The sequence below is a fragment of the Gallinula chloropus genome (assembly GCF_964237585.1).
Source record: "Gallinula chloropus genome assembly, chromosome: 1".
Classification (NCBI taxonomy): domain Eukaryota; kingdom Metazoa; phylum Chordata; class Aves; order Gruiformes; family Rallidae; genus Gallinula; species Gallinula chloropus.
The window spans coordinates 34,306,684-34,377,041 of record NC_140085.1 but is presented as its reverse complement, the minus strand read 5'-3'; the positions used below and the strand labels follow the sequence as shown (position 1 = coordinate 34,377,041).

Here is a 70,358-nt window from a genome sequence, read left to right as displayed (position 1 = left end):
CAGGAGGCACAGAGTACTCAGAGGGAGCTGTGGAAATGCCCTTTCCTGGGCCTGCCCTCTTACAGACCCAGTGATCTGTGGGAGCAGTCCCATGCTGCCAGGATTTCAGGTGTCCCCCTCATGATTTCCCCTGCAGGTCTCTCGCAGTGCTCAGAACGACTCACGCTGCAACCAACTGCTTCCAGTGTATCCCGGTTTTGGCAGCCCAAATGCCATCTCTAGCCAGGTATTTTCTGAGGAGCACATGTGGGGCAAAGTATGGATGGCACAGGAACAGGCTGCGGCGCGCCATGGCAATGTGTGTTACCCGCTCATTCAGTGAGTCAAGGCTCAGGAGCGCGGTCATGAAGAACTTCTGCCCTGGCTTGGCTCTTCAGCATCTTCTTGAAGACTATGAACTTCTTGTAGCTGACACGCCAGAAGGATGGGATGTCATCCAGAGGGACCTGGACAAGCTGGAGAAGTGGGCCCAGGTGAACCTCATGAGGTTGAACAAGGACAAGTGCAAGGTCCTGCACCTGGGTTGGGGGAATCCTTGTCATCAATACAGGCTGGGAGATGATGTTGATAGAGAGCAGCCCTGCAGAGAAGGACTTGGGGGTGCTGGTGGACAAGAAGCTCGACAAGAGCCAACAATGCACACTCGCAGCCCAGAAGGCAAATCACATCCTGGGCTGCACCAAAAGGAACGTGGCCAGCAGGTCAAGGGAGGTGATTCTGCCCCTCTACTTTGCTCTTGTGAGACCCGCCTGGAGTATTGCAACCAGTTCTGGAGTCCCCAGCTTAAGAAGGACATGAAACTGTTGGAGCAGGTCCAGAGGAGAGCCATGAAGGTGATCAAAGGGCTGGAGCACCTCTCTTATGAAAACAGGCTGAGAGTTGGGGTGGTTCAGCCTGGAGAAGAGGAGGATCTGGGGAGATCTTATAGCTGCCTTCCAGTACATGAAAGGGCCTACAAGAAAGCGGGAGAGACTTTTCTGAAGGGCATGTAGTGATAGGATGAGGGGGAATGGTTTTACATTGGAAGGTTTAGGTTGGACATTAGGAAAAAAAATCTTAACTGTGAGGGTGGTGAGGCACTGGAACAGGTTGCCCAGAGAGGTGGTGGCTGCCCCCTCTCTGGCAGTGTTCCACGGCCAGGTTGGATGGGGCCTTGAGCAGCCTGGTTTAGTGATGGTGTCCCTGCCCATGCCAGTGGAGGTAGAACTTGATGATCGTTGAGGTCCCTTCCAGCCCTAACCATTGTATGATTCTCTAGGGGAAAAAAATCCCCAAAACTCTTATCACACTTGTTGCAGCTGGGTGTATGTTTAAAGTTAGGAAATCCCTTTCGTCCACAGTTGAAGTTCTTTCATAGTCCTTCTGGGTGCAGCATGGGTGCTAGAAGTGCATCTTGCCAAAGTAAGTGCTATGCCACAGTCATCGGTCGGAGTTTCCCGGAGGTTGTGAAGTAACAGGTGCAGTCTCAGGGCACTTTGCTGGCGCAGGGTCTACCCTCTGCCAGGAGCTGTTGCAGCAAGTGTGCCTGGCAGGAGGTCATGCGTTGCAGTTGCTCACCTTTAAATCAGCTCTTTCCCCCGTTAAGTTATGCCTGGCTTTGCTCCATGGTTTGGTGCCTGGTGGTGTGGTTTCTTCAGCTGCATGGGGATCTTACTCATGTTTATAAATATCTTAAGCATGGGACACAGGGGAAATAGCCAGCCTCTTTCCAATGGTCTGTGGAGACAGAACAAGGGGCAATGGCCTCCAAGCTAGAGCATAGGAAGTTCCACACCAACATGTGGAAGAACTTTTCACAGTGAGGGTGACAGAGCCCTGGGACAGGCTGCCCAGGGAGGTTGTGGAGTCTCCTTCTCTGAAGATACTCATGACCCATCTGGATGCCTACCTGTGCGACCTGAACCAGCCAAAGCAGGGGGGTCAGACCCAATGATCTCTCAAGGTCCCTTCCAACCCCTACAGTTCTGTGATTCTCCTCCTGTGGCAGGCAGAGGCATGTGGCCACCCGCGCTAACCGCTGCCCCCCTGCCTACTGCGTGGGGAACAGCCCAGCTGAGCTCGTGGTGATTTTATTGCTACTGAAAGTATTTTGGTTTTGCTGTTTTCTTTTTTCATTTCCTAGCTCTGAAAGGGCACAGCCCGGGGCAGGGCGGGGAAGAGAAGCATGGGCACGCACAGCAAGGTTTGAGTTCTACTCATGATCTCTGTCGTGGCTTACGCAGCAAGTCACGGCACGTGGAGCTGTCTCACCTGCAGCTGCACAGAGATGACGGTGCTGCCCTGCCTTGTGGGAAGGCAAACGGGCAGTTTTCTTACGGTACCATGATGTGCAAGAGCTAGGGAGGCCTGATGTCATCCAGCCGGGCTCCTCCTCCCTCCTCTGCCTCTCCTGCCAGGTGGCCATTGGGCTGTCAGTCGTTCCTTGCGACTCCCCTGGCTGCGGGGAGCGTTGCGGCCGGTGCCCTTTCATTGCCGGGTGACACGACGCGTGCCCAGACTTCAGAGCCTGGCACAGTGCAGCCAAGTTGAGGACTGAGAAGTCCACAAGTTGCTCCAAGTGCTTCTGGGTGGCCGAGGGTGTGCCTGCAGCTCTGCAGGGCTGCGCTCTGGGAGGCTGGATCTGCTGGCGAGGGGCTTCACAGGGAGTGGTTTGAGTTTGTGAGTCATCGGGGAATTCAAGGCTGGTTCTTGGAAGTCAAGTTCTCCCCAGCTTCTTTGTGGTGTTCCTGGGTACGTGGCAGCGTGTTCTTACCCCGCCGTGGCTTCCAAACTGTCTTCAGGCGGTTTTAGCGTTAGCCTGGGTTACATTAAGGGTAACCATAGGCCCAATTAGTCGTTTTATGTCCAGTCACATTCCGTGCATGGAACTATCATGATTGGGATTCACAGATAACAAGTTACTCTGTCAACCCAGTCGTGTTCCTTCAGCTACCACGGCCGCCTCAAAAGGAGTTGGGTCGCGTTCAACACGACCCAACGCGACAGGCTCAAGTGAAGGAGTGTTTTATTCAAGCCACAGGCACACGGTTTCTTTGGATTGCTGGTGATAAATTAATTCACTGTCTGCAAAGCATTAGTAAATACTAAAGGTCTTAATTACTAATGCGTTAAAAGATGTACAGTAACTCTATAGAGATTTCTGAGTTTCCCGGGGAGGCACTTGGTGTGACCAAGTGTCCAGTTCTTACCCAAAGGCATCCCTATGTGGGAGGAGAGAGGCTCAGCCCATTGGCTGGTCCCAGGGATCAGGGTGCAAGGGTGTCTTCCCTGACACGGTGGTATCTTCCCTAACACAGCTCAGATTTTGGGTTAGTTTGATGTCATTTCTTCTTTTTAAGGTGGAGCTTGAGGGACTCTAGACATACAATTCACCAAAAGGACAGCATTTTGTCAAATTCATGACAGGTTGTGGGCCAGGGACAGGTGCAGGGATGCACCTCATCAGGTCTGTCTTAACCCTCAAGTTCCATGTTATCACAGAGTTTGGCCACCGTGTCTCAGCTTTGCTCCATCCTCTGCGTAGCTGTCTCGGAGTTGATAGGTCAAGCTCTCCTGACGTTATTGACCTTCAAAATTGCCTCAGAACTTACTATGAAGGAGGCTGTTTAGGAACTTTATGGCTGAGTGGGTGCCTGGCAGCTCAGCTGCTTATCACCCTGGGATGTCCTGTAAATGCTGAGCCTTTCGAAACAGGGTGTAAGTCACTGTTACCTCGAGTCATCATCCCATGGCCTGCTGGTTGTGTCACAACTCGCTGGTCCTCACAATGTCATTGCCATTCTTGCTGTGGCTTCTCCCTCTCTGGGGGTGGGGGGGGTGGAGTGGGGGGGGGGGGGTTATCTGAGCTGATACCTTTAAAAAAGCTGATTGCTTTTACCTCGATGAAAAGGAATGTTAGAGGAACAACAAACAAAAGTCACCAAGCTGCAGCATGGTAAGGCCTGTCTCCTGCTCTGATGTTGGGTGGCTTTTGGACAGCTCTTTGAACAGCTTCTGGGTGGATTTGCTGCAAACTGTGTTCTGAGAGGGTTGAGAGGGTTTGCTGGTTTTGCTGTGTGTGGGTTTAAAGCCACATGTCTGCTGGCGAGTTTCCATCCTGGCTAGGCGTGAATTTTTCTGGTACCCAGATGTCTGCTTGTCCCTTGCCTTTGGGCAGGGTCCTCTGTGTTTTCCGCTGTTTAGGATGGAGTTACATGGTGAATCGTGAAGTATGAAACAAGTTCTCCAGGATGGGAGGTTGTGCTCTCATCCCAGCTCTGCTGCTGGCCTGGGTGGGCTCCTCGCTGGCCTGGGGTGCCCAGGTTAGCTGGAGCTCAGTCCCTCTGGTGAAGGGAGTGGTAAAGGCAGAGGAAAGCCAGTGGTACATTCTTTTTCCCTTGGAATAAGACCTTAGAAACAAAAGTTGGTGTGATTATGTCATTCCAGTAGTAATGACACTGGGGTAACGAAGAACAGGAGTGGGTGCTGTTCCGAGTGCACCTCCCTGTGACTCTTGGATGGGCCGTACCCTTCACTGCCCAAGAGCTCTGCTGCTGCTCTGGGCAGTGCGATGTGCTGGTGGGACTGTCCTGTCAGCCTCACCGGGCTCAGGAAGGCTCACAAGGGTCACAACTTCAACTCTCCCATCTGTCATAAGCCTCAGTGAAGTCTTGGCCAACTGACCTGCAGCTGACCCTGTAGGTAAACCCACGGTGCACCAAAAGTCTAATCCACTTGCCACAGCCCATGTAACACCCATGCTGCATGGGCTTGGGTGTGTTTTGTATCCTCCCCCCCCCCAATACCAAGTATCACTGTGTTGTTGTTAGAACTCTCTAAATGTGCAGGGTCGTTGAACTCCCAGGAACTCCCTAGGAACTCCCAGGAACTCCCTGGGACACAGGCAGGAAGAGCTTAGGGCTTGACACAAGGTCATGGAAGTCCATCTCCTTATGCCATCTTTGGCTTGATGTGGCTGCAGGGATGCCCTGTATCAGTGAGAGGGAGGTAGGGGTTGAATCCGTGGGTGAAGAGGGTCTCTGACAGGGGAGGGACTTTTTATCAGGGACTTCTGCAAAAAGGGACTGTTTACAAGGTCAAGTAGTGACAGGCCAAGGGGTCATGACTTTCAGCTGAAAGAGGGCAGACTTAGGGCAGACATTAGGAAGAAATTCTTCCCTGTGAGGGTGGTGAGGCCCTGGCACAGGCTGCCCAGAGAAGCTGTGGCTGCTCCCTCCCTGGCAGTGTTCAAGGCTGGGCTGGATGGGGCTCTATGCAGCCTGGGCTAGTGGAGGGTGTCCCTGCCCATGGCAGGGTGGTTCCTTTCCAGTCTAAACCAGTCTGATTCTGTGTCAAGCTCACATAAAATAGTCATTCTATGATTCTCACCCCCGAGCTGGCTATTTAACCCCTTGCATTTCGGGGGTGCTGAGGTTACATAGCAAAGCTGCATGGCTGGAGCATGTTTGCATTAGAGACACTCAGAGGCAGACCTTGTGCTTCCAAGACATGTCACCATACCTTCAGAGGGAATAGCTTAGGGTTTATCAGTGTGACAGTCATTCAGCTAGAGGTACCATGAATGGCATGTGGTGACAACTGTGCAAGCTGAGGGTCTGGCAGCCTTTTCTCCTCCATGCTCTCTAACAGCTGGTTCCCCTCCTTCTGGGTGTGTGTGCACCCTGAGGCTTTGGGTCCTGCTGCTGGGGGAAGAAGGGGAGCAGCTCCGCTCCCCTCTTGGCTTTGAGCAGAGAGGGATGTGCTGTGGTCATTAAGGCTCCTGCTGAACATCCACACCACAAACATTTGCACATCCATGTGCCTCTGGAACTCATGGAGAGGAAAAAAGGTAGCAAGTCTTCTTAGAGGAGACCCTACCTGCCACACATAAGCTGCCTTCCCGCTCCTCAGGAGCCCCCAAGTTTTGTTAAAGCCTCTGGACTTTGTTAGTTTCTTTTAGCCTGCCTGCCATTGCTCCGAAGCATCCAGGAATCCCCGGCTGTTTTTGATGGATGCTCTTCATAAAACATTCAGAGGTTGTAGCTTTAATTCCTGCAACACTTCTTTAGGAGTAATTACATGACAACCCGCTGCCAAAATTCCTTGGGTTTGGCTCCTGTGGTGATTTCTCCATGTTGGATTCCGATTGTTTACCACAGATAAGCAACAGGTACTGTGCTGCTGTCACCCCCTGTACTTCCCACGCAAACAGCCCATGGAAATGAGGATCAGGCTGCGTGCTTACTGCTGGTGTGTGGGTCTTGAGGAGGTGTAATAGGGGAAAAGTAAGAACCAAACATCAGTCAGGTTCAGGGTCCCACAGCCTGTGGCTGCTCACAGCTTCAGTGCCTTCTGCACAAGTAGTTTCTTCTGATTTTATTTGTTTGTTTTTAATCTACAGGTATGTGCCTCATTCATTATTTTTGACAGCTCCTGCATCGGGTAAGTACTATTTAGCAGCTGAAATCGGTTATGATAGCTGTAATATCCTTACTCCTGTCTCTGCTTTTTTAATAATCTGTTGATTAATGTGAGTATTTTAATAGTTAATGAAAAAGAAGAATGCTGCCAACCTGTAACTCAGAAGTTTACAGCTTACAGCCCACCTTTGTGATCGATGTACCTGTTTTAGACACTGGTGTTCAGTGTTTGCTGTGTGCAGGTTTGGGCCCCTTGCTCCATGGAGGACATTGAGGTGCTGGAGTGTGTCCAGAGAAGGGTGACGAGGCTGGTGAGGGGGCTGGAGAATAAATGCTATGGGGAGCAGCTGAGGGAACTGGGGTTGTTTAGCCTGGAGAAGAGATCTCATTGCTCTCTACAACTACCTGAAAGGAGGTTGTGTAGAGGCGGGAGCTGACCTTTCCTCCCTGGTGACAAGTAATAGGACAAGAGGAAATGGCATCAAGTTGGGCCAAGGGAGGCTTAGATTGTATATTAGGAAAATCTTCTTCACAGAAAGGGTTGTCAGACATTGGAACAGGCTGCCCAGTGAAGTGATGGAGAGGTTTCTGTCCCATGGTGCTGACACAGCTGAGACCCAAACGGAGACATCCTTCCTACCCCCCGTTTGCCTGGTGCAGCAATCGCCCTTTCATGTACCAGCTCGCATGACTCTCGGTTTTAAATGCACAAACCCCCCTCACCTGCCCAGGGGCCCAGGCCAACCTTTGTCACAAAAACATCTGTGATGCCCACGCGTGGCACAGGACAAACTGCAGGCGATGGCTGAGGGGGAGTGGTGGGCACATGAAGTCAGCCCGCTGGATGCACTGAGAAGCCCCGTACCACAACAGCTGGGGCAGTTTGTTGCTGTTAGGATGGGTGAGAAGGTCCATGGCCCCAGCAGGCTGGTGGAAATCAGGCTGGGTAACACCTCAGGCCCCAAGCTCCTAATGGATTATGTGCCCTCAGTCCCGCTGGCTGACTTTCCTTGGAAACAATGTGTCTTCCTTCAGCCACCAGTGCTGTGATCTTAACTCTATTGCCATCTGCTTGAGACAAGATCCTGCTCATCATGACTGACCCAACTCTTGCTGGTGCAGCCCCACTAGCCCCCCTTCAGGTGCTCAGAGCTGCAGAACCTGCCCCAAGCGCTCTTCTTCCTCTTGAAGACTCAGCCTCAAGTGTGCAATGCCCCCTGAGCCTCCCTCCCTCCCCTCAGTGAACATCCCCCCCCAGCTCCTTGAGCCTTGACCTTAATTTGGCCCCTAGAAGGGGTGAGCTCTTTCCTCCATGCCACCCACCCCTCAGAAAATCTCAATTTAGAGGGCTGGAGAGGCGCAGACAACATAAACCAAAACTAAATATGCAGATGTGCACAAGTAATTACTCTACTTTCTGCATTAAACCACTTGAGCCAGACTGACGTTAAGACCAAGGACAGACAGACCACTGCCAGCTTCGTGAAAAGAATTTATTAGAAACCGTTAAGCACTACACAAAACTAGTTTTTAGAGTATTTTTTTTTTCAGTAGACAGCACTCCAGCCTTTGCTACAAACACTGTATCGTGGACTTTGGAGAGCCACTGTGCTGGTAAGACACATCTTTAGGACAAGACATTCAAGCAGCGTGCACAGTGAGAGAGGGGACGGGGTGCAAGGCAACCCCCTTTGGACGCGCGTGAGGTCACAGAAGGAACAGAGTTTTCGTACTCGCTTTCCTCAAGGCCACGTGGGTGGAATGACTTACCCCTACCCCGAGGCACAGGGGGGGGCTCAGCGGCCCCAGCCCTCTGCCTTCAGTGTCGGGACGTGGAGTACCCGGAGTTCTGCTCAAGAGAAGTACAGCCTGCACAGCCTGCACAGCCCTGTAACCAAACCATGGCTGGTGCACACGGCTTCTGGGGCAGCCGCGCCGCCAGAGGCCTCGCTGCTTTTCGGGAGGAGGAGGAGGAGGAGCAGAGTCTACATATTAAGGCAACACGTTGTTTGGTGAGGGGTTTGTTTTGATTCAACACAGACACTGCAACGAAATGCATATTTTCTGTTCAGTTCTAGAGGATTTCATCATAAAAAAAAAAATCAAGTTCTGGATCTACCCTCCAACACTCTTCATTGTGTTTGGAAATACAGTGGAGCATCACTATAGTCACTGCCCCAACAACGTGGCAGCAGGTGACAGTTTATCTTCCAGCCAGGAGCTGCAAAACAAGACATTGCTCATCCCTCCCCTCTCCCAGTTTAACTCCTTCCTCCTTCCTTCCCACCCAATTTACACCTCTCCCCTAAAGGAGGGAAAACCAACCACCCCACAAAAACATTGATCTGGCCCCCCTGAGAGGAGTTTTATAGCAAGGCTCAACTGTATGAAGATATAAAAAGTCATTCAAATCCAAAACCTTCAGAGAAAGGAAAATGTAGTAAAAATAAGTACGCACGGCGTGATAAACCAGGATAGACATAGCAATTTGCTACAACATTCTCCAGAAAGTGCTAACCCATTTTAGCTTAAAATAGTTCAAGAGATCATACAAATTGCTACCACAGTGTAACACGGAGTATTCTGGAAAATAATCTAAGACCCGGCTTGGCTGTAGAAAATGTCTTCTAGCTGTTTCTCATTTACATAGTATCTTTATTCAGGCACACAAAAATAAATAGAGACAGTCAAATGCTTCATTCAGCCTGCAGAAAGTTACAGCTAAACCCAAGTGACTGACTGCTGTGACAATTATTTTTACACGTATAATCTCTCTCTGTATCACCACACGTGTGTGTACAGGGGTGTATATCCCTTATTCCATCCCCAGGCTTCCGTGGAAGTTACTTACAGGGTGAAGCTGTGCTTGCTGCCAAGAAAAGTTAATCTGGGACCTACTGACTACGCAGAGGTAATTAATGTCTCGGGAAATTCAATGGCTACTTTCTGTTCAGGCTTGTGGGCCCAGCCAAGAGCAGAGGTTGGTGCCAGAGGGGAGGAGGAGCGCCAAAATGTTAATGGCGCTGCCAGAGAGTAAGAGAACAAATGCTGTGGTGTCAGAGTACAGCCCCTCCTCCTCCCCTCACCGGGAAGGAGCCTGAGCTGTTCTTTCCCAGTAAGAAAAAGAACAGCGATCTGGTCGAGATCGCAAAGATCTCAGTATTCCAGCCACCCTCCTTGCTGCTACCTCAGTAAAACTGGTTTTACCTTTGGTGTAAGCACTCCCCCAGCACCTCCGGCTACCCCACACCTGCTTTTAAGATGCTTGAGCTCCCTCCCTTCTACTAACCTCTCGACATAAAAGTGCTCAGGGATGTGGCAAACCTGTTGTAAGCGGGTTCAGATCACACACACACACTGGTTATCAGTCCCCAGCTATTGAAGAGAAGGACTGGCACAACTGGGAGTCTCCGATCAACTGGGAACCAATAACCAACTCCAGCTTTTTTTGCTTTTACTTCCAAGAAGAAACTGGTTTGTGCTCCCGAAGATCCAGCTGCAGCCTCCTCCTTCCCTCCTAGCTCAGGGCAGGGTGAGCCAAGACCCGAGGCTGGCTGTCAGCACCTAACAATCCCTCGAGTCCATTCTGCTACCTTGAAACAAATGGAAAAACGTCACAAAGGAAACCAAGCAGCATCATTTTTATTTGGTGGTACAACAGAGGCACAGCACCCACGTTCTGGGTGCTGCCTTCTACTGTTTATGATTTTTCTTCTAAAAAAAAAAAAACAAACCTAAACAGTTCTTCTGTCAGGCATCTCCATGTGCTTCTCTTTTTAATATATATACACATTGTGACCCCCCCCCCCAGCCCTGCATTCAGCCTGTCCAGTTAACGCTAGAAATATTTGTTGAGGCAATACATTATTTATTTAATCTTTGCTATAATTAGGGAGAAATCAAAAGGGGGGGAAAAAAAAACAACCCAAAAACAAAAGAATTAATCTGACCGATTACATGTACTGTACATACCTGTTCCAAACCCAACATACTCAGACAGAAGCTTCTAGTTTAATGCACTCCTGTTATTCAAGTCAAAACGCTGTACATCTAAGTATCCACACAATCATACATCCCTAATGATTCTTCTTTACACCTTTGTTTTGTTGTTTTGTTTTTTTTTTTTTTTAATTTTTTTTTTTCTTAAACATCTCTTCTTAGAAAGGAATAAAGAAGTTGCCCTGCAGAGGTCTATATCTCTTTGAAACAAAACAATATATACTACATTGAAAAATAATTTTATCAAAACCGGATCCAAAGCACTGTCATGTACAATTTTCAGTTAACGGTTCATGTGGAAATTGCACTTTGCAGAGGGAATAAAATCACAAACTGAAAGCAGGCTCTACTATTTCCTTTCGCAGGAGACGGCCTCCTCGGGGTTCTTCTTCCGCGAGTGTTTGTATTTGTCCACGTAGGCTTTCACCAGGTTGGCCACTTTGGCAGAGTTCACTTCTCCGCTCTTGCTATGACAAACCTGCCATGGTTTTAAAGAAAAAAATAAAAAGTGTTGGAAATGTCTCTGTTCATTCATTTCCCTGACACCCCAGGTTTCTCCATCCCAGGGAGAACAACTCTGGGAATTCCTAATACTCCCCCCACTTGCTTCCCAAAACCCTCTGAACTCCCGTTTGACTCCTTCAGGGCGAGTTGTGTCCTGAGGAGCTGAGAAAACTCTTGAGGATGGAGAATGACAAAAGCATTTTTGCTTTTCCTGTTCCCTCTCCCAGCACCTACCAGTTGTTCCCAGAGGATGAAGAAACGCAGCCCAAACCCTACCTCAGCTGAAACGTATGACACTCACATCTCCCAGCCAACTTACTTTATCTACCGCTTTCCGCACGATTTCTTTGTATTCTTCCTTGGTGATGTCTTTATTTTGGTAGAAAGGTTTAATAGCCAGTTTGACCTCCTGTGCTGCTTTTTCCTGAATTAACAATTTCTGATGGAAGAAAAAAAAACCAAACCCAAGCTTGAGTGTTATTTCTCATTGGCTGCATATGCATCTTTTCACAAAATTAGGACTTTACAGACAAAAAAGTTACCACGGAAGACCAGAAACCCACACTGCCCCAACCCATGTTTCAGCTCTCATGAGAGCTGCCTGGTACCACCAACACAGTGCTGTCCCACAGCAATTCTTGTGCAATTCATCACTGTGCTGCTTTAACCATGACAGCATTAAAAAGACTCAGGTCGCCAGTCAATGACCTAGAGCCACCACAAACATATCACGTGCAGGATGGCATCAAGCACGTTGCACAGCAGGGGTACTGCCACAGTTTGCGGTCTTTCAGCATATCAAAATTTGTGTACATGTAATATATAACCATACAAACCTATATAAACACACAACACACATGGATACACTCTGAACTTGCCTGGTCCTTCTTCGAGCTGTCTGCACTGGCTTCCACGGTCACACTTGCTTTGTTTTCTCCCGGTTTTACAGCTGCATTTGAGCTTTTGATGTGACTTGATGACGTCGCGTTACCCGAGCTTGGTCCCTGAACTGTTCCCACGTTTCCCAGGGCTGCTGTTGGAGCAGGCAAGGCTGGAGCACTCACGTTATTACTTACATGAGCAGCATTTGGAATACCCTGTTTTAAAAAGTTACCGGTAGTTAATACATTAATTATCCTTCAGTAGGACAATGTGCCTTTCTAGAAGTCTCAGCAGCTACAGACAGAGCATCAGTACCACGTGCTTTGGCTCATCAGCTAATTTCCACACTACCTGTTATTCCAGAAGGTACACATACTATACCAGATCTACCAAAAGGGGAAAAAATAAAATAATAGAGCTTGGAAAGTCATGTCGCCACTTGAAATAATGCCTGAAACCATGTCACCACTGTGGTTAGGAGATTCTGGCTCTGATCCCAGTGATAAAGCAAAATGTCTTGCAAACAGGCAGGGGGGGGTGTACAAGAGGAAAGAAGGTTGTGGCTACAGAACCCCTCTGCTTGCCACAGGCCAGCACAGGAAGCTCTCTTTGGTACATCAGACTAACGTTTTTAGAAGCTCGGCACCGAAACGTATTTATAAGAAGTTCCCTCAAAGCAAACTTGTGTTCCCACTTTGAAAACATTTATTTCTGTATTTGTTACCAGCTTGAGCTTGTAAATAGATTTCAAACACACACCCACACCCCTACAAGTCTACAGGTGAAACCCCAGAGCTGTTCCTCAAGGAAGAGTCGTTTTCTGTACATTCCCAAACACCACCACATGATACCAAGGGTACTGTGGGTACTCTGGAACCAGGACATCAGAACAGCTCACAGACCTCAGACAGAGGTTATTTTTAGCTAAAGCCAAGAAGGCATCTTCCCAACACTTTTCTGGCAGGCTACCCAACTGGTACTGTTTTGCAGGTCATCACCAGTACTTCCTTCATATCTGCATTTATTTAGATGGAAAGTAAGGAAGCAGGAATTTGAGCTCTGTGGGAATGACATTGATACTGAGCTGTTTGTAATCAGTGTGCTAAAGCTCACCTGCACTCTCCATCTTCTCCTCAAGAGGAAGGCCAGATGGAGTCTTACTGTAGTCACTAATCTCCACTGTGCTGCCACCAAGGACTCATTGAGTGAAAGCTCAAAGAAAAGGCAGCAATAGCTCCAAGGAGCACTCAGCTCAACAGACCCCATTCCAGCAGGTAAGAGCAGCCAATCTAACAGGGACTTGACTAAGAAACAGCTGTGCTTTGGAGCAATGGACAGTCTTCACAGAGACATGCTTGCTGCTGCACTAGATCCTCTATTTCACAGAGGCTACATTTGTAGCCTATGTTCTGATTGCTCCAATTTTTGTAAGTTATACCTACTGAATTTCCAATTCTGAGAATCTTTTCATTTCAGCCAGCAGGCATTAACCAAACTAACACATGATTTACCAGCAGTGTAGTTCCAGTATCACCTTACAGTGAAGTATTTCACATGGCCTCTGACCCTCCTCAGTATTCCCCACAGTATGTAACACCTTTTGTTCTAAGTTAAGGAATGCCAAAGGATAACAGCATTTGGAAGTGAAAAGAATGTAGCCTGTTGATGAGTTCCCCTCAAATCTTTAGGGATGATGCATGAAAACAAGAGGGTTAGAAATCACTGTTCTAGGACATCATCACATTTCCAACCTGGGATGCAGGGGAAAACACTTTAGGTTAGAGCAGGCAGCCTGCAACAGAAGAAAAGCACAAACCTCAGTCACAGTCGCAGCGTTACATCTCCTCACAGGGCCACGCATTCTCCTGGAAGTTGTTCATATTCCTTCCCCTGATATAAAAGCTCTTAATACAAACAGCTGGCTACAGGAGGAGCTCACATACACAGAGGGTGTTTTAGGACAGGAATAGGAAGATGGTCTGACCTGCCCCAAGCATGGCAGAGGCTTTACGAAATGGAAAAGAGATGAATTGGGAGGTAGGGCTCAAACAGGACATGCAAAGCCAGGACAATCAGGCAAAAAGGGGGAAGTAAAAGGTACCAAAGCAAGCTTGGAAATTATTAACAGGGAGGCTCAAAAGATTAAACAGAATAGAAAATGAGTGTGTGTGGGGAAGCTGCTAAGACAGTGACAGCTGGAGAATGGAAGTATGGAACAAATGGGTGCCATGCAGTACTAGCTGATTTTCTTCTCTGATACACCCCACAGATGAGAACTACAACAAGGAGGTCGAGGTCGCTTCCTACACGCTGCTGAAAGGGGATTTGAGCATTTCCTAAAGCTTAAAAAACAGGTTTTGAAGGGGAAAGCTTAAGTTTTGGAAGCAGGGCACTTCCAAAAAGGTTGTAATGGACAATAATGATGAAATTTTTCAGTGTTCCACCACCAGCTGAAACACCTTCTTACCACAAAAACCCAATTATGGTGGGGTGCATTAGTATTTAAAAGCTACAGCCCCACACCGCCCCATATCCTCATGGATACTTCCACTTAAAATTTGGTGTGGGGTGGAAGAAAGAGAGGCAAGAGAGAAAGAAACTGCAAGTATAAATTTATCAAGACTATGGTATTCAATATAAGAAACCCTTGACTGGTCTTACTTTGGTGCTGCTCTTGCCATGGCTTCTGATAAAGCATACCTGCAATTGTTTTCCATCTTGCTGTGAAGCAATGTAGCTGACTTGTTGAGATGGTGGGGGTGGAGGTGGAGGCGGAGGTAATCCCTGAGACAAATTTGTGGGAGCAGCTACCTGTATGAGAGGCACTCCGGTAGGGAGATGCATGGGCATCGGAGGGGGGATGTTGAAAGGATGTCGTTGCATATTCATCATGGGAGGATGGACACCCACTGGATACGGGAAGATATTCATGGGTTGGTGCTGTGCATTCACTTGTGGCATTACATTCATTTGCTGCTGCATCATATTCATTGGTAACTGAGAGCCATCGCTTTGCTGGTTGCCCTGGTCTTTGACATTTGGATCTATGGAAAGAAAGAAAAAAAGACAGGACAGGAAGTAGAAAACCCATACTTTAAGAAGTGGAGCCAGGTGTCAAAATTCTTTATGGAGTATCAAAAAGCTTCCCATCATCTGAGTATTTTATAGATACTGCATTACAGTATTACACTTGTCTCTAGCCACTGTTGCTGAGCCAAATGCTAGTTTCTGAGTTAGAGAAGTTCAGGTTATGACAGAAGCTTGGCTCTTTAATTTCTATTCTGCTTGTTCCCACAGCACAGTTCATGAATTATTTCATCACTACATAGTACTTCTTGCCCAAAGAGCCAGGAAGCCAGCCTAACTTATCTGCTCCTGCAACTACAGAAGGTTAGTCACACGTTATCAGACGTGCAATGCCCTGCTCCCCTCAGAGAGCTTCACACATGCTCCCTGTAGCCATTCCTGGTAACCAGAGAAATCCTCTGCTTTTTTCACTGAATAATAAATCATCCTCAAACAATTTGACAGTGTGTTCTTATTTGGAAGGAGCTGTTCAAAAACCCTGTAAATGGTCAACAGGTAAATCCTAGAAGTAAAAATAAACTCGGGGGTGGCAGAGGTGAATTAAAAAATTACTACCTCACACTCTTCAACAGAAGCCAGAGTCTGGCTTCAAAGTCTAGATACAAGTAGCAAACCCTTCAAAAGTCAAGAAATTAGTTCCAAGAAACAGCTGGGTTCTAATTCAGCTGTCCTTCCTGTAGATTAAATTGCATGAGGAATCCTGACACTTAATTCACAGGGATTGGGATTTAAGAGCTTTTGCCTCATCCCAAATCATATTTTTAAAGATAATGGGTAACAAAGTCACTGTTGTGGTTTTACCCCGGCTGAGAGCTGAGATGCACGCAGCTGCCTGCTCCTTAAAGGAAAAGAGCAGGGGAAGAGGGAAGTCGGGGGGGGGGGGGGAGAGGCAAGGGAAGGGAAAAGGAAGGGGCAAATAACCCCAAAGCCAAGAAACTAAAAGCCCCATGGGTTGGGACAAGGATAGTTTACTAAAATAGCAGAAAGATAAAATACAACAATGCTAACAGGACTTTAGAGCAAAAATATATGAAGCTGTTGATACACAATGCAGTTTCTCACCGAACCCATAACTCAGGCCGTGCCACCCAGAGCCGTCCCGGAACCCGACCGTCCCCCGAAAACCGAGCATCCTGGAGCCACCCCTGCTCCTCCTCTCATCAGCCCCCCTGTTGAACTGGGCAGGACGTAACTGGCGTGGAATTCTCTCTTTGGCCAGTTTTGGGTCACCTGTCCTGGCTTTGCCCCTCCTTTCTCATGAAGAGCTGAGAGAGTCCTTGACTGTCTGACAGCAACTAAAACCATCAGGGTGTTATCAGCACTACTCCCATTTTAACTCCCAAACACAGCATTCCATCCGCTGCTACAAATGAAGTTAACTCCATCCTGACCAAAACCAGGACAGTCACTGAGGTTGAAAATGACCTATCGAGGCCATCTACTGCAACCCCACTGGCTCCAGCAAGGTCAGCAAAAGCAGGTTGCCCAGGACCATGTCATGATGCCAACCTAGCCTGTTTTATCCAAAGATATAGAAACTATAGGTTCACCATGAATTATTTTGAAGAACTTGAGAATGGCCAACCTGACTAGGTTTTTACCCAGAAAATGCACCCATGACCAAGCTTTTACATTTCAAAACTAGGAATACCTTGTTCAGGCGTCTCCTCTTCCTGTCTCATTCCCCATCCAGACTGGGGGCTCGACGAATTTCGTCCTCTTCTTGAGTAATAATTCTGCACATCAGCAGGTAAAGTCTTTCTTACAGCCCAGCTGGATGCAGATGTCCACCCGGACCTGTCAGCAGGCGTATCGAAAGAATAATCCTGTTCGTTCTTACGCTTGTATGGCTGATGTTCTGGGAACCTCGAACTCTCATTCCCAGAACCATTTGAGTTCCCTGAGAGAGGTTTTCTGTTTTGCCAGTGATTCTCGTTCTGATCTCCATACATGAAGCCACCTCTTCCACGCCCTCCTCGGCCACGGTGACCTCTCCCTCGATTCGGAATCCAACCTGAACCGAAGTTTTTATTCCAAGACTGTCCTGAATTGTCATGCCTGCCGTCTTCCCAATGCGACTTCTCTCTCTCTCTGTTCCTGACTTCTGGAACAGAGTTTATCCTTTCCATTACCCAGTCTGGACAATCATTCTTCCTCTTGTCTGAAGAACAATGCTCATCATTGTTTTTTTCTGTGTTGTCCTTCTCTTTTTTAAAGGTTTCATTCTGTTTTTCTTGGTCACTTCTTCTGTATCGATCATTTCCCCTGGGACTCCTCCAGTTGTCATTTGTCCACCTCTCTTTCCATCGAGGTGAATGAGTATCCCTCTCATTCCTAGAGAACGAAGAACCTTTATTTCTTGTCCTAGATCGTGATCTTGACCTAGACCGTGACCGTGACCTAGACCACCTCCTATTTCTTCTCTCTCTGTCACGATCTCTTCTTTGACTATCTCTGTCACTGCTTCGAGACCTAGATTTTTGCCTTGGAGATGAATCCTTAGTTCTTGACCGAGAAGATGATCTCCTGCTCTCCCTGACAGCTTCCTTTTTGGGAGATCGAGATGGTGCTTTCTTCTCCTCTTTAAGTGTGTCTCCCTTTGGAGACCGAGATAAGGATCTCCTTCCTTCCCTGACAGTTTCCCTCCTGGGTGATCGAGAGCTCCTGTCTCTGGTCATCTCCCTTTTAGGGGATGGCGACTGAGATTTCCTGCCATCTCTTCTAGAAGGAGACCAAGTTGTTGATGGAGAGTGAAATCTAGACCTTCTAGTTCGAGGTTTTTTATCTTTTTTGAGTTCAGACTGGGACTCTTTTTCTTGAGAAATACTTTCCTCTCTTTCATCAGAAAGCCCTGAAACTGGTGCACAGTTACCCACATCACACTGTAGAGAGCTCACTTCTCCTTGCTCTGCATTTTCAACTGGAGGTAACTGCTCAACCTGAGGTTCATTTTGGTCACTGCAAAATGAGTCACAATCCATTGGTATCATTTCATTGTTATCTTCACCAAAATGTTTATGTTCAGCATTTACCTGGGATGTCTCTGAAGTTCTAGCCTCTTCACTTTCTGGCATGGTGTTCTCTTTTAAGGACTGTTCTGATGTACTGTCCGTAGAAACACTGTGTATTACTGTATCAGGTTCTTTGTCTTGAACAGCTTTTAAGTTTTGGGTATTTGTACTTGCAGTGTCTAGTACTATTTTTTCTTCAGCCTTGGAATCATCTACTTCTTCCATGGTTTCTGGGTGCTCAGGCAATTCGCTTCTGGGGCTCTCTAGTGGCTGATCTTTTCCCAAAGGTTCAGGGTATTCCAATAATTCATTTTCTGGACTAGCTGCGGGTTCATCTACTTCTGTTGATGTTTCTACATTCTCCAACAATTCGTTCTGAGGACTACACGGCGTCTCATCTACTTTTTCAAAAGTTGCTTGGTCACATACTTCATCTCTGGGACTGGCTACTGTTTCCATTTGTTCAAGAGTATTTCCACAGATGTCCTGATTCTTCAGATCTACGCTCTCTTCAGTAACCCCTTTCACATCAAACTCCTCATTTTCACCCCCTGAAGTTAATACTGGAGGATCCTGGACAGAAAAATTTTCCTCTGTGTTGCTTGAAGTATCTTCAACTTTGTCCGATTCTCCCGTAGCTTCCCTGGCTTCTGGATGTTCACTACAGCTTTCCAAACCGTTCGCAGATTCCGGTTCCGCATCGTTTTTCTGTGGAAGGCTCGTGCTGTTGCTTTCGTCATCTGACTGCTGGTCCTTCTCTAACGCCGGAACCGCTTCAGGCTCAGCGCCGTCGTCCTCTTCCACCGAGTCACTGGATGATTTTTCAGACCGTGCAGAGCTCCTCAGCTTCTTTCTAGCCACAGGTGTTTGCTGTTTCACTGCTCTTTTAGACTTCCGCTTCGGAGGCGCCTTCTCCGGCTCGGCTGGAGATTTATTCAGAGAGGGGCTGCTGCCGCCAGCGGCGCCGCAGGCAGAGACGCCCGACCGAGGGGAGCTCCGAGACTGACCCCGAGGCTCGTTTTTGCTGTTCCGTGCAGACCTTCTCCTAGGAGTAGTATTAACCAGTTTCCTCCTAGTTCCTCTAGTGCCAGATGAGCCAGCAGCTTGCTTCTTCTCTTCTCCTTCTTGGGTACATGCAACAGCGTATCCTTTGCCTAAAGATTCTAATAAAAACAGAACACATTAAAGTCTGAAAAGAACCATTTCCCCACACAGAGTTAAGAACACAAAATGACCTCTGGTTTAACAGGTATCATCAAAATATCACAATTCCCTATGAAATGCTGCCACAGTGGGTATTTTCCCAGTGCAGACTTTTCCTTTAAATAACAGAATCAAGCTAATGAAGTGGCACAACAGACATCCAAACCCACATTTTAAGCAGTGCCAGCACAGCTGCATGGACAGTAACGACATTCATGAAGAAGCTGCTGCTAATCTCACTGTTCAAAGGTAGCCAGTGTTTAAGGTATTAGAAAGTGACACATTAACCACACAACATTGCTGGCATACAGCAGTACCCTCAGCTCCAAAGCATAGGCCTGCTGGCAGTGAAGCTCAATACTACAGGGAGTGACATTTTTAAATGGCACCAGTGGATGATTACAGTTGATGACAAGCACCAATGACATCACATCTCCCTACAAAATCTAATTTCAGACAGTGCAAACTCACTCCCCATTTCTAGGACAGACCCTGCACACTCCATGACAAACTGGACAAATTCTGCCACAAGGCCTGCACCTAACAAATTGAGTAAGGAGTGCAAGTTCTGGGGCAGCACGGGGTTCATAAACCCACCAGAGTTCTAAGAAGAATGACTACCTCACACGTAGCAACACAACAATTCATGCATTTATACTATATTAGTTTATTTCCTGCACTCCACAATGTGACAAAAGTTTTTGTAGAAAAGGCAAGGGTATATTGACTGCAAAGGGAACAGACTGTTCTCATGATACCTATGAAAGCTTATGTGGGGCAGTTCAGGAATTAATGACAATTAACTAATTATGCTTGAATGCAATATTCTCTTCAGGACTAAATTAATTTCTTGAGATGTCCATTAATCTGTTTCAGACTTTGCAGAGACTTCACACAGCATCAAGGATTTGGTGTGCAAACAAAGGGGGTTTTACAGCTTTGTTTTCATACACAAATAGTAGAAACTCTGTAAGAAAGATGGATTTTCTATGGATTTTGCCATGTATTTATCACCTCACAATGATTCTAACTTTCTGTATAATGTAATTATTTCCCATGCTTTTACCAACATATTTCACTACGATATTTATTAAATGTTTTATTAAACAAATTATATAAAAACAAGATCAGACTGAGACAAGTATGTAACAGCACAAAGTCCTCTATCACTTACTAATATGTTAGTAGAATCAAAAACATATCACTGGCCATTAAATCCAAACCTATTGTCTCAGAGCAGCAACTCTGCAAGCACCTCACTAGCCTCTAAAAGGCTAAAGCTGAGCACAGGACCATCATCACATCATCACATCCTCTGACCTACCTTAAAACATGCAATAATTTGCCTGAATGTGGAAAAAAAATGCTGATTTGGGTTTTTGGATGTTTTGAATGTCCATTGATCAAATTATCCCAATGATATCAATGGTACAGAAGGTACCATGTATTTAAAGAGAACTTCCAAAGGAGTCTTAGGTGACTAACACTATTTGATGTCTTTGTACATTACACAACATGTCAGGTGTGACAAGAACATATGGAAATACACAAAAATAGCTTAATGAAATTATTTGCTGTGCCTTGTTAGCTTGATAGTTTCACATTTTAAAAGCCCACCTTTAAATTAGGAAGTGGAATGCCTGGATAAAAAGTTCTAATCACGGTAACAAGTAGGAAAATTCTGTTCTAAACATAAATTTAAAATAAAAAAAAAATATGGAAAAATGTTTTCTTTTATTTTGCTGCCAAGATTCATACTCAAAATCTCCTGCTTTTCCCAAGAGACAGCATAAGGGATGTAGTTCAATGTTCTGTCTTATGAGTTCACAAAGTTATCAGTACTTGTAGATCAGTTGCTGATAGTATCAACAGCAATTACTCATATGTTCTATATAGTTTAATATTGAAAAATATTTTTGAGGTTACTTAAATATTCTTGATCTGGTGAGAGAAAAATTCTATTGTTTCTGGGCTTTAGGGTTTGGGGTGGGTTTTTTTTTTGTTTTAAAGCTTCTTGTGCACACTAACCAAGGACAACTGACTGTGTAAGTAGAAAGCTGAAGGGAAGTAGACAGATAGGAGCAGCCATGTACACTCACTGCTACAAGAAGCACAAATGGTTAAATTGCATTGTCAAGTATCACAGGCCTGAGGAAGCAACCTATCCAGTTTTCACTGCAAGTGCACTGGAAGTGCAGAGGTGGAATGGATACGTTTAACAAGAATGCAGAATATGGATGAATAAAGTATCTTTTCCATGATCCTTCTACTACTTAACTCTTTCCAGCAACTCACTCCCTCACAATTTTTGTGAGCCAAGAGACCCAAATCTCTCCCATATTTTTGCCTACTAGTCAAGTGAAAGTAGCATAATTCCCAATTCAAAGAAGGTTTTATTGCTCGTCTTAAAAAACAGCGCTCCTTTGTCTGCACTTCTTTGAACTTGTGCAGCCTGTTGGAAGAAAAACTACATTCTTGCTGAGTATGGAGAGAGAGGCTGTTAGAGCAACTGGAGGAAGGTGATTCCTTTCATGTCTTTGTCATCTGCTCATTCCTGACAGACCCTGAACTCGAACACCTTTGCAAGCTTCTGCCCCATAGAGCTTGTGTACTGTAAGAGCATAGACTGCTGCACTGTTTTCTGATTACTCTTCTCTATCAGGAAACAGTTTGCTCCTTACACTGCACAATATACCATGAAAATGTGTCTAGCAAAGCATAATGTATCAAAATGAGATTTATCCTGGAACAACAGGGAAACTTGTAATATGGAAGAAAGTGTTGAATTTAGAAACGGAATTAATCTTCAAATGAAGAACAGTTATGCCAGCTTTGGGGTGACTGGTTCATCTTCTATATTCTTATTTCAGAAATAAATCATCTGGTTTTGAAATAGTATCAAACTTCAGGAAAACAGATCTTTTTTTCCCCCGTTTACTGTAGCTACATGCTCTGCTTTGATTTCTGAGCACCATATTTTTTTCAACAATACTCCACATGAGCTATAAATAAAACTTACAAAAAAAAAGTTTACCAAAGTTTTCCAAAGGCCTGATATTTGTTGGAAGAACTGTCCCAGCCATTGCAGTAGAGGTGAGAAGGAAGGTCTCAGCTTCTGCTCCGTAAGACATGAAAGGAATTCTGGAAAAAGGAATAGCATTAACATTAGTTGTTTTAGCTGTTTTCAGCAAGGTTTGGTACAACACACAAAATCTAAGCATTAGGCAACTGTGACACTTCCAACCTGATCACAATTGGAAAGGCAAAGCTGGTAAGAGAACAAAACTCTTATTTAAATCCAGGCTTCTGTTACAGCCTGCTCTGGTAAAGCAGTCTTAACCAGGCATGTTATGTTACAGCAATATATGTTTGGCTTTCTTAAAAACCAAACACACAAGTGTAACAACAGCACTCTGAATTAGTGGCTTATACTGCTGGAAATAACATTCTGAACACAGATTTAGTACTTCAGCTGAACATCAGCCTTTTCTACAGGAAAAAAGGCTAAATAGTAATTTAGTAACCCCCCTGTTTTCTTTAAATGTACAAAATAAGTATATACTTATTCAGACTCCCTCAGCAAACTCTGGGCTAAGCCAGAATTTAGTTACAGATCCACAATTATCACTGAGTTGGAATGAAACTTTTCATAAGAAAAAGAATACGTGTAAATTTTTTTAATTCATTATTTAAATCCTAACACCTACTTTTAATTATAAATTTTTGTACCTGCTCTTTTGTCTCTAGCCTTTGTTTTATGCCAGAGAGGGTAAAGAGATATTCAGTGAAGTTAAGATTATAGACAGAACCAATTTCTTACTGTGTTATTTTAAAATCAGTTATTTTTATGCTTCTGCTGTATGTTAATGAAAACATCCTTAGGGTGTGTTTTAACATGCATCTGCTCTCTGATAAAAAAAAAATAAATTTGCTTTCTGTTTCATTTGATAGACCCCCTCAACTCTTTCTACAGGCATTTCTTTATGCACAGTTCCAGAAAGAAGTGTTAGAAACAACCCACGAAAGGAGGGGAATGAGAATCAGATTGATGTTAAAGCAAATGTAATCTGATTTCTAATGACAGAAATAATTTAAGCACATTGAACACTAACTTCCAAATAGACAATATATTTATAAACTTGCATTTCTGTGAAAAAGTGACATATTAGGACGCACAAGTCAGGGGGAGCTACTATGCTTGTTGAGTATCAGAAAAGCATTAAGACATAAGGAAAAGAATCTATTGACATAAAACCAGCATGCAGCAAACACACAAGATTTAGGAAGTTAAATGCAAATGCTATTTAGTTTTAATACCAAACATTATTCTGAAGAAATTCTAAACTTGAAGTATTATACTGAGATCCAAACAACACACCTTTCAACTCTAGCAAGCGCAGACGAACAGGACAATTCCAGCTCTTGTCTCTTCTGTCTGAATGCTGCATTGACTTCTATGAATTCTGTACTGAAATACAAATTCCACACAAAAAGTTAACTTTGTACCATGACAACTTTGCATTTCAATGATTGCTTCTATAATTGACTTTAAAAAAAATTAATTAACTGTAGTAGAACTTTTAACAGTCATGATGAAATTATGCATGGCCATTGCTTAGAGGGAAAAAGCAGTCATAGCACACATAACAGAAGTCCTAAATAAATGAGGCTGACAGAATGGGAAACTGGAGAACAAAAGTATCTTCTGGAGAGTTGAGTGATGGAGAAACTTTGCATCCTTGACAAATTAACACTGTTGCATACACAGCAGAAGGTTTTGTGTTTTTTTCATTTACAGCCTGCTAAAAACATACAGACAATAGTTTCCTGACTAAGCCATATTATCCAAATACTGTTGTTCTGGAGTGTTCTTTTTTCATCTTCTGAATAATAATAAAAATACTAATTTTTTGTTTATACCTGCTCTTAAATATTAGGCTTATTAAGCAAAATTGTTTTGTGCATGTCTGAAGTATTTCTCTTGGAGTCAAGGAACAACAACATGCTGACACAAAACAGGATATTTATAAACTACTTCGCTAACTGCTGTCCTAATAACAGGACTAGCTCTTTCCTATCCAAGGCTTCAATTCAGCAAGGAGTTTAAATATGAGCTAAAAATAAAACCTTGTTAACTCCTATTAAACCAAGACGATTAAAAGTGCATGCTTAAGCATGCTGAACACGACAGAGATCAGGGTGTGCCCTTAACAACACAAATTTTAAATTGTTTGGGTTTATCCTTTTACTGTTCCTCAACAAAGAATATAAACCTGGCAAATCTTCAAAATACTTTAAGTCAGTATATACAGACAGAAGCAGAAGAAACTACAGCATCTACAATCCAGTAGCCCATCAGTTCAAATTAAGCACTGCTTTATACTAACCAGTCATTTCTACAGCTAAAAAGAGATTCTTCATTGCTACCACCGGCCGGAAGCGCGCTGAAGAAATTGGTTCTGAAGCACTCATTCCAGCAGGTCTGTCTTCTGGGCTACAAGTAAAAAGTATGGATTAAGGACACCAAAAATAAAGCATTTAACATTTAATACATGAAGATGCACTGGAATTAAATTATGTTAGCAAGACTTTAGCTCATAAAAAGCAGGCACCATGGTAGCTCTGTAGTTATGTGCTGAGATTTGCAGTTACAGCAAACAAGTCCTGTATTCAGTCACTAAATTTTCAATGCCTGCTCCCTGCAGATAAACTTTGTTTTATATAGACTTTCCATGGCAAAATCTTTAACACTCGATACAGAAATTACAAATAAATGAGCCTGATCTTTACTGCTTCACAATTCCCATTCCTGCTGCCTAATGAACCACAGTAAGTACAGTGCTAGCACCTTCAGACAGACCCCCGCACAGCAGTTCACTCAAGGTTGGCTTTTAAAGTAATAAGAAAACCTAGTGTAAGTAGCTGGGATTCTCCTTTGCCTTCAAGTAGGATTAGAAAATTGAAGATTGACTGGTGTGCCTGTTTGCTGGGCCCTCACACAAAGGCACTTTGCCCTGACAGACGTTCTTGCCTACACTGAGCTGTTTTTGCCATTTATATCCTTCCACCTAAAGGGTCAATGCCACCTCAAATCTGACTAAAACATTCCTCCTGTTCATTCCCCACAACTAGTCTTTTAAAATGGCAATTAATGAACTAAATAAGCAACCTGGAAACACAAACATTCTTGGGAGTAAGAGAAAGTTCATGTAAACTATGATATCTATGACTTAATCATCTAACAAATTATTTGGTTGATTACAACTATGTATTTTTATGAAAATATTGAAAAGTTTTCATATATTCGATAAAATGGTACTAGGCTAACAGCTTGTAGCTGATAGCATCATCTTCTAGTGAAGAAAGATGAAGACAGGGTAGTTACAATACCTTACAATGTAACATACTAATCTAAATGAAAATACCACCAAAGCCAAATTAAATCTGAAAGAGAAGCTCACAGCCTACCACTGCATCCTAATTACTTCCTTCACAACAAAAAGAGACAAAATAACAAGTTTGGATCACACTAAAATTAACAAATAGAAGTAGTTAACCTTAAGAACAGAAAGGCGGTTTTAAAATGAAATAAATGCTTAAAATATTTTATGATCAGAACCAACCTTGTTTATCTTCACAGACAAAGCTTTCTTGTTTCTTTTGTCATACAAAAAATTACCTGTGTGAAATAAGAAAAAAGCTCTTATCTTAACTTCAGCATATTTTTTGTCACTTAATTCCATGAGAGGTTAATGGGGGGAGGGATCTATCAAGTATATTTACAATGTGTTTACAAACTGAGTAACATTAAAATGTATGCACATTCCCAACATCTTTTCTATATACAAGCAGTTTTCACCTCTTCAGATATTCGTGTAGTTTCATAAGGTATGAACATACTTAAAATATGTATTAAACAAGCCTCTTAAAATGGCAGCCCCCAAATAAAGCTGTGCTTCCTGTGCCTGTACTCTCACAAAATCACTTTCTGTGAGTAAAAACTAGCCATTAGCTGTGCACCACCTGATGCAAAATCACTTTAGGCTGAAACCAAATACATTCCACCTGTGACTGAAATAGAAGAGTCATGTCTTTCAAGTCAAATAAGAACAGTTGTTTCCCATGCTGCAATTCTGTTCTCTTAAATTCCACTTGGCATTTGGTTTTTCTATGCAAATGTGAAGAATGATAGATAAATAAATACAATTGCCTCCCCAAGAAAAGAAATTCTAGAGTTTCTTAATAGAAACCAGCAATTCTATCAAATGGAGGACAAATACCAACTTACTGTATTTTTTCTTCACAACTTTGCTTAATTTTGCTGTTAATGGCCCTCTGTCTTGACACACAGCTCTTCTGGAAGATTAAAAGAGATATTATAGAAGTCATTTCAGATCATGTTTAAGCTAGCATTATATAAAATCGGCTCCTGTTTTAAAGCATTTCTATTTCATGCATTTTAAGCAAGTTCTGCTATTAAAACCTGAACTTGCTCATGTATAATATCAAGCTTGTATATAACAACCCACTCTGCTTCAAAAAAATTACAGATGGAAAAAAAGAAAATTCATTTACACCAAAGTTAATATTCTGCATTAAATCTGAATGCTTAATTTTGTTGGATTTCATGGAAACATGAAAGATGTTATAACCTGCTGGTATAAATACTTTGAAGAACAGCAAAGTCAATGGTAATTCAGAACAGTGATGTGCAAAGACTTAATCTTATTTATTTTCTACTAAGAGCCAAAAAAGGTCATTTACTTCCAGTTATCTTTTCTGTACTGAAGTCTGCCTCAAATTCAGTCTTGAGAACTCTGTAGATACCACACATTCCACTGAACACTTATTTGAGATTATCACTATTAGTGAAAATTGTCTGTGTAATCCTGAGCTTCCCTTTACACAATGCAGCAAATGTGCCAAGATAAAGCCTCTCAAAACAGGAATGGTATTTCTACAGTTACCTCTCCAACTCCCTGCAGCAATAAAAATCAGGTCTTGACTGCAACTATGTTTTATAATAAGGGGAACATCAACAACCTTTATAACATACAAGAAAGGGGATGTCTGTTTAGATAGCCAAAGAAAGAGATTTATATCTTTAAAATATGATCTAACCACAAAATCTTAATTAAAATTAGTAATGCATTTGCCAAAACTGGGAATTTCACAGAGCTCAATGCAAGAAATAGAATAGCAAGCAAAAAGTAAGGAAGAAGGATTCAAGTACGAATTACATCAGTTACAACAGTAAAACTAAACTACCACTGATGGAAAAATTACTTTAAAATAAACTTAACTTTTAAAAAAATTCCAGGATGTACATGTTAAACAACTGAATTTATATTCTGAATATTGCAATTAGAATGTTTGAAATTAAGTGGATGACCAACCTCACAAAACTTTTTATCTTCAAATGGCTATATTTTCCCTTAGTGCAGGCACAGTTTTCCTCTTCTTCCTTTCTCCTCAGTTGTTTTTTAACCTGAACCTGTATTGAAAAATAAAAGTCAATCCAATCCAGAATTTCAATACACAACAGCTTTAAATACATTCAAAGACTCTAAAGGTCTACAGAGAAAAATAAGATCAAGCAAAAAGACTCAAAAATATTTCAAATCATCGCTTCTTTAATCTCACATAATTTTTTTTTTCATTTGATTTTCATGAAATGGAAAAAACCCCACCCAACCTTGATATGTATATTGGCTATGCCAGAGATGAATGCTAATTCTGCAAGCCCAAAAACCCCTGAATGTTGAGACTGCCATAGCACGTATCTCAAAGGTATGCACTATCTTCCACCAAGAATTCTGAACCTATGTTTTTTTTAAACTAAGCAGGTTAGTCTGAATACACAAGGTTCTGCTTGGGAAAATGCTTAGGGAACTGCCACTCAATTTCAAATGCTTCCATATAATTAAAACATGCAGTTTTCTTCCATAGTAAAATAACTCATGGATTTAATCTAACTTTTCTTTTCCTACTTCTTGTAGGAAAGCAATACAATTTTTATTACCTGCTATGAAGTTACTTCATCAGCTACATTCCAATTGTTTGCATTAGATATTTTGCATTTCTTCATTCTAGAACCTTGGCTTTACACCTCTTTGAGCTATTATCACTCTAATTAGGAACATCACAAAGGGAAAGGTGATGATGTCCTGACAAGGCCCCTGCTAATTTTGTCCATCCTATCAGTATTTCTCAGTGCTCATTCCCTCCCTACTGCTCCAGTGACTCATTTTCAGAGCAGAACCCCTATTCTCTGCTCACCTGTTTGCACTGCTGCTCTATGGACAAGAAACTTGAGCGGTGTATTATGATACAGCCTTTACACTCTTCCAAATGAAAACTCCAGTTTATCTTGTTTCTGCTGCTTCCTTGATTCCTTAGAAATTATTTCTTTAGAAATAATGAAGATAAAATATGCTAGCATGGTTTCTATGAGAAGGAAGTATCTGTGGCTGTCAATCTCGTTCCTTTGTAGCTGACTACTGGGGCCTCTAGAAGCACAAGAAATGTGTAGTAGGAGCCCATTTTTTTCAAAAAGCAAACCTAACAGCTTCAGAATTACTTACAGCCATCATTTTAGTACAGAACTTCAAAACTGTACACAGAATTAGCAGCATCTTTCTATACAGATTTTAAAAATCATTTATCTGAAAGATTTATGTTCCTACTTGATAAACTACTCTCCACAGCAGTAATATTTCAGAGGAGTTGGATGCTGAAAAAAATTTAGCTTGAATAAGGCTTAGCATTAATTTATTCCTCTTGTCTTCATGAGTTTTGTCTGTGAATTGCAGGCTGTGAACACACAAGATTCACCTCAGCTAAAAAAAAGGGCTAGGCTGCATGCTAATTGATACAGCACTTGTTTACAAAGCTTAGTTAAAAAACACTGAGACCTATTACTGTACTTCTATTCTTGGATATATGAGGAATGCTCAAGGATTCTCTACAGTAGCAATAGTAGCTTTATGATTATTATTCTAAATACTTGCTCTGAAAAAATAATTAAGAATAATTCATCGCTTCAAATATGTAATAGAGACATTAAAGCAGTAATTATTTCATTAGGAAAGCTTATTTAACACAGACGTAAGAATAAAAGGCTGCAGCATAACTTGGGTGTTACTACAACTGGAGTTATTTCAGAAAGCAAGTCTGGAACATACCTTTATCTGCTCTTCTAAGGCACCAAGCCTGCATATCGCCTGAAATGGTCTACGATCAATGGGGCATGAAGCTCGTGTCTGAAAAAATTTGTACTAAGTTAGGAGCCTTGTTTTTCTAATGCTTGCATTTGCTATTATACAGAAACACACAAAATTACAACTTGTTCACATGAAGAATGTATTTGCACACATTATCCATACACTGCATTTTGCTTCAGGTAGCTGGATTTCACCTTAGAGGAAAATCTAAAGGAAACAAGAAAGTAACTAATGTGTTGTGTTCAACAAGAGGAAAAGCATTTTACCCTGTTAGACATATTTTTAATATAGAAATGTCCTTTTTATTTCTTATTGTTCTAATGTTTTATTTCTTAATGTTCTTTTCAAAAGAGTGTTGGGTCATGTGTCCCTCTCCCACACAAAAAGCTGGGAAGACCAACAGCAAACAGGGTAACACCTTCCCTCACCTTGCACACCTGTTTGGCTTTACTACACCGTTTTTTTCTCTCATTAGTGATCAGAGAGAGCAGATTCCTACATTTAAGACAACTAAAGTTTTACCAATCACTTTGCAAGAGAATGACATCTAAAGAGGTTATTTTACCTTACAGTTTGATGGAAACATAGATTTGTTGAGTTTTTTTCCCCCAATTACCTAAATGCCCTCTTACTGAGGCCACACTACCTCCTCAGGTAACAGGTCCAGGCAGCAAACAGTAATATGTGATTAACCATAGAATTTGGAAGCTTCACCTGAAGCTCCACCCAACTGGATCACATAGTGAATCAACTTTCAGAGAAATGCCTATTAGATGCTAGGTAACTCTCTATTCATTTTAATTACAATTATGTGTTTCAGGAGGTTTGGTGGGGTTTTTTGTTGTCCTCCTCCTCCATTTCACTGGCCTTCCCAGACTCAGTTCAGAAATCCCCTAAGACAAAGTAAAAAAAACCCCACATCCAGCCTCCAGCCCTAACTTATCCACTGAACAAGAACAGCATATGAATAGAGTGCCCTTAAGGGCAGGAATCGCACACCTCTTAGAACAATCAGTGTATTACAGTTTTTATTTATGCAAGCAACACTCAGTGTTAGAATTGCATAAGCAACTATGAGAAAGTTGCATATGAACTCTACCCTAGTGAACCTCATTCTTGTCTTTTCACTGGGGGTTTTGATTTTGCAGTTGGTGCTATTCTTCTCTCAGTGTCAGAGTTCTTTAATTACTTTTTCACCTACACAGCCCAAAAAGCTGGAGCATTCAGAGGCAGCTTCTGTTTTCAATTGAAGTAGACAGAACAAAGCTAGGCTGATTTAAAAAAACAAAAACAAACTAAAACCAACAAACCAAACTGAAACAAAAACACAAACCACAAAAAGCTACAAACAAACCCCAGGGGTAGTTTAACGAACAAGTTGTTCAACAAGAACCTAAGTTAAAGCCATTATCTCTCCTTTTGATGCTCTGGTATTTTATCCCAACCAAAAACTTCCCCCTGTTGGGGGATACTGCTGTTCCCTGCAGCGGAAAAGCCTCAGTTAAGAAAAGCATATTGGATAATTAAGCCAGTTCCCCAAGGACTCTGATCATGAAGACAGTTTTTGTCCTGTAGTCAACCTAAAGCTAACCCACAGTAACACAGCAGTGTATTGTTCAGCTGGGATATCTGATAGCATGCAACACACTGTAACTGTTAGATCAGCTACAAACTTCAAGGTAAATACTTGGATTCTTAGATGTCAAGACAGGTAGGAGGAAGTTAACTTTCTGAAGTCATTTTCCATCTCATTTCAGTATTTACCTCAACCAAAAAGTAAATTTTTCCAGGAGTACAATGTTTCAACTTAGTATTCATGTGTAAATTCAGTGTAATGTTCTCAAGTTTAAGTCACAGTAGGTTACATTTATTCAGTCCAATGATGTATCATAGAATAGTTATGTATTACTAAAGAGAACCCAACTGACAAGCTATATTGCTCCACCAGAAAAAATGTTCACACTTTTATGTTCAGTTCTTCTGGACAAATGTTTATCAGTTGTATACAATTATACATAGTAGTAGTAGAAAAAACCAAACATACTAGAAGAATCCAAAGCTACCCTTAGGTTCAGGTTATGTTCAGGAAGAGCCGATGCTCATTCCATTCTTACCTGGTTTCTTTTCATAGCCCAAGCATTACCTGATAGCTCACACTAGAATTTACAAGCTCTGATGAAGACAGGACAGTCCTGCATGCACCTCCACGCCTCCTAGCACAGTACAGTCACTGGGTAAGCTAAAGGTTTCCTCATCTATGCAACACTTTTGTCTAAACACGTATCAGCCCTCACCTGTCTGCTAACACGTAACAACAAACCTTTTAAGGGGAAATGGAAGGAAAACAAAAATTCCCATCCCTTTTTCTCAACAGCAGGGCTTTATCTGTGCTGCTATAGGAAGGAATGAGGGCAAAAAAAGTTGACTACGTTTTTAAAAGAAGCAATCATGAGGAATGGTGGCCTTTTACTCATCTAATTTGAAAATATGCTTCAGTAAACTAAAGGTGTTGAGTCTTCTTTCATTCAATGCAAGTAAGCAATTCCTCTCTTCTGAGGCTTCTGTTTGGGCAGCACTGTAAGTAACAGTGAATTGCAGGGGTGGGCTGGGGTGTGTGTGGGGGAAGGAAATGTGTAAGACAAGAAAAAAATATTAAGATGGATTGAGTCCAAGCAGGAACTATCACTTTTATTGTGCACAATGGAAAAGGGGTGTGGGATGCTTCACAACCTTAGAAGAACCACAGCATTATGTAATATCTTCGTTTAACAGAGCTGTTTAAAAAAACATGTATTATTTACTGTAACTGTCAAAATCATTAGACCTCAGAGTTGGTAGGTGTTGAGTTACTTTGCTTTTCTTCCCAACAGAGCTCTTCTTGGAAAAACACACATAGTAGTAGCTCAGCACACTTCAACATGTCTTCAAGTGTTTTATTCTCCACATGAAGCTACTCATAGTTTTCATGTTAAAACTGGTAACTCTGTAGTGATTCATTCTTTCACCCATCCTGTGATATCTGGAGAATTCTCTTCAGAAAATAAGTAAACATTCATGAGGCCTGCAGCCTCTGAAGAGCTATCCATGAGCATGGGCGTGTTTCTTCTTAAAGTTTGGGGAAAACTTATTAAATAGTATTTTATTTGCTTTAGCTCCACTTAATACTGAATATTAATATTGAACTTAATGTTCAATATTCCTGTAACTGCTACAGCACCAAAAAAATGTGATATCTACACTCAAGGAGTAAAGTGTCCCTTATATTAACTGCAGCATTTCAAACAACACTGAAACGAAGTGAAGTAGACAAAAGGCTGAAACAGTTACTGTATCCCAGCTGGGAATTTTCAGGAAGCTACACAAATAGGTGCAAGCCAACACCAAAACACATTTGGCTGATAAAATAACTTTGGCAGATGTCCCCATCTCATCAAGCTCCATGTTATGAGGTTTCATAACAAGCAGTAACAAAATCTGAGTATGGAATTACAGTCGCTGTAGTAAATCTCTTCCCTGTAAAAATATTTTTCTCTTCAACTGGCCCACAATAAAGTCTGTTATTCAACTATTGTATTGAAAAGCTGATCCAAAGAGAAACGTGGTCCTGCACTCTACTGCTGCATTAGAGAACTTGTTAAGCAACACAAATAATACCAGATTCTTCTAACTAAATTCAGTCTTAAAGGAGAAGTTTTGCTTGTAAGAGTGATGTCTGAATTTCACCCCACCTAGTAATAATGCTTCATTAAAAATCTGTAATTCCATGTCCAGCTTCAGTGAGAAGGGACACTGTAACAACACACGTAGTGAGAAACACCTCTTGACATGCTGATGAAAGGAGGACAACACCAGAAAATGCACTATTTTCTAAAAGTATGTAAAAACTCAGGATGACTTTTTTTTCCAGTCTTTTTCAAAGGAAGAGTGCAGAGACTGCACAAGAACAGAGATTCTAGTCTCAGACTACAGCATTAACTTTCCGAAGTTCCTGCATAAATGTACTGGATACAATCACAGAATTACAAAATGTTTATGTTTGTAAGGGACCTCTGAAGATCATCTTGTCCAACTGCCCTGCTTAAGCACAGAAATATGCCAAGAACAACTGTATACCACAAAGACAATAATGCAATTTGGAAAAAAAAAAAAGTACTTACAGCCTAGATCTTTCTAAAAGAATTCGATTAATACAGTTTTTTTCTGTGCAGCAATTCTCAGATGCACTCCCTACATATGCATTACCTTGGACACACATGAACAAGACAGGGTTTTTTACTGTTTTGGATTTTAGGTTTAATGTTCCCTTGAACACACTGCACATTTGGTTCGTGAATGTAACCGTAACCCTGCCCCCAGTGCTCTGTACTGCAGATCACTGTGGAGCTTGTTTGCCACATAAGCCGATTCCTTCCTACATCCCTTAGGACAAAAGAAATCCAGATCAGAAAGAACAGACATTAAGAACTCCAGTTACCATACAGGTACCCTCTTTACCCTCAGAAGAATATACATGTGCAGCATCCATAATCAATGACCCAAACCTTACACCAGCAAAAAAGAAACAGCTATTCCAAGAACAGAGCATCTGCTAAAAACGTAACACAAGACAGGTCTCTGTGCCAACTGCTTAGTACTGTTAAGCCAAGCACTGTGATACTGCACAGGGCCTACCTGAGAATGTCCCAATGCTCTGGAGAATTCACAGCTTAATGCACACCACTTTCAATTCCTCCAGATAAGGAAAAATGAAGGAGGCAAACCAGGTGCAGAGACAGAGAGCTATAAGCTTAGCAGGGAAGGAGTGCTGAAATCCATGTCTCTTACACGGTCACTGTGATAATGCAGACAACACACTTGCCTTTTCTTTAGCACTCTTCTCTGACAGTTCATAAGAGGAATTAATAGAAGAGCAAGGATAGAAATCTCCAGTATATTTATTAGCACTCTGAAGAACAGAAGGGATATTAAAAAGTCTACAGAAAAGCAGAGTAAATATTTTTCTCCTCGAAGACTTTTTTTTACAGAAAATTAAAATTTTCCTCTAATGCATGCAGGCAAAATACCACTGCTGCTAAAACAGTTTCCTTAGCTGAGGTGTTTTTGACTACTTGTGGATCCTGCTTGCCACAGATACCTAGTTAGTCTCCTTCACATTAGCTTGACTTAAATGCTTTCAGAATTGGTTATTAGAAACTAGAACACAACCAAAATATAAAATAGAAGTATACCACAAAAACAATGTGAAAAAAGTGTATAGGTTTGATCCAACCAGTTTTACTGTAGTGGGTATTGCTGACAAAAGAAACACCTAACATAGTTACTTCCCTTGGTAAAACACAAAAGTACTGCTGGTGCTTGAAGACTCCAGTCAGGGTACTTTTGTGAGTTTTGGTGGCCGTCCCCCTCCTGTTTTCTACATAGAGAACAACAGCTAAAGCTCCCTCCTTGTTATGTGGGCAGAATTATGTTACCATGTACATATTCTTTATTCTGAAAGCAACCCTTCACTTACAATATCCCTCACCACTCCCACTGAAAGGTGCGTCCAGCAACCTCAGCTGCAGATTTGGCACCTTTACCTTTTTATGATCTTACAACAGAGTCTCAAGCTTGAAAAGTCTCCACTAGTAAATTACACAGTATGGGTTTGCAGAGGCAGGTGACAGCACAAAACAAATCATCGTGCCCACTGAAAACAGTCCCACTGAAAACAGTCCCAAACAGCCAGTCTGCCTGCCCAGTGCTGCCCAGCAATTCTTGAGAAAGCACTGGTTACCATGGCCAAAGGCACACAAATCACAGTCTGACAGTATAGGAGAATTTAATAGTGTAGGCAACTGGATTTAGTACACAGCAGTGCTGTCAGATGCTGCAATTACCTACACTAAACAAAAACAAATAAAGTAGAACAACTTAAGAGGCATTTCAAAAAATGTTAATGTGAAGACTGGCTTCTTAGTTGGGATTCTGGTCTCACCCTCAGTTTTCTTTCAGGATTTGGGAGACCTTTCCTCAAAGAGAAAGAAAATACAGCATTTACTTAACTGTAATGCTAATTAAATCTCAAACTAAACATTCGTATTTAGCCATCGGGATTGTTCTGTGGCAAACTCCCTAGTCCTTTTTAGCCCTTCATGTAATGAACCAGAAGATACTCAAAAGCAATATATAAGAACTGCTTTTAAGTACACATGTATCTATCTATATTCCTATTCTCTCTCTCTTAAAAAGAGAGATCTTTGAAGTGTTATGGCTGCTGCCTGCAGACAGAAAACCTGCTGGTACAGGACACTTAACTTGGAGCTGCAATGCTGAGTATCTCCCATAGATAGAAAAGGGAGCAGAATGGTAAACAAACTCTTGACATCTGCCTAAACCAGCCTGGTTTTAATTAGAATCTACACAGTTACATATAAAAGTCATAAACTCTCAGAAGAGCAATAAGTATGTACAATTTGAAAACAACAGTTTAAAGAAGTAGTTGCTCCTGTTACATTTTGAAGTCCAGATGTAACACAGACAGAGGAAATACTCAACGTGAACACAGACTGCAGGCAGGGCCTTTGAGTGCAGGGAGCATAACTGTTGCTACAGAAAGAGCACTTCAAGTAATGTGAACATCAGGTGCTGGTTTTTTTAATAAGAGATTTCACTCAGTACTATAATTCTCAATTTTGTTATTCTTCAGCACTTGAACAGGAAAACAGTGTTTTTCAAACAAATTTATTTTTACCCAATAAAAATACTTAACCTTTAAAAAGAATCCTGTAGCATGCTTTTTAAACAGCACAGAGTTTGTCTATCTTCATTATTCAGGGACTTAAATTTGACTACTTGTTAATGATTTTGTTTTTGTTAGTTATGACCCACCAAGAACTGGCAGAGAAAGCTAAACCTTATGTAACACTTCTCAAAAAAACAGAACAAAAACATTTACTTACTAAATCTTAATGGTGGACACAAAACCCACGTGGCATCAGCATGCTTCACATGCTTGCTTATGTTTCTGTAATTCCAAACTATGAAACCTCAGCTGCTTCTCACAGCTGAAGCGACTGAACATCTGTCAGCCAGTTTTCAACACTTTTTTTTGTTCCCTTTAATTAAAACTACTCAGTTAGGCAATGGCATTTCATGAACTCAACAGGTCCAACTGTCAAGTGTCCTCAGAAGCGGAAGGCAGGCTGGTTTTGCACATCAGATGGTACTAATGGGAAGAAGCCTTCCATAACTATAAAACCAAGCCCCAACATTTTTATAACAGGACATCTACTTTACCTGGATAGTACTTCACAACAAAACCAATGGCACTCCCCAAAAAACCACCCTCAAGGAAAAGAAAACAAGAATTGTAAGGAAAATGGCTTTTCATTCATTTTCCTCTCTAAAACAAGAAAATGTCCCATCTTCATTGTCCACATTGGGCTTAAAAGCATCCTTTAGATAAGTTCAAATGCAGCAGCAAGCCCTCCATCTACCACGTTGCTTCCCTGCACAAGTCACTACTTATTGCCTTTCAGCTGCCATCATAACCACCAGCTAAGGATGTCAGGATAAAATTGTGGATGAGAATTTCCTGTTCACCTTATAAATAAAAGCACTGCAATTAATCATTTGCAGAACAGAAAATCTGGCTACAGGCCATTTAGTTTATTAACTGATTTGTGAATCTAGAGTGAGTTTCATCTAATGATCTTTTTTTTTTTGGCATACTCTGAAGTTCACACAAAATCTTCAGAAAGTTATGTATGTTGCTCCCTGCCTTCCCTAAAAAAAAAAAGGTTAAAAATATAGTAAAGTAAAAAATAATACAGAGGGAAGTATATATACATATATACAAGTGATACCAACCTAGTAAAGTACATATATTGAAACCAGAATCATAATTTACTTCAAAATAAAAGTTATTGTAAAGAAACCAAATAGTGGTCTCTACTATAAGGAACAACCAATTCAAGTACACAGAAGCAAGGTAAAAAGTAGCACCTCATTTGAGCATTCCCAACACATCTACAGTATAAAGCAATTCTAATTTGGTATTTTATATTGACAACTGAAAAGGCTACAGGAAGGTAAAAATACTGCAGGCTTCTTGTAACTATTACAAAAGGTAATAGTTGCAAGGAAATGTGAGAAAAAAGGGACTAAGTAGAACAAGCTCACCAAGAATTTATTCAACAACTCTTTTTCCTTTAAAATTCCAGAATTACCTAGAAAAATATTGACGTGAATCAAGTAATAGCTAAAATTAAACTGATTTTAACTCATAAAAAGCACTAAACCTTTTAGCCAAGTTCTCTTGTAGAGTTAGAAAACTAGGGTTTTATCAGACTCATTTTGTAGACTAACATGAAAGCATACTGGCCTCAGTCCTCAGAGTTGACAGTATGAAGAACAGCATATGGGACAACGCAGTAAGATTAAGCTCATAACACTGCAACATTATCACATGTACATGATGCTGTCTGATCTTCCAAACCAACCCCCAACAGCGTTTTTTTACTGATTCCTGATCTCAAGTAACCACTCATATAAGTCAGGATGCCTAGTGAAAGAAAGCACAAAATACTTTATTACACTAAGGAGAAAGTGTCCTACAATCTATTTATAAACTGGTTACTGAAACACTTCCGTGAGAAGTCAGAACATGTAACTTACTTTTTTTATAAAATAAATCTCTAGGTATTTGATGCAACAAATTTCAATTAAAGAAATAAACACACTCCTTGGTTCTCAGTCTTACCTCAGCCCATTTAAGAATACAAGTCATGCAGAAGGTATGACTGCAGTTCTCAGGAAAACCAATATCTTGTTCTTGAAGGCAGTTCAGACAGATGGGGCACGTGTCACTGTCATATAACAAAGTAGAACAGGAACAGCTTTCTTCTTTTTCTTCACCTGGTGTTAACATGGACACTTAGAATTTCTGACATTTTTTTAATAAGGCAGTAAAATACAATTTTTAGGTCTAATTGCAGTCAAGATGCTGGCCAGAGGAACAGTTTAAAGATGTATTTCAGGTAAAAACTACTCTGCAACATATTTCAAAGACTACTGTACCAATATTTGCCACTAAACAAATTAAAGTTAATTCTAATGCTATTTAAATAAAGCATCACACAGTGTTTCTGTTGGCCATTTAGACACTGCTCTCCTGAGTTCCTTCCCCTTGAATGTTTGCATTCTTTCTCCACAAAAGAAGTTAGACCAGCATATTCTATATTCATTATCTTATACACACACGGTCTAACGTTATTTTAGTTTTCCAGTCTTGGAGCTATTTTATTCTGAACAATCCTCAAATATTTACCTAATCATGTTCATTAAATAAAAAACGCTCCAAATTTGTTAGAGTTAGGAATTGTTTTCAGGATATAGAAGTGGAGGAATTTTGCTTGATATTAATATTATTTTTTTTCTGAATAACAATTGCTATCTATATTTTTGCTCTGCTATTAGAAGTCAACAAGTGAAAAACAAAAGAGACAGGATACAATTTGGGGACCCCAAAGGTCAAAGAAAAATATTATGCTCAGACATTGGTTATGTTTACATAACTTTGTTCAAAGTTTTTCTAATTGAAAAAGGAAATGTCAAATCTGCTCTTCACAGTCTGAATCCAAATAATGTACTTGAATACTTTCAGACACAGATTTTTACCTTCCATACATTCATGCTTCTGACCCTCGGTATCTTGAATACATTGCTTTCTGTTCTTCATCTTCTTACAAAATGTTGTCTGGAAAACACAGACACAGTTTACATGGTTCATTTAGACTGCAACTTGGGGGGAAAAAAGACGACCACTATATTTAAAGAGTGCTCTCTATTTCATTATACATTTGTAGGGTAGAAACACATGGCATTAAGATTCAGATACAGATCACTTACAATCTGTTTGCAATTTCTGAGCATCACCAGTGCTGTCTAGGAACTGATAACTCCGGCTAATCATGTCTGATCAGACCAACATGTATTTGAAAAATGCTAACATCCAAAAAGTACTTCTACCTACCAGAGTCCACTGGCTCATAACCAAGATGTTTTAGTTACAGTCATTCAACTACTGATCTGAAATATCAGACAATACCCAGAAATGCACACATGCAAGGCATTGGACAAGAGAGCAAGTACCATACTATGATAGTGCTGAGAAGCCCCAAACCAATTCATCCCAACTCTATGAATAAGATCTAAAATGATCTATTCTCCAAGAATGCCTAAAGACAGCACAGCCATACAGCCAAGATGGTGCTTTTCTGCTGCTTGTAGTTTTCAATTGAATTACTTTGTAAGAGAAATATCTTATTTAATTTCATATTTGAGATAAAGGCAAGAATACTCCAGTATATTAAACTGAAAACAGTGAACAAGCGCGTTAGTACATGTACACGCTACCACTCCATCTCCCTGTTATTTTTAAAGGAATTCAATATTTAAATTTTTAGGTTATTCTTTAAAAAAAAAAAAAATCCCCATTCTTTGCTTCATGGAAAGCAGATGCCAAAAATCTGCCACCAGAAGTGCTTAAAGAGTTAGTTAACTGCAGAATGTGGGAATAGATTTCTCACTGTCCATCTCAGGAATGTAACTTCAAGATGTACTTAACTCCAGTAAGCAGACTGATCTAATCAGCATTTACCCCTTAACCCAGGTTCTGTACCATAAAAAAATTACCTTTTATATTAACACAAACTACTTAATGCAATTTATAATGCAGTTGCATTTCAACACTAACTGTGCATGCAGAAAGAAAAGACTTGGTCTGTTCAAAGTCACACAACTGAGTTTCTTACTGAACTAAAACTTATTACATTAAAATCTTAAAATTAAATAGGCACAGAAAAATCAATGGATGAAAATTTACAGTGGTCCAAAGTTCAGTGACAGATGAAATTAGCACACGCCTCCTTTCTGACCAGCTAACAAGAGAGTCTTTACAAGCATTCTTTATGCCCCTGTAAAAAGAATAATGCACCAGCTAAATACACTCTTCCTCTGATACAGTAACGGTCTGGAGAACTATCTGCACAGAAGTACACTTGTTCAGTTAGAAAGGGGGATGGAAATCAAGAACACATACAACAACATCTCCAGTAAGCAAGTGCAAAATGAAGTCCAAGACTGGATTATTCCTGCTCCTTTAACAGACTTAGGAAACATTCATAGCTAACATTTCACTTCTTAGATACATATTGCATCAATACTCATAGTAAAGACTTACTTTCACCGTTTTGCTTCTATTACAAGTATTTTCTTTTAAAAATTTGTGGCACTCTTAGCTGTATTTTTATTTCTTTACTAAATCAAGAAACAATCAGTTTCAAATACGAAACAGCCACACATTCAGGGTACAGAGTTTATTTGCTTAATAAAGCATCAGTAACACCCTTTACTCCCATCAAAATTTTGAGCAATAATCAGGGCTCTACTTTGCCCTGTGCATTTTGATGGTCTTTAAGAAACCTTGGAAAGATGTTTAAGCCATTCCTTCAGCAAATGTGTTTTTAAGAAAAACAGATCTCAACAATTAGCCACATTTCTAAAACCAGAGATTGGGGGTTTTTTTGGGTTTAAGTAATTAACAGCAGAACATAGTGTCCTCTGGAGTTTTCCATATGGACTCATCATAGCCTGTGGATTATTACTTGGAAAACATGCAGCTGCTGATGAAAGTTTTGAACATGGTTGCCAGTAGTCCTGTGCCATGTTGGAGATGGGCTGAGGAATCTGTACTCCCAAAGGCAGCTGAACTTTTTAAAATGCTTTTGACCTATTTGTATAATCAAGTCTGATGCAACACGTACTCAGAAAGAGAGACAGACAATATAGGATATTTGCAAAGGTACATCAAGAACCTTGACAGCTCTCTTCATTTAGAAAAACTCTTAATTTGTCCAAAGAGCCTGGAAGGTAGACTTGTTTCAAGTGACAATTCAGTTATGTTGTTTGCCCTCCAATAAAAGAGGGCTAAACTGAAGATTTGGAAGCATTTATCCTGGATTTGCTCCTTTTTGTAATAAAATCTCACGGCTCAGAACTTTAGTGAGAATAGAACCAACAGGCACATTCAAAACAGGGCTTTTAAGGAGGATCTTTACTGTTTGTATGCTCACATTGCACCTCCTCTTCATTCCCTAATAGAATGCCATATAACCAACAAAGATGAAGAGAAAGAAAGTGACCAGTGCTGTGCTTTAGGGAACAGAAAGAGAAATCTTTTTCTATAGATGGTTTAAGCCTATTACTGTAGATCCAGTGTCTATTTTGGCAACGAGACACCCCGATTTAAGGACTCTTTCCAGACTTTGTATGGATGCAATTACCCAAGAGAGCTTTGTAATCTAATAGCCTGCTGCCACCAAAAGCAGCAGCTCCATTTCTCACCATCAGCAATGGTGAGCAGACTCGCCCAAGAGCCACCAGTGTGCCAAAGAAACTGCAAGTGACAGAATGGGGAAGGGTAGACAGGAACCAGGACTGCCCACAGAGACAGTGCAAGGTGTTAAGAATAGCTGAGACTTTGCTACCAAACTACACCCCGTCAGGGACACAGCAACATCTAGATAACCTGCCAAGTTCATGAAAATGCAAAGTAAAGTCTCAAGATGAAACAGTAAAAGCCAAATGGCTGGAACTGTATCATCCTAAACAGTGCACTGTTCTCTGCTGACTTCTTCCTTCCTTACACAGGAGAAAACCCACCCCAAAACAAGACAGTGGATATTACCAGGATTTCTTTTCCTACAGTCCAGCAGCAGGACACTGACAGGCACACTCAGATACTCTGGCTACAGCTACATCCCTGCTAGATTCAATACTTCAATTTTTGGGGCCACCTTGACAATTACAAACTGAATAGCAACTGTGGAATCACAGAATCACAGAATCTTAGGACAGTTGCTCATGTCCAGTCAGCTCCCACAGAAGCTTAGAGAACATCATAAGTGCCTCCTATGCAAGGAAGGCACACAGACCTCAATGGAAATGTGCAAATACAGCTTAAGGAACTCCTGCAGTGGTTCAGATGCAGCACTTATCATCTAGTAACCTGTCTGACCATCCAAAGAGCCAGAAATTTCAATGAAGAATTAGAACCCCACCATGGACACACACACACAAGGTAATCTCCTTCCTTTATAAAGCTTATAATCATGAAGTGCCTTAAAACCTGCCATACAGACCTTTTCATGTTAAGCCAAGAGAGGAGGCAGTGTTCCTCACTGAAGTTTAACAAAAGAACACAAAGAGCACCTGCCAAGACACAGGCAAAACACCAGGGCAGTAAGAAAGATGTCACTTTATAAGACATCACACATTTTGAGAATATTTTATGAATTTTACACCATGCCTTTTACACATTATCATGTGATAAAGAGCTGCTACAAACCACATTGAACTCTAGTGTCCAGCATTTAAAGCACTTCAGTTTACTGGGAAGCAAAATGAGGTAGCCAGCACTGGCAGTACCATTTCTCATATCTATGCTATGACAAGCCATGCTGATCCACAAGTTTCTTTAGTATTCTACTGTTACTAACAGCAACTGAGGAGTACTTTATTCATCAGATGTGTCCTGGTTTCAGTCAGGATGGAGTTAACTTCATTTGTAGCAGCGGATGGAATGCTGTGTTTGAGAGTTAAAATGAAAGCAGTGCTGATAACACCCTGATGGTTTTAGTTGCTGTCAGACAGTCAAGGGCTTTCTCAGCTCTTCGTATTTCTCTATTCATGAGAAAGGAGGGGCGAAGCCAGGGCAGGTGACCCAAACTGGCCAAAGTGAGTATTCCACGCCAATTACATCCTGCCCAGTGTAACAGGGGGCTGATGGGAGTAGAGCAGGGGCGGCTCTGGGACGCAGTTTTTGGGGGACGGTCGGGTTCTGGGACGGCTCTGGGTGGCACGGGCTGAGCTGTGGGTTCGGTGAGGAACTGCATTGTGTATCAACAGCTTCATATATTTCTTGCTCTAAAGTCCTGTTAGCATTGTTATATTTTATCTTTCTGCTATTTTAGTAAACTGTCCTTATCCCAACCCATGGGCCTTTCGGTTTCAGGGTTGTTATTTGCCTCTTCCTTTCCCCTTGCCTTGCCTTGCCTCACACCCCCCCCCGCCCCCTTCCCCTGCTCTTTTCCTTTAAGGAACAGGCAGCTGCGTGGATCTCGGCTCTCAGCCGGGGTAAAACCACGACAACATGTTATTCATATGGGTAAGGGTTAATAACTATGTTCTAGGTCTATTTAAAGTCACCATTCAAAAAGCATTATCACAACACAGAACTAAGCCAGACAGACCATCTTGAGAGAAAAAACAAGGGCAACTTATAGCACAAAACTTGTACTTTGTTGTTGATACCTCTAACAGCATGGCATCAATTTAATGCTCTTAAGTAAGTGTTACTATCAAAGCTAAAAAGAAAGCCAAAACCCAGCAGATTCAAACATATGAGAAACTGAAGAGTGTGACAAATTTACTGTCACCAACAGGTATCTACTAAGGAACTTCCCATCTTCTCTGTACTGGGAAAATCACATGCAGGACAAACGTCACTTCACCTCAAAATCTTAGTGATGCAGCTGGCCCCCTAATTTAATAATCTTCACATTCCTTTCTTACCCAAAGTAACCAGTTCTCACTGTTTTTTACCAAGTAGTAAGGAAAAACAAAGAGGAAGGTTGCAGAAGAACCATTAGCACTGGAAAGCAAGCAGTAACTAAATGCAAAAGACTTCTGCTAAAATTCAACTGATAATAAAGCTATCACCACCTTCAGTAAAATTCCAAGTCCTGTCCCAAGAAGCCAACCAAAAAAGTGACCCATTTATCAGTCTTAAGTTTTAGATAACTTGAGAAACAACATAAGGCACCAAGGTTTATGAAAAACTTGCATCACCATCCCCATCCTCAAAAGATGACATATGCAAGGCCTGAATTCCTCATCAGAATCATGAGCATCCATGTCATTACTGGGCCAATCCACATAAAGACCGGTAGTTCCCCGTGACAGAAAACGTATCATGTTTGACCAGAACAGTCAAAGTATCAAAGGGATATTAATTCTCTTTGCCAAAACCACACTGAAGAAAGTCTCCCTGCCTACCTCAGTTCTCACCATGCTATCACACAAGGCTGAGCCCTGTTTTCTGGGGAAGCTCATGAAGAGGCGCAGGAAAGCTGATTACAGGCTTGTGCAGCAGTGAGCAGCTTTCAGACCTGACACATCTGAGTTTGGTCCTGAACTGCAGTTGCCTCCCTGGCACGGATGGGTAATTATCTACAGAAGGTAATTTTCATTTCTTGCCTTTCTACACTATCAACCATAAAACACTCTGTTCCACTAGGGCAGGTGACAAGTTTAGGATGTCTCAACTCATATTAAGGGCTTATACCTAGTAAGCAGTAATGACAAACTGTACCTCAGTGGATTCCCTTCTGTAAGCCCATCTAAATCAAGCATGTCCAGTGTCTGCCAGCAGCTGTGAGGTTAACTCATCAGAATACACAAAATGACACAGCAAAGCATGGCAAAATGAAAGCTCTATGCTATCAGTACTTTCAGGGTGACCACCAGACAACCAAGACAGTCCAGTGTTTCGGCAAATTCAGTTTGCAGATCTAGAACTAGATAAAACTAAACTTGTTACTTAGCATGAAAACCAAAACAAAATCCATGACCAAACACAAAAACAAGCACTTTGGGGAGTTAGTTGTCACAGTGCAGACTTGTTTGATTCAAAGTATGCATTTCACAGCTGATTAATCTAACCTGTAATTTAAAGCTATGCTTGTGTCCCCGCTGGCTCCTCAGTGACATTTCTCCAGCTTGTAAGAAAACCCCATTCCACTCTGCCAGAGGATGAACTAGGTTACTCACACCTCTGACAATCTGACAATGCAAAAGGAAGGGGGACAAAGACGACTCATTCCCCTACACACTGGACTAAGGTGATTTTGCAGGGTAGCTCCTCAGTACAGCTGCCACTCACAACACTGCTTTCCAAAGATATACAAGACAACCTCAGACTCAATCCTTAGAGAAGTCCATGGCTATGTCCACAACAGCCTAAGAAGGAAAACTTGAAGCCATGGTTAACTCCACTGGTAATAAAAAAACATTAAAAAAACATTTTTATACAGAACACAGGATGAATAAAACCTTCTAAAGACTGATACAAGATGAAACGTATATTCACAGAAATTAAAAGATCACCCTATTTTATTTTCCAAACCAGCACTTCCAGCAGAAGGCAATACACCCTGTTTGGTGGTTTCATGTGTGCACGCATATGATATGGCTCCCAACAGAAGCAGCACCACACCACAGTCCCCCCCTCAGGGAAAACACTCTCACACCCCAGCAGCTAAATCCTGTTGCCCCATGTACCGCTGATAAAACACTGAAGTACCGTAGTGATTAATGTAATACAAAGAAATATGAAAGTAAGTGTACAGAACATTCTCTCACAAAACATACAGCTCAGCATTTAGGTGTTTCCTCTAAGTAGCCTGTGACTAAACTGGACAAAACTGAGATTTACAAGTAACAAGAACTAATTAGGGATTAGGTACTATTGTTGTGGTGCACATGGCACAAGCAACTAAATCAAATCAGCATAAACTCATGACCTTTTCTGCTGCTGAGGGTCCTTAGTTACATGGATACTTTTGCAGCTGGAAGGGACAGCATTGCATACTAAAGTCAGCAAAAATGGCTCAGCCATTTCCAAGAACAGTTTAAAGAAATGTACTTTTCTTTTTTCTTCCCCCTGACCACTTGGAAGCACTAATATTTTTATGCTTTCCACCAAAGAGCAGATATTTGGCAGTGGGTCACTGAGATCAAGAGTATGCTTTCCACACAAGCAACCCTTCCAAGTCCATCTCATAGACATGGGAAAAAAAGGTCTGCATTTACTCAAGAAATCTTTGCTAGTTGTTGCATTTAGCTTTTTCCCCAAAAAACAGGATCTCTGCTCAGCACACACACTAATAATTTGAAGTTCCTATCCCACTGCTATACTGCACATGCAGCATTCCCACAAGATGAATGAGCATACTTCAGCCAGTGCTATGGCAACACAGCAGGACTTGTTGCAATCATTTCTCTGATACTAAAGAAACTAGAAGACCATCTTTATTTTTCTTAATACCATCCTCAACATGCCCAAATAGCTGGACTTGAACACCAGGGATGCAGGAGCTGACCCACCAGACCTTAGAAAGACAGAAGAGGAAAAGCTAAGACCTTTTAGAAGTGGAAGGAAATATGACTGGCAAAACTGCACTCGAATGAAAAGCTCAGAGGCAGCAGCAATGGCAAAGCAGCACATTTAAGATGCTAAAATTTAAATAAATAATATTAATGGGGCAACAAAACTTAAGTGCTGGCTTTCTAGAAGTATACTGAACTAAAGAAGAACGGGCTGGATCCAGCAAAGGAAGAAATAGCCTGCAATTGTCCAACTACAGACAACCATAATTTCTTCTTTTGTCTACATCACGGTAGTCCTGCTTCTCAGCTTCTAAATGCTGAACTCCTGCAAATATAAAAATATGTATGTAATGTATAAGCTTCCCTATAATTTTATGGGTTTACCCAAATGAAAAAACCAAAACACTACAGAAGATTGCACAGAACCATATAAAAATAAGGTTAAAATGTACTGGACAAAAATATACTGATAAAAACCAGACTTGATAAAAACATACTGAATTTTGAGTCCTCTATTAAAAGCATGCTGTTCAAAAGTTTACTGGTATGACACATTAATTTGCTATTAAAAAAAAATACATTCCCACAAAATTAATTTCAGCACTTCAAAATCAATATAACACAGACACTTAAAAGTACATTTTGCCCCTGAGGCATATTCTTCAAAAAACCCACTAGGTTCACCTATGTTGTCAAAAGCCAGGGTCCTCAAGCTCTTCACTTGAAACAACAGTGTTTTATAGCTCAGGTCAACAGAGCTCAGTTTCACCTAAGGGTACCCATCCCTCCCCTGGCATACCAAGAGAGGTAGAAGTCTTCACTGGTGCAGTTTTTGGCCTGTGTGCTATCTAAAGGTATGGACATACAGGAAGACTTCTACCAGGCACCTATCCCCTGGGATTTCACATTCCTTACTGCTACAAAAGCCAGGTAGTAAGCACAGAGACAACATGTGTTAACTCACTTGATGTTTCTAAGGGATTTCATACTATCTTGGAAGAGTTCCAAACACCATTAGAGGCATCACTCAGGTTTACTCACAGATCGTGCCTTTGAAGGCAGATCTCAGTTAAGCAGTACTTACAGACCTAATAACAGGGGAACAAAGATTACATTTTAATGGGAGTTCTCCAATCCTTAAATAAAATCTGCATTAAGACACACATTATTATTAGTGTCTATTGGAAAAAGTCATCAGATACTGCAATCTACCACCACATTAGGATTTACAGAGCAGCTTCTGGATTACTTTTTTCTTCTTCTTCCCTATTCTCTCTACATATTAATTTATATTTTAAAAAAATTACATACATATACTTGAAATATTCCTGAAAGAATCTCAGAAATTTAAGAAGAAGTGTCACTAGCCTCAGAACCATCAAATTAAAATGTTACTTTATGTTTGCTGTGACAGAGTATTTTTGAGTTAAAATTCAAATTTTATGGTCTCATAGAGAGAAAAAAAAGCAACACACCACTGTTTCATCAAAAGCATTTGGGAGACAGCATTATTTTATAATAAAAGTGAATGGGTGAAAATATTCATTTTAGCACAGCATACACAAATGTAAAGCACAGACACTCACATGCCTACAGGGGGTATGTACGTATGTATATTTGTTACCTGAGTAAATGCACTTTACACAAAGTTTATTTTAATCCTCCCTACTCATACATAATTAAGAACAGTATTTTGATCATCCTTTGCCAAGTCGGTTAACGACTTCCCCAGCCTAGAAGCGACAACTTCCACGTCTGGTTACATTTAATTAGTTTTCCTTAAGACTTTTAGTTAGGAAACAATCTGATGTACATAAAAAATAACCTGTAGGAAAGCAGAATGCTTCTAAAAGCAAGAGGTAACTTCCTTAGCATTTTTTTTTAAATTCCTGACCAAGAAAAGCTACTTGTTCAATCTGGTGTGGCCTAGTGAAGTACAGAATACACATATATTCAACCTTGCTCTTCCACAGCAGTCACTCTGCCTTTGCTGCTCCACCAGACCAAGATACAGAGAAGTGATGGACAACTTGTCCAGGCCAGCAGAGCTGCCAGCTTAGAGAACAGAAAGGCAGATGTCCATTCTCCTTCCATCTTCCAGGAGCTACTGTCCTCTATTTGTTACTTCATGGCGGCAGCTAATGTCCCAAACTACTCAAGTACTGTAGAGCACTAAACCCAAGCAACTTCCAAAGCCAAGAGAGAGATGTTCACACCTTTCTGCCTGTCCATACCCTCACCTGTGGGGTAAAGCAGTCAAAAAAGTAGGGAAGATAGGATACTGATAGTGCAGTGCCACAGCACTGTCATCCTCTCAGATCAAGGTCGCTGCCCTTCAGGGCAAGGTGAACTAGTACATAGAAGGGAAACAGAACGTGCCTAAAAGCCATGAACTAGCCATTGTTTTGAAGCCCTCTCAAGAGTATGCACATTATTTACAACTGCAGAAGTAGTGTTAAGGTTTAAGTCTGTTTAACACTATCTCCAACTTGCAAAAAAAAAAAAAGGCAAAAATACTGAGCAATGTTGAGATTTGTAGAATCTATGTCAATCTTAGAACTGTAACCATTTCAGAATGCATTCAGACAAACTGATAACAATGGTTGATAGCACTGAATAATCAGTTTACCTACCAGCAGAATCTGGACTGCAAGCCTTTGAAAAACATAGTTTTTTCTCCCTCACCTCAGGCTGCTGGGAAAGAAAATCCCAACAGTGAACCAGAACAGCAGACTGACAGAAGGCCAGGCTTCAAGAATCCTGGTGTCGGTATGGCAAGTCAGTCCATCAAACTGTTTTCAGCGGTGTTTCTTTCTTCCCTTAATATAATGGATGCTTAAATAAAGCATTAATTGAAATTAAGTCACCATTAATTAAGCTTAAGTTTTTGCATAGGTTTTTTAGTATCCAGGACAGTGGGAAAAAAAAAAAAAAAAGATTCTTCAAGGAGATTCCCTTTAACAGGGGAGGGGGGAAAAATAATTCCAGGTGTTTGTAACCAGAACAGAACCATCTACAAGTTTTATAAAACCAGAAGCTAGAAGCCATGCATCAACCGTACCAAACCACAGCCACTGGAAAGCACAAAGACACTCTTTATCATGTGGATGTTTCAAAAGTGATAGAAGAGCTAGATAGACAAACGAGTGAACCCAGTTCTACTGCCACGGAAAAGTCCGAGAAGCCTTCTCCTTCAAGGCCACTAGAAACAGAGAGATTGTCCCCCCCACCCCAAAGGCCATGCAGCTGTTGTCCTTTCTGCTTGTTCCCAAGAGGACTTTAAGGTGAGCGGAACATGATAGAAAGCGGATTTCTCTCTCGTGCGGGCCATTTAGCACTCTACAAGTTGACACATCAGCAAACCACTGAAAGCAAAGCCGGCACAAGATTTAACACTGAGAATAAAAGTCTAAATAGCCTCCTCCCCACCAACTATTTCGCAGCTCATCTAAGGAGAACAGAACAACAAACAATTCCTAGAAACTCTAAAGAAAACATTTGAAAGAGTACTTTGGATCATTTCCAAGTCTTTTCCATATCACTACAGAGGATGCTATCCATTTTTTTAAAGCTTGCCAATGAATCTCTTTTCAGGTAAAAGAGAAGAGACACAGATTATCATATATAATCAACCTAATAAAGACAATTTTTGTCACCCTGTCATTTAAGAAGCCTACTATTAATTTCTACTAAGATCGACACTCTAACAAAATGGCTAAAGACTACCCCATCCCTCTTCTCCTGTGTGTTAGAGTCTGAATATCCACATAGTAAAACTCTAAGTCAGATTACATTTCACTTAAAACTGTGGTCAACTGAAAAAGAATTAAAAGCCCCCTAACACAGTAGTGATTCACAGAGAGAACACCAGGGACTAGTTAGCTAGATCTCCCTTTATCAACCCCCTAAAAAGCTATAAAATTACAATCTTAAAATAGCTGCTCGCTAAGGGCATTGCAGCCCATTATATAATTATAACTTAGATCTGAAGAGCCTTAACCATCTCCTGACACTTTAAATAAATGATTCTTTGCCACCAGCACCTAGTTACCGATACTAAGCAAACAATAACTACCTGGCACTTCTCTCTCTCACCATAATCTCCCTAAAAAAATTAAAATTAGTTAGTAGTCTGAAATAAAAGCACCGTGAGAGGGAGAGATTTCAGTCCTACAAAAAAAAAAGTTCTGGAGTGATAAACGTGGAGATGGGTTGTCAAACAACGGTGAGCTGCATTCGGGGCTCAGACTATTAATATTCTTTAATACTCACCAAAGGAGGGGGGAGGGAAATAAAAGTAGGACACAACGTACTCTAAACGGCAAGAGGAATCGGAGAGTCTCTCCCTGGCTTGGTAACTGTTACCGCTTCCAGGCTCCAGCGTTACTCTGCGCAACTTCACTGATGCGTAAATCAGTGGCGGTCCCACAACTGCACAAAAGCAGAGCCGGGCTCTACGCTCAGGCTCCCCGTGCAACTTCCTCCGCGGCTGCGAAGTCTTCCAGCACCTCCCGCTACCCGCAGACTCTCTTCCAGCAGACGCCGCCGGTATTTACAACTCCGGGCGGCCGGTTCAGCGCCCGCCTCAGCCGGGAGAGAGAGAGGGGACGGCCGCTGCCTTCCCGGACCGGGATCTTTGTTCAGCCCAGCGCCGCGGCGGGCAGGTCTCCGCGGCGGGCAGGTCTCCGCGCCAGCCCCGCTCACGGATCACCGGGCAGGGCTGCCGCTCCCCTCGTTGTAACCTCACAAAAGCTTTCGGAACCGGGGGGGGGTAGGGGGAGGCCAGGCGGCCTCCTGGGAACAGCGGATCACCCCGGCCGCCCCCCTTTGTTTCCCCTCTCGTCCCGGGAGACGAAGCGGGCGGCCGAGATCTGCCCCCCCCCCTTTCCCCCCGCGCCCCGAAGCGGCCTGTCACGGCGGCCGAGCGCAAGCACCGGGCCGGGCCGGGCCGGGCCAGCCTCCCCGGCCGGCGCCACGACGCGGGGCGGCGAGAGAAAGGGGGAGGGGGGGGAAACACGCGTCCCGAGCCGGCAGCAAACCCCGCCCTCTGCCCGGCGGAGCGGAGGGAAGGAGGGAGGGAGGGAGAACCCGAGCCTGGCGGGCTCCAGGCGGAGGTGAAGGCCCCGGCCGGAGCGGGACGGCGGCACCCACCGCCTCCTCTCCCTCCCTCCCTCCCGCCCGTACCCCGCCGCCCCGCCGTCCCGCGCCGGGGAACGGCCCCAAGCACTTTCCTCACCGAAACTCCCGGAGGAGGCGCCCGGCCCCCCCCACCCCCGACCCCTGCCCTCCCCCCCCTGCTCCGCCACCAACCGCTGGCGTTCACCTGGCGCCGCGGCGTCCCCTCACGCGGTCACTGCTCCGCGGCCACCCGCATGAAGCGGAGACTCCGGCTCTCCGCACCGCCTCGGGGGCTTCCGGGAGCGGCCTCCGCCGCCCCGCTGCGGCCGAGGAGCGTCCGGCCGGGCGGGCGGGAGGCGCGGCGGGAGGGCGGGCTCGGCTCGGCTCGGGGGGGGGGCCCCGCTCAGCGGCCGCCGGGCCACATGTCCGCGCGCCGCCGGGACTGCGCAGCGCCGGGGGCGAGCCGCGAGGGGGCGCTGTTCCGCCGCCTTCCGCCGCGGGAGGGAGGGGGCGGGGCCGGCGGCGTGGCGGCGGGCGGGCGGGCGGCGCAGACCGCCAGCGAGACGCGCCCAAACCGCCCCTCCGCCCTCGGGAGGACTATGGGATAGATCCTCCAGCGCCGTCCCGGGCGGGCGGGGCGGAGCCACCCTAAGAGGGCGAAGATAGGCTCGGAGGCGGGGTCACGTGACCCGCCGCCCCTCGGCGAGGAGCCAATGGGGTGAGGGTGGGCGGGAGAGAGGGGGCCGGGCTCGGAGGGGGGGCGGGGCGGAGCTACGCGCGGCGGGCTGTTGCGCCCTCTGGTGGCGGCGCAGCGGCAGGGCGCGGCCGAGGGCCGTGGGGGTGAGATGATGTCATCTGATCGCGACGCGGGGACATTGCCCTCCCCCCCCCAGTGCCGATTGCCGTGTGTTTGTTTACGTGTGGGGCCTTACGTCATCATAACTTTAATTACATCACCCCGAAAGGGGCTTCGGACCGGGCTCTGTGCCGCGCGAGCGCCGCCCGCCCGCCCGCCCGCCCGCCCGCGGAGGCGCTGGGGGTTGACGAGACGGCCTAGGCCGAGCCTAGGCCCGCTGCCCGCTGCCGGGGGCGATGGCGGCGCTGGAGCGAGAGGCCGGGGCGGGCCGGGGCTCTGGCGGCCGCCGCTACCGCCGCCCCGAGCGCCCGCAGGTGGCGCGGCGCTTTCAGCCTGTGCCCCCAAAGGGGTGCCCGCTGCCGCCCGCGCGTGGGAGCCACCGGGCATAGCAGCGGCGGGGTGCGGGGCGGCGGGGGTCCTGCCCCCCGCCTGCGCCGCAAGGGGCAGCGCTGCTGCAGCTGCCCCAAGAGCCCCTACAGCTGCCGCTGGTGTCAGTGCCCATTGAGACCGGCCAGGGCTTGTGAGTCTTGAGGAAGTAGCGAGATTTTAGCCCTATGGGTTTGTGTAAACATTTTTGCCCCCTAAGCCGTTTGCCATATTGTCATATGCCCTGGTTATATCAAGCAGAAAGGTTGCACAGAACAGCAGCTTCTGTTACTTGCCAGTCTGGCACCACCAGACTATGTGAGCCTGCTCGTATCTCTTCCAACCAGGCTGTGAGGCAGCGGGGAGCTGGGGTAGAGCTCTGGAGAACCAAACCTTCAGCTGAACCCCCAGGGCCAACACAGCAAAGGGGGGAACGGGAACCAGGTACCCCAAATTACACAGGCTTGGTTGAGTGTCCCCTCATACCCAGAATAATGTTGCAGCCTAAGTAAGGTATGCATCAGTGTCAGTCTGGCAAGAATGGTGATACCTTATTAGTTGCCATGATTACTGATGGAACATTAATTTAGGATTGACTCAAAAGAACCTGAATTAAGAGCAAGCAGCCTGTGGGTACAGCATGTAAAGTCACAGGAAGAAAGGAAAAGACTGGATTTATTAGCAGGTTGCAGGGAAATGTAATAAGAATGATAGAATCATAGAATGGTCTGGGTTGGAAGAGACCCCAAGGATCATAAAGTTCCAACCCCCCTGCCAAAGGCAGGGCCACCAACCCCCAGGCATCATCTAGACAAGGTTGCCCAGGGCCCCATCCCTCCTGGCCTTGAACACCTCCAGGGATGGGGCATCCACCACCTCTCTGGGCAGCAGTTCTGTAAAGAACTTCCCCCTAGTATGTAATCTAAACCTTCCTTCCTTTAGCTTTAATCCATTCCCCCTTGTCCTGCCATTGTCTACCCTTTTAAAAAGTTGATTCCCATCCTGTTTGTATGTTCCCTTCAGGTACTGGAAGGCTGCAGTGACGTTCCTTCACAGCCTTCTCTTCTCCAGGCTGAACAAGCCCAGCTCTCCCAGCCTCTCTTCGTAGGAGAGGTGCTCCAGCTCTCTAATCATCTTTGTGTCCCTCCTCTGAACCCTCTCCAACAGTTCTACATCTTTCTCTTATTGGGGGCCCCAGATCTGGACACAGTACTCCAGATGGGGCCTCATGAGGGCAGAGGGACAAGCAAGACTGTAGCCAAATGTAGTAAAGCACAGATTTAGAGAGTGGAGATGAATTGTTCAAGGTAAATTTGACTTTAAGATTATTAAGGTTAATGAACTCTGCAAATCTTCAGTGTCTATAGAAAGGAATAAGCTGGTTTGAAGGTTGGGATTAAAGAAAGCCCTGTTATCAAGTAAGAAAGATAACTTTCAGTGCTGTGTTTTGAAGAGACTGAAATCTTGAGTGGCCTTAGAGTGGTACTGAAGCAATTAAGAAGGGGGAACAAGAGCAGAGGAACAGTGGTGTGTTTGACTAGCCAGGCACAGAGGTAAGGTTTTGCTGCAAGGAGGGCACTCTGTAAAGAACTGCTGTAAGTTTTATTTGTTACTGTTGGGTCTTTTAAAGAAAACAACTTGTTAAGTTGGTTTGGACTCAGAGATGCAGAGAAAGCCTCTGGAATCACAGTTTCTGTTACAAGTCATGAAGACACTGCTGTCATCTGCCCATGCTGCACAGGTCACATTGTGCAGAGGAGCAGGGCAGGCTGAAGAGGGGTGTCTGGGAGAGAGGGGAATGCAGAGAGAAGCACTCATCACTTCTGAGGTGCTGCCTGTACTTTCCTTTGATCCTCTGATTCTGTATCTTGTGTCCATTCCAGCACTGGCCTTTGTAGCTACTCACACAACTTCAAGATAGGTGGTAAGAGACGAATGGCTTTGACCCTTTTTCATCCACCTTTAGACCTGAGCACACACTGCATGCTGTTTATGAGGGAGAGGAAAATCTGAGACTTCTCAGCTGTCAGCTCTGACAAACAGGGTCTTGAGCTTCCCTGTGCATACATGAAGATCCAGCCCTCAGAGGTTTCCAGTCCAACTGGGGCTGAGGGGCAGTGGTGCCTGCAGTGAAGTGTCTGCACCCAGAACCAGCCCATTGAGGATGAGCAGCCAGTTGGTTCTGCCAAAGGAGGAGGGCAGCGTGAGGTGTGGCTCCTTCTGTCTGCTCTCTGCCCTGTGAAAGGAGGAGTGTGGACTTCAGGTTTTGTACAGGGACATGGAAGCAGGGGGGTCATGAGCTCCCATTTTGCACACCCTGTGACGTAGGCACATTCAGAAATGTATTGGGCTCTGCACATTCAGGTACTCATTAAGGTTTCTCTCCAAAATCAAGGGAGGATAGTTTGGCCTGATTTCTCTGGCTTAAAGTACATTCTTTGGAAACCTGTTCCTGATCCGTAACTGGGATCCTTCCTGCTGCATCAGAAGCGTGTTTGGTCTTGTGCACCATGACCACTGAGAACAGATTGGCCCCTTTCTTTTTGCAACAGATTTTTTACCTGCTTTTAACTTTCTAAAATTCCTTCTCAGTTGTCTTCTTAGGTTAATGAGCATTGAAAGGCCCAGTGAAGTCAAAGGTATGATAAGCATTCCATCTGTCCTATCCAAGGGGCCTGTTACTCTGATATAAAAGGAAATTAGATTGGTCCAGCATCAGTCATTCTTGAAAAATTAGTCTTTATCCTTATCTTATCTTTGAAGTTTGACTATCTTTTTCTTAATTAGTTTTTCCAGAAATTTTCTGGGGATCTCCCTTTCCCTCTTTCCAGCAATTCATTTCAATTACTGATTATTGCTTTCATTTCAAATTCAGCTTTGGCTTGTATTCATATAATATGCAAAAGAAAAAAAAAACCAAACTGGAAATAAATCAAGTGGCTTAGCTCATCTTTCTAATAGCATAATATTCTGAAGTTTCTGTCCTTGGTACTTGCATTCTCGTTGCTTTCTAGGGAATTTTGAAGTTCTGCCATATATGTCTATCTATCCAAGTAAGTTGTGTCAAGATGGTTTGGATGCCTGGCTACACTGAGAACATTATTTCACTGTTAGAGCTTTTAATTCTTTCCTTGTTTTAAATTTTTGGTTAGGATACTGTGCTTTTTATTTACATGTGGTAGGTCTTTACTTGCAAGCATCTTTCTTTGGAAATACAGCATGGTACTCTAAAATAAAAGTAAGGGAGATGAGTTAGCACACACTAACGAGGAATCAAGACCTCAACATTTTAGGCAAAGGGAATGCAAGGATTGGTCTAACACATAAACCCAATCTTTTTTGACAGTCAGAGTATAGACAATTGTTGTGGGGAATCACAGAATCACAAGGTTGGAAAAGACATTTGAAGATCAAGTCCAACTGTTCCCATCCTATGCTAAACCATATCCCTAAGTACCACATCTACCCTTTTTTTAAACACATCCAGGGATGGTGACACAACCACCTCCCTGGGCAGCCTGTTCCAGGCCCTGACAACTCTTTCAGTAAAATATTTTTTCCTAATGTTCCAATCTGTCCCTGCCCTGGCACAGCTTTGTGCCATTTCCCCTTGTCCTATCCCCTGTCACCTGGCTGAAGAGACCATCGCCCACCTCTCTACAACCTCCCTTCAGGTAGTTGTAGGTGGTGATAAGGTTTCCCCTCAGCCTCCTCTTCTCCAGGCTAAACATCCCCAGCTGCCTCAGCTGTTCCTCATATGATTTGCCCTCCAGCCCCTTCACCACCTTGGTTGCCCTTCTCGGGATCTTTTATTTCTTTTTCTTTTTGTATTTGTTTTAGTAAGTGCCAAGGACTGTGTTGGAAAAAAAGTTATCAAACCTTCACTTTGGATTTTTTCTTGCTTTATTGGGGTTCTTCTAACTCATAAACAAAGATTAATCAGCTACTGTTGGTTCTACTATTGATGCTTGAACCAGCCGTCTTTACCATCTAGTAAACTAAATACAAGTAATCCCATTGGTTTCATCTTCAGCACAACTCAGCTTCAAAAGAATCTGGTGCGTGGGATGAAATCAGATAAAATTTGGCAGGAGACATTTCAGATTTACAGTATTTCCATATCCAGGAAACATGCATCAGTTCCTGAGAGCTTCCTGTTCAATTAAAGTATGTTTTGTCTCTGAAGCTGAAGGTCTTGGACAAATCCCTAGGAAGTCAGACTGTCTCAGTTCTTTGTGGACAGCAGCAACCCTTTTATATAGGATCAGAAGAATTTTATAATGCTCTTGGCTGGAATTTTCCTCTCACCATGCCAGCTCGTGGTCACACTTTGACTGTGCTCCGTGGAGATAGATTGGAATCCTCTGGAAACGTCCCACTGTAGAAATGAAAGATGTTATTAACAGCAAGATTGGGTATCATGAACAAGAAAAGGCTTCCTGTGTTTAGGGCTACGAGGAAACAGGATGTGAGATAATTAGTCATAATTTATAATATATAACCATATTGTTTCCTCAGCAAGAAATGGGATGGGTGTTATCCTGTCATGGAGACACCATTCTTCAATTATTCCAAGAGGTCCCATAAGCATTTTGCAAATAGTTTAGCAGTGAGCTTTGAGCAGTGGCATTGACTCACAGATTTAAGACCAAAAAAACCCCAACAAAACACTTGGAGCTTTTAAGACCAGCATAGAGTATGTGCATACCTTGCAGGTTCTAACAGAAAAGCCACGGTGCTGTCCTTAGCAAAAATAGCCTGCATTTTTTTCTTGTTCCAAATTATTTGTTCTAATTTGTGGGATGGTGACCTGTCTAACCAATTTAGTGCATTGGCCTTAAGCTCAACCACATTATGCAATGGTCCTCTTTGCCACCCTGAGCAGGCTTACTGGTTTCACTCAAACTCGTTCTGACAGGTCGTGATAAATACTATCAAAAGCCTCGGGTGTAACTGCTGCCCTTCATCTTAGAAGAAATGCAGGAGATGATAGTGAGGTCAAAGCCAAATCAAACTCAGATCAAAGGCACGTGTGGGCTTCAGGTCTTTGGGCAGAGAGGTTTTGCTGTGGGAGGGTGTGTGTGTGTGAGAGCGAGACGAGGAGGAGGGGGAGCGGAGTTCCCTTTTGCCATGGCAAAACTGAATACAGCTGAAATATCTGGGGAAGCAGAGTCTGCAAGGAGGTTGTAGTGAGGTGGGGGTTTGGCCTCTCCTCCCTAATGACTAGTGATAGGACAAGAGGAAATGGTCTCAAGTTGCGCCAGGAGAGGTTCAGATTCGATATTAGGAAACATTTCTTCACTGAAGGAGTGGTGAGGCATTGGCACAGGGGAGCTGGTGGAATCGCCATCCTTGGAGGTGTTTAAATAATGGGTAGAGGAGGTGCTTCAGGAAATGGTTTAGTGTTTTGGTGGTGTAGGGCTAATGATTGGATTTGATGATCTTGAAGGTCTTGATTCTTACATGGAGCTGAAGGGTCTCACACTGCTAGCATCCTGCTTCCATCAAGTGGTGTAACTGCACGTAACACATGTGAGCCAACCACACACAGGTGCTTAATGAATGCCTGGGACAAATTTGGCATGAAACACACATGCAAGCTGCATTGTGAAGCTACAATGTCTTGCTGGAGCTGGTGGCACTGCGACCTACAGCTGGGATTGCATGTTTCAGGCTGTAATGTGGTTATGATTATTTTCAGATACTGCCCAAAGATGTGCTACATGCTCGCACCTGCACAGGTCACTCCTTCAAAAACCTCGCAGTCTCAAAACACTAAGGAATGGCAAAAAACCAGTATGAATTTCTGCTTTTTCATACTCTCCATTCTAAAAGTAGTAGTTTATGATGTATATTTCTCATTTCCTGATTTTTTTGGCATAATTCTCTTCATATTATTTACTTAAATAGTGGTTGATTAGGTTTTTTTTAAAGATAGATCAGTGTTCTTAGCTTTATCATTTAATATTACCTAAAAACACAGCTTGGCAAGACTCAGCTTTTGTGCCTCCTTCTGCCTCGGTCTCAGCCTGTGCCTGCTGTAGATTCAGCCATCTACTTGGGGAACTTCTCTGTAACCCTCTTGATATAGAAAATCTATAAATGAAAATAATGTATGTGTTTCCCATGTAGCAATAGGAAACAGAACATTTAAAATTACATGCTGAGTTTTTAAACGACTGGTTCTTAATGTACATCGTGTAAGGTCTCTTCTTTCATTTTTACATAGGAATATACCCGTTAATGTTCTTGATTAATGAGGGGATGGACTCATTAAACTCTACCTTTCTGGTTATTTTACAATATTTCAGCTGAAGCAATTGTTAACTGCAAATTCAGCAGCTTGACTCTTTACCTCACGTCTTTATTGCAAACGGAAGATAAATTGGATAACGTTGGTGTTATTGAGGAACTGAAAGAACCCTATGAAATGAAACCTTTCTGAGGCCTCTCACAAAGCAGCATTCTTATTTTGCATTTTGTTATTTGCATGTTGGCTACTAATTTGTACCACACAGCTAGCCTCTGTAGATGGAGGTACTGCTCCTATTGCATACCAGCGCTCTCCTACATCCACAAACTTGAAGAACAGTGTTCCTTCCCTATCTTTTAAAATTCTTTTTATTTACCCTAAGAAAAGAAAACATCTCATCTATCAAGAGCTTATGCAGTCTGAACCGTACTGGAGAGTACTGGAACACTGCAATTTAATAGCTTTGTTTCACGTGAATCAATACTTTTGTACTTGTATGAATATCTAAAAGATCTTATTTTTTTTTAAAACAGATGCAAAAGGTCCATTAGTTTATTTTTTACATGACAGGGAAGGATGGATTGATTTTCCTGATCTTCCTTACTTAACCTCAAGAGGTTAAAAACACTTTTTGGCCTTTGCTGTTCTACTGTAGAACAGGCCCAGATATTTAAAATGCTGAATCTTTAGCATAGAGTTACTTTCTCCAAAGTATTGATTAACTGCTACAGTTCAATGAAAAGAAAAAAAATCTGGCTTGAAATCTTTTTCTTCTCAGTTGTCCAACATTTTGAGTCTTCTAGTGTCATCTGCCCTTCCTTGAGATTTTGAATACACCAGACCTCTCAAAATTTCCTGCAGCTGCCATTTTCCCTGTAGAGGAATTCTGTCTCTGTGACTCTGCGCTTTAGCAATGGCAGTAACAGAAGGAAGTTATCATCAGCACATTCCAGGAACCTCCTGGATTGCTTGTGCCATGCTTTGTTGTCCCTCCAACAGATACTGGAGTGATTTGAGACCCCCATGAGGAGCAGGGCTTGTGAATGTGAGGCTACTCTTTTCTGTCTGTGGAGGCCCTCATCAACTTGGTGTCCCTGGTCAGGTGGCCTATAGCAGACCCCCCACTATAGTGTTCCCTGTCCCTGCCCTCGCTTTAATCCTGACCCAGCTTCTACTGTTGGCATTGGCATCAAACTGATAGGAGGTGGGATGGATCAAGGTTCCACTCCCCTGCAAACTTTAGTTTATAGCTCTTTCCACCTGCTTGGCAAGCCTGTCACTAAAGATGCTTTTCCCCTTCTCTGACAGATGGACCTCATCTGCCCCCGTCAGCCCAGGTTTCTCAAAGTGAATCCAATGGTCTAAGTAGCCAAACCCCTGGCTGGGGCTTGGAACCATTTATTTACTCACCAGATTCAACTGTTGCTTTCACACCCCTCCCCTTTGACCAGGAGGACTGATGAATAAACTACCTGCACTCCAGAGTCCCTTATTGCTGTTCCTAGGCTCTGTAGTCCTCCTTGATACTCCTCAGACTGCTCCTGACCGTGTCACTGGTGCTTGCAGGAAACAACAGGAGCAGATAATGGTCAGTGGGCTGTAGAAGGCTTGGCAGCCTCTTGGTGCCATCCATGATCTGAGCCCCTGGTAAGCAGCACACCTCTTCTAAAGAGTGTGTGAGGTCGGCAGATGGGTGTCTCTGTACCTCTCAGAAAACTGCCTCCTACTGCTATCACCCATCGCCTTTTCTTAGCTGTGCTGGTTGCTATACAGGGAGCAGGCTGGGCTGCCCTACTCAGCTCCAGCGTCTCTTCTGATGTGGCAGATCTTTCCTTTTCAGTCTGCAGAGCAGTGAAGTTCTGTCATGAGTCAACCAAGCTTGTCTGGAAATACCAAGAGAGGGCAGGAGACAATCCGTGTTCACTTTTAGTAGTGCTGATAGAGTTGCTGAGGTGATGGTGACAAGAAAAGATGATTCTACTTGATCGTTTCTCTTTTGAGATAGCTCATTTAATCTTTTCATAAGTGTGAGTCTGACAAGTCAGTTTGTTGCTCCCCTGTGTTAGTTGCATGGGTCTTCTTCAGAAAGGATGGAAGCCCAAAATGTAGTTCAGTGTCACACCAGGGGAAAGAAGAGTCACTCTGAGGCAGTGGCTCTCAGGTTCGGGCACCTTCTCAGGGGACTTTGAGACTATTTCTTCTGTTAACCAGTGTGAGAGCTGTGTAGCTTTCTTTAAACACATTAAGGAAACAGCAAGTCCTAAGCACAACAGGCACTAAACCCAGTGACTAAAATAAGGACAAAACCTGGTCATAACTTAAAAGAAAAAATAATCATTTCGAACTTCAGACTATTTGCTGTAGAGCTCACATGAATTCCATCAATGCCAACACCACCCTCATCAGCTTTTCCAAACAGTCATTTGGCTTTGTATTATTATCAAATACTTTATGTGGATAACATAATTTGGGCATTAGTGATTTACTGCACCCAAACTGGGCTGTGTTATTAGGCAATAATCTCCAGCTGATCACCCAGAAACAGCAGAAGAGTCACCCACGAGCTTGCTAGCTAATGGTCCAATACAAACCGAGTAGCTGTTAGCTAGCTAATAAACACATTTTTCATAGCAGACTTGCTAATAAGGGCACCACTGAAAAGATCATCCCTTAATCATGTAAAACACCGCCAGTATATTTTTAGCACATCATAAACCATCTTTTTTTACCCAAAACAAGGGTTAAGCATCCACTCCACTAAAAGCACACCCCGCTTCAACTGCTCTAAGAATAATAGCATGGTATGTTCCAAACTCTGCTGAAATGAATAATTTCTGGTACTTCCTTCCCAAATAACACTTGAACGAGCCTCTGCTTGTCTGCAGCTGCTCGGGCTGACATTATGGGGAAAGGCAGCTAGGTGGAGGAGTTGGTAATGTTACGGTGCTCAGGCTGAAGCAGCGGCTGTCAGGGCTGGACTGGAGGAGGCCCATAGCTTTACGCACTCTGAAGAGCTTTGTCAGATCGCCAAGATTACTCACAGGGTATAAAATTAAGCACAAATGTGATTATTTCCTACGTCCAGCGTCACACGCCTCAGGTTTTCTTTTTTCTAGGCTGTTTTATTTTTGTTCTCCTATGGTTACAGTGAAAAATGATTTTCAGTAGTTAGGATAGGATTTGCTTCAGTGGGGCTTTTTCCACCTGAGGTTTCTTAGTCCTTTGAAATTTAAATGCTAAAAGGATATCTAACAGAAGCTGTAAGCTCCTTCACACCTGCAAATAATCACCAAAAAATAGTGAAGTAGCCTTCCCAATAGTGATTCAGTGAGTTGGACACCTTCTGATGCCCCCTCTGCCACAGTGTTGGGGTCCCCAAGCCATGGGGTGGACCGTGTGCTGTGGGGTCTCTGTTTCTGCTGCTCTCAGTGAGTGGGTCGCAACTATCATGTAATGTCAGAAATCAGAAAGGATCTGAGCTGTCAAACCTCATTAGCTGTCTTATCAAAGGAGACAACATTGTCTTCATTACCTTCTTCTCCCAACACCTTGATATAGGGGACTCCTCTTAGGTGGAGTGCCCACAGGTAACTCTCCTTGTTCACAGAATCACAAGATTGGAAGAGACCTTTGAAGATCAAGTCCAACCATTCCCATCCTAGGCTAAACCATATCCCTAAGTACCACATCTACCCGTTTTTTGAACACATCCAGGGAAGGTGACTCAACCACCTCCCTGGGCAGCCTGTTCCAGGCCCTGACAACTCTTTCAGTAAAAAAATTTTTTCTAATATCCAATCTAAACCTGCCCTGACACAGCTTCATGCCATTTCCCCTTGTCCTATCTCCTGTCACCTGGCTGAAGAGACCGTCACCCACCTCTTTACAACCTCCCTTCAGGTAGTTGTATGTGGTGATAAGGTCTCCCCTCAGCCTCCTCTTCTCCAAGCTAAACAGCCCCAGCTCCCTCAGCTGTTCCTCATATCATTTGCCCTCCAGCCCCTTCACCAGCCTGGTTGCCCTTCTCTGCACTTGCTCATGTACCTCAATGTCCTTTTTATGATGAGGAACCCAGAACTGCACACAGTACTCAAGGTGTGGCCTCACCAATGCCGAGTACAGGGGCACAATTACCTCCCTAGACCTACTGGCCACACTGTTTTTGATACAAGCCAAGATGCCATTGGCCTTCTTGGCCTCCCTGGCACACTGCTGGCTCATATTCAGCCTGAAGTCAACCAACACCCCCAGGTCCTTCTCTTCCTGACAGCTCTCCAGCCAATCTCCTCCAAGCCTGTGGCTCTGCATGGGGTTGTTATGTCCCATGTGCAGCACTCTACACTTGGCCATGTTAAACTTCATCCCGTTGGTCCCAGCCCATCGGTCCAGTCTGTTCAGATCCCTCTGAAGAGCCTCCCTACCCTCAGGCAGATCAACACTTCCTCCTGGTTTTGTGTCATCTGCAAACTTACTGAGGGAGCATTCAATCCCTTCATCGAGGCCATTGATAAAGATGTTGAACAAGACTGGACCCAGGACTGAGCCCTGGGGGATGCCACTCGTGATCGGCCTCCAGCTGGATTTGTTGCCCACAGCAGTTCCTTAGTGAGCTGTTGCCCTTCATGGTCTGTGTGCGCTTTCCACACTGGTGATGTCTATGTGACCCATACAGGATGGCTGTGTGTCCACTTGCTTATTAGGCAGAATTCACAGAAAGAATCACCAAATCACCTCTGGAAGTAATCTGGTCCAGCTTGCTCAGGCAGGGCCACTTGAAGCCAGGCACCAGTAAAAAAAGCCTGGCTCCCTCCTCTCTGTACCTTCCTAACACATATTTGTACATGCTGATTAGACCCCCCTCAGCCCCATCTTCTCCAGGCTGAACAGCCCTGGCTCTCTCAGCCTTTCCTCATACATGAGGTGCTCCAGTGCATCATCCTTGTGGCCCTTTGCTGGATTGTGTCTACTATGTCCATGTCTCTCTTGTACTGGGGAGACCACAGCTGGACTCAACACTCCTGAGGTGGCCTCCTCAATGCTAAGTAGAGGGGAAGGATCATCTTCCTTGACCTGCTGGTAAGACTCCTAATGCAGCCCAGGATGACGTGAGCCTTCTTTGCTGGAAGGGCCTTTTCTGCACAGCTGCTTTGGAGCAGGAGGGGGAAGAAAGAAAAGAAAATGCTTTATAAATTTCCAAATTGGTAGGCTGGAAAGCTAAATAGCTCATAGAAATGGCACCCTCCTAGGTCAGCAAGAAGGAAATGGTATAAAGTTTTAATAAAACAGCCACATTTCTGCTGAGGGACCACATTATGCATCTTGTTGCTATGAATTCAACAGTCAGTGTGTGGCCGAGTCCATACCCGACGTGTGGCAGACCTTATGTTTCCAGTATTGGGGTACACTGCTCAAAAGGAACATTTTAAGCACGTAGCATAAGGGGCTTTATTTTTTCCTACCAACCTCTTCCAGCTGCTTTGAAGCCTGGAACAGAAGTGCTGAAGAGACTCCAAAAAGAGTTTCATACCTTTCTAGCAAAAATGACATCCAGCACTGAGACTGCACGTCTCCAGCAGAGACAGGATGGATGCTCTGTGTTTATTCAGTCCCTCCAGAGTGTGTTGGATGGACAGGTTGAACATTTCTAGCCCTGCAAAGGCAGCAGTTCCATGATACCATCATTCCTACCATGACATCAACATACCCGAATGCTGGTGGTGTGGTGGACTGTAGGGCACTGCTGCCCGTGAGAGCAATTATTGTGCTCCCTCCACTTGCCAAGCATCTTTCCAAAAAGGACTCGAGGCAGGAAACTGTTTTAAGCATCAGATGAATTTGTCAGATGGCAGCTGGCTCCTGGGTACTCCCTTTTTTGTAGTGGGAGAGGTGGACAGCCCTCCTGTGATGCTCCTCAAAGCCACACAGCTTGCTCTCTGGGGATGTTGACCTTGGTGTGGCCATAGAGGAAGCTGGGCTCTTGGGCTTGCACATGGCAGGCAGACAAGGCATCTCAGTCAACTCGTATGGTCCCCCCCAGGTCCTGGGAACTTCCTGGGGCAGTAATTTGTGAGTATTTCTTCACTACTTTTAGTAAAGCAACATTCTCAATTTTTGAGGGAAAATTATGGATTTCCAATCAACTCTGGACTGGATAATAATTCTGGAAAATTTTTAACAGAAACAAAACCTCTGCTAGCTAAAAGTGTCCATATTTCCTCAAGCTTTAATTACTTAGATAATTGTGGAAAATGACGCAAAATCCTTATTGAATGGGGCCTCTTCTCCAAGTGAGAGTCAGGATGAGCAATTGGAAAGCCCCTTCAGACAACCTTCCTGAGGCAGCTCCTGCAGAGAAGCCACCAAGCAGCTGTTGTACAACTGGAACTGCAGAAGATGCAAAATGACTCAAATAGTCACATGGTAGAACTAGGTTTGAGGAGAAGAAGGTCAAAGCATCCCCAGAGATGCTCCTCATGGCTTTGGGAGAAGAGATGCTATCTCCCAAACTGCTGGCAGGTTTCCTGCTTGGCACCTTCCATATATATGTGATCAGTAGGCGTTCAAATAGAGAGCAAATACAGAGAAGCAGTGCTCAATGGGAAAGAGATTAATCAAGCTGTCCAGCAGAGCTAAATAGCAGGGTTGAATGCCAACCGGCACGGGACCCCAGCTACTGACCCAACTGCTGCAATGAAAACGTAAGATTAGGGGAAAAGTTTAATTTTCTGGATGCTTGAATGCTGTGTCTAATTTGCACCTGAAAAAACCCTATTTCAGCAGGGTCTAAAACACAGCCTGTGGCTCAGAGTAAGGCTGTGGATAGTTCTGGGACCCTTCTAGCTGCGAATGAGGAGTATAACTGAGCGGCGGCATCCAGGGAAAAACCCAAGTAGGATCTCTGCAGTAAGTCCTTTCAGACAACTTTTCTGTTCCCTGTGGTGAAATCAAGTCAGAATTAATTATCAAGCTAACATCTTTTAGCCACGTCATCTGAAGGAGATGCTGAAATGTGTTGCTTGCTCCTGATGGGTCTCTCCACCAGCAGGACGGCCGCCGCTCGGCCCCCTGCTCTCTGCCAGACCCCAAAGCGGTAGGTGGCAGCATGTCACCCTTCGAAAGGACGGCTTGGTGGCTGGAAACTCCAGTTCATAAACGGCGGGTTAGGAGAGATCGCAGGCTCTGCAGAAACGCCACTTCTATGTCACGTCCCCACCTCCCTTCCTCCAGCAGTCCCCCTCTCCTCTCCGGGCTGTAAATTACCCGCCCCTGGCGTTCCCTGCCAGATAACCGCTTACTCAGCCCCCTCCCTTCCCACCCTCGCAAACCCTTCATTGTACAGCAGCGATACCGCTTGTTTTCGGCTCCGGTTTTACCCCAGTTGTCCTTTTTTAGGGAGGGCTAAGGGCGGCAAGCTGTGATTGAGCACAATGGTGGCCCCTCAGGGAAAGGGACGGCCGGAGATGTTGTTAGTTCCTATTGAGTGGCGATGCCCAAACTTCACAGGATCGGGCTTTATATGGCCGGACATATTTAGCATTTCAGCAGTACTGTAAGTGAGGATGTGCATCGTTTCCTGGGATTGTCAAGCCTTGGATGGAACTCGTGGTATGCCATGAATAATGTTATTACAATACTGTACTTTCTTACACAGGGCAGGCGTCATTAAAGTCCCACCCCCAGAGGTCAGATCTATCTGACTCGCCATTGTTAAGAGACTTCCATTTATTTTAACAATGACTTGTTTAGAATATGAAGTCAATGAATTTCTTGTCTTTGTGGAAGGTGTCATTTTGCTGGGTCAGGGACAATGTGGAGTTCTGGAGTGATGCTAAAAATAGAGGGCAGATACTACGGGATCTGTTTGTCACTTAACAGAAATTTAAGCGACTTTGAATTGGGGAAATTATTATTTGCATCAGTGTGCTATTACCTGGTCCCGTGTATTTACCAATGGGTCTGTACCTACACTAAACCACTAATATTGTAAATTATACAACCACTTTTAGAAATTCAGTATCTGTAGGTGTTTTTCTTGCCTCTTATCACAGGCAACTAGTTTAGACAAAAAATTCTGTTTCTCATTTTTATGTCAGTTTTACTTTCTGGAGCTCTGGCGGAAGCACGGTACCATTGCACTGCATCTGTATCGAGTATCTCTCCAGAATATTTAAGTTCTCCCAGCAGGAGAAAAGGAGTTTGAACTATTACCATCAATAACAGCAAAATAGTTATTAATGAAAGCAATTAGCAAAAAGCAATCTCTACTTTTTTTAGCTGATTAGTGTCTGTCTGCGATAGCTCTCTGTGTGTTATTAGTTTCATGGGGTTGCTGATATGGCCACTTAGACCCAGATTTTCAGAGGCATTTCGGCTTGGAGAAGTGAGGCAAGCCTGGTGCCTGTGTGTACTATCAGGAGCCTAAAAAACTTTGAGGAATCAGATGTTAGTCCCGATAATGGAAGCACATTAATCTGTACCTAGCTCTGTTACTGCCAACAGTCTGGTTGTCAGGCTCGAAAAGAAAAACAATGAAAAACAAAACTCCTTGCTTACTCTTTAAATAAGGAGAGCAGGCAGAGAGCTTCCAGCCATGGGGAAGATACCAGCTGAGACCTTGGAGGGTGGCTTTCTGCATGGCACCTCACGCTGTCACAGAAGCTTTTGCAGAGTGACCTCCTCAAGGTGCAGAGAAAGGCAGGACGCCCCATGCTGAAACCACCTCATGAAGCGGCAAAACAGCTGCAATTCCCAGCAATGCCTCCTCCATCTTTCTTAAGGCAAACAACCGGAGCACCCCAGAGGCCTGACCTCTCTGAAGGAGATGGCTCTGGAACACTGCACGTCCCACGCACCATCCCCGCAGTGGCTGCTCCTGTGCTCGGTGGGCAAACCATCCCCTTGCCTAAATCCAGATTTACTGATCACCGCGCAGCCCACGAGCAGGCTTAAGCACTGAAGGGGATGCCATGTCTACACCATACTGCTTTTCTTTTATCTTTGCATGGAAGAAACATGTGAGCACACACTGCAGTACTGGTGAACATGCTCGATGACCGAAGCAAAAGATGCTGGCAGCATCTGGCAGTGTGAACAGCCAAGCTGGAGAGGAGGGACAGTGCCTGAAAGCCACTTCTCAAATCACCGTACAGATCCCTGCTTTTTTTTTTTCTCCTCAGGCTGAAGAGGAGAGGGCAGGGTTCAACACAATGCTGGAATGACTCTAAATTTCATGCGTGATTGATTTTGCTGTCTTGCTTACATAACCCACCTAATCCTGCCTCCCAACTCAGTAAATCACAGCCCGCAGACCTCTTAGGCATCAGCTTGGAGGGTCGTGATGAACAGCAAATCTCATTACCCATCAGCAGTGCCAGCAATAGAGAACGGAAAGTAAAGAGAATTATAGTGTTGCTGCCTAGATTAAATCAGTTTTATCTTCATTTGTATCCAGTATTTATTCTTAGACACACAAAAAACATTGTGCCAAGGAGAGGGAGAATGAGGTAGGAACTGGACTACAGGATTTTTCCTGAGAAGGGGAGCCTGGATCTCAAGCTGAAGGTGTGGGATTAGGGAGTCAGAGGCCATGTTTATTCCAGTGTCCCCATTTAAGCCTATGAGTGAGAAGCTGGGATTTGCAAAGGGATATTGAACTCTCCGGAAGAGCACTCTCACTGACATATCCTGGCCAGTAATAGCAACGTGAGGCATTTCTAAAAAGTCTACTCTTATTTATTGATCTAAGCAGGAGCTGAGCTCTTCTGGCAATTGATTCCCAGTGGGGAGACTGAGTATCTGGGACATCTGACCTCACACACCCTCCCTTGGTACTAGGGAGGTGTAGTGTTGCCTCCAAATCTTTCTGTGCAAAAACAAGGGGAGTGCTGAAAATATTAAGGGGAGGCAGAGGTGACCCCTAATTCAGTCACTGCCACTTTGAAAAAGGTTAGATTTTTATGTAGCTAATGTTGGTCTTGTTTCTTCAGACAGTTGTGTTTGCTTAAGGTAAATTTGTTGTTACTGAGCTGGAAATGAGACATGGTCAACAGGCACATGGGAGGAAGGGGAAGGGTGAGCAGAAGGAGGAACTAGTGTGGTGGTCACTTGCAAGAGCCTTTACACCTCAGAGCATTTGGGGAAGCAGTGCTAGCTAGATGTCTGCTGCCCTCTGACCACCTGCACCTGGAAAGCTGCTCTCCTGGGGGAACGGCTGAGATAGGTGTCCAAACCAGCCCCCACAGACTTCAAAGATAAAATAAAGGACAACCTCCCGATGAGATGGGACCATCTTTCCCAAACCATCTTTCACTGAGAGCTTAATCCAGCCCCTGGTGGAGTGGGGACATGGGACTATTTGTCCAGCCTGGAAATGACGGCTGGAGGTGATGCCGTCAGCGTGCGCACAGCTCTGTCTCTCTTTGACCAGCTCTGATTAGGAATCTTGTGTTTTGCAGCAGTGGCAGAACAAATGCAATCAGGGAGGCCATGTGAAATCAATTTCTCTTTAATTATTCATTGCATATCTCTCTGCTGTACTGAGGAAATCGTTCCAAACCCTATAGTACCCAGCTAGCTACTTTTCAGCTGCCTTCCTGAAGGTAAGCATGTGACTCTGGTTTCAATTGCTACTGTAAATATACAATTATTTATAAACTACCTCACAGGGACCATATGGTCCCCTTTTGAATAAAAATGCACAGACGGAGCTGGAAAAAAAGACTCTGTGAAGGAGAGGCATAGTAAATTGCTACATAGCGTGCCATCTGCTCCCATGTGCGAGTGGTGCTGTAACAAACCGCGGGAGGCACGGCGAAGGCAACCATCGAGAGCCAACTCCTTCGTGGTGTTTACAGATCTTCTGCTGGTCTTCTGCCTGGTATCAATTTTGTGTTGATGTTTGCTGCGGCAATATACCAGGAAAGCCATACTGGCTAACTTCTAGACACTTAGGACTAAAAAGCCTCTGTCGTTTCCTCTGCGTATAACTATACAGTGGGCACCCCGTAGTTTGATTTCGACTGCTTTGAGCTTTGCTAGGTTTATGAAACATGTTGAGTATCACCAGTAAACTGGGTTAAAGTTCAGATGCTTCTGATAAGGTTTATTCTGTAAAAGAGAAGAAAAGGGATGCAGAACTTCTCATTTATTGATGTATTTTCCACATAGGAGCAAAACATATTACAGGTTTGCTTGGATGATGTTAGAATAATCACAGAATCACAGGGATTGGAAGGGACCTCGAGAGAT

At 43.4% G+C, this 70,358-nt stretch overlaps 1 protein-coding gene across 1 annotated transcript; it reads right to left on the bottom strand.

Annotated features, from left to right (window-relative positions):
• Positions 1-10,019: 10,019 nt before the first annotated feature.
• SCAF11 (SR-related CTD associated factor 11) lies at positions 10,020-38,100 on the bottom strand. Its single transcript, XM_084278337.1, has 13 exons — positions 38,051-38,100; positions 29,269-29,346; positions 27,481-27,578; positions 26,373-26,440; positions 25,708-25,763; positions 24,472-24,578; positions 23,463-23,552; positions 22,119-22,225; positions 16,522-19,044; positions 14,484-14,827; positions 11,780-11,998; positions 11,221-11,340; positions 10,020-10,875 (listed from the first exon to the last, which is right to left on the bottom strand). The coding sequence occupies exons 1-13, from the start codon at positions 38,075-38,077 to the stop codon at positions 10,747-10,749; spliced, it is 3,966 nt and encodes a 1,321-aa protein (XP_084134463.1). The 5' UTR covers positions 38,078-38,100; the 3' UTR covers positions 10,020-10,746.
• Positions 38,101-70,358: the final 32,258 nt, after the last annotated feature.

Excerpts from the sequence above, each read along its gene's own strand:
- SCAF11 (XM_084278337.1), bottom strand. The coding sequence starts at position 38,077 with ATGACTTGTATTCTTAAATGGGCTGAG. Across the intron at positions 24,579-25,707 it reads TGTCTGTGAAGATAAACAAG|CCCAGAAGACAGACCTGCTG; the intron begins GTTGGTTCTGAT and ends TTTTACTTGTAG. Across the intron at positions 14,828-16,521 it reads AGAGGAGACGCCTGAACAAG|ATCCAAATGTCAAAGACCAG; the intron begins GTATTCCTAGTT and ends TTCTTTCCATAG.